Here is a 71,658-nt window from a genome sequence, read left to right as displayed (position 1 = left end):
CCATGTCATTATTCCTCAGTGGCATAAGCTATTAGGCACAGTAGGATATGTAGGTTTACACTAACCGCTTTCTTCTCTCACCTCCTGCTACTCATCAGCCAAGTCTCACCAGAGTCATTTCTGCAGGAAATGCAGCAGGAAAAGGCCAAAGTGCAAAAACCTTCATTCACCTGATTGTAGGAGAAAAGTCTAAACATGCTAAATCCTATTACTGAGAAGGCTGAAGTTAAGCTTGGCAGTGTGCATTGGATGACAGCTAATGATGATAGTGACAACGATAAAGACAAAGCTGAGAGCAAAGAGAAAGGGCTTAGCTCAATCACAGCATTAAAGTGCAGGACACTGAGATAACGTGACCTCAGGACCAAGTAGATCATAGAATTGATTTGGTTGTTAAAGCCCTTGAAGCTGCTGGAGTCCCAGCCCTTCCCTCACTCTGCCAAGCCCAGCACTAACCCATGGCCCTCAGCTCCAGGGCTTTGGGATCCCTCCAGGGCTGGGCACTCCATGCTGCCCAGCTCTTTGGCTTTCCTTTATCCTCAGGTAACTCTCACTGAGACACATCTGTAGTTTCTGTTCTTTTCTTTTGCTCCTCATATGGCTCCTGAATGTCTGATATTTCACCACCCAATTTGCCACATCAATTAAGAAATACCAGCATTTGTCCTTCCATTCGTAGCTATGTTTGTGGTGAACTCACTCCAAACCAGTGTATTTATTCTTATGCTCCCATTTCTACACTTCTACAATTAACTACCATTAACTACACCATTTCCACAATTAACTACCTCAACCTTGAACACTCTTATTAGCTTAGCTTTTCTGATCACATTGGGAGAAGCAAGTGATAACAGACTATGCTTGTATTTTAAGACAAGCCAAGAAATCACAAGCACAAGCACTACATCAGTCCAGAAACTGACTGCCCTCCAAACAGCAGAGTGGAAATCCCTACAACCACTCTGTGCTTTAGAAATGTCTGGTTCCATTCTCAGATAAACTGTGCTTGGTTGCAGGAATCAGCATCACTGATTCAATGTGTCTCCTCTGCTCTAGCTGCAGTTTTCTCCCCGTTGTTTCTTTGGAGTGGCCCAAATTGATGAGGCAAGATTTGTTGGCAGCCTGAGATCAGTCTGGATACACACTACAGACTTGTGTGACCAAGTCTCTATTACATCTTTGGGTTTTATTACAGTCCCAGAGCATATATACAGTCAAGTCCTGACTTTTCCACTGTCTCTTCTACTACCCCATAGCAAAAATGAGCTCCAGGGACTTAAACTGAACTGTAGGCATTCCTAAGAAAAGCTGTTTTAAGATAAAACAAAAGACTCCCTCCTTTTACAACAGAAGCACAGGGCCTCAAGCAAAACCATGCACACAATTAATTTCATTTGTGCATGGAAATGTGGTGAGCAAATGAAAATTCAGCATATTTCTGTGCAGCCTTGGGCTTCTGGCTTTATGAAAAACCCATTCCAAGATATTCAAATCTATTTTTCCTTTGAAAAACAAAAACCCACCATCAACTAAATTGCACAGGAGGAATAAATGACTGTCCCATACTAGCTGAAAAACGGATTACCCATTTTAAACAAAACTAGTACTGTGGTGCTCATACCCCTTTTATTAATAAAGCTGTCATTTCACCAGAAAAGAATGAAAAAGGCAAAGGCAGAATCTCTTCTGTTGAGGTACAAATTAATCACCGAGTCACCAGGCAAAAGTTAATAATCCAGACAGGGTTCTACTCAGATAAAAATGAATATGAATAGGGATCCATGTTCAGCAAGAAAATATCACTCCTGGGCCAAACTAAATCCAGAAGACCTATTAGTAGGTTAGTCCTTTAAGTGAGCAAAGTAAACTTTCTGATGGAAGAAGATTTCTACTAATGAGAAACTAGAAAAGCCTTTTCCTTAGGGATCAGTCACTGAAACCCCCCAGGCTGTGCCTCAGGGCCTGATTTTGGGAGAACACTGGTCTATAAAAAAGTCATTCCTCTTTTTTAAGAGAGTGATAAAGTTTTCTGAACTGAAGGAGTTGGACTAAGACAAGACCCTGCAACTAGTAGGACTGCTGAAGCATTTGGGTCACGACTCATTCTGCCCCCTCTTCTGCTTCAAAAGGGGTTTCACTACTGACTTCAGCAGATGGCAGGTTATGCCAACACTGAACACTTTCAGAAGTGAACACCCCTAGAAGGTTCACTCACAAAACTCACCCCATTGCTCATCTTATTTACAAGATATTTATGAAAACAAATGCTTCTGTAAAACTCTTTCATCGAGATGGTTGTTGCTGATTTTGTACCCCATCCACTAGTTTTCTTTCCAGTTTTCATATATAGCAAGGTTTAAGACAATAATCCTTTTACAAGATCCAGAGAGCAGCATGACAGAATGCAGCCTGCACCACACACTCGCTGAGAAGTCTCCATCACTGGTGTGTATTGCTGTGTAAGTACAGTGCAGGGATCGAACCTATATTCTTGTTATGATGGTCTTCACTGAGATCAAACCACAATGAACATATGAATCTGAACATCACCAGAATTAGATCCTTACAAACAATAACATCAATCAGCTTCAAACCAAACACTAAAGACGAGTACATTGGAGCAGGATGAAGTAGCAATGTTGAATTAGCAGCAAGCTTCTTGGGGTTAATAGAGCACAACTGACCTGTTTCACTGTGGATGATAGTGTTTCACTGAAATGGAATTCTGTCAGCTGGACACAGTAAAACATTAAGGATGCTTTGTTAGAGGGGTATACAACCTGTCTTGGGTGACAGTTCAGGGCAGGGAAGCATCTACTTGCACATTACAGTTGTGAATGCATTCATCAAGTGAAATGTTACTGCAAACACCCATCTGAGGTTCAGCAGGACAGCTGTAAGGTGGCACTGCCTCAGCAGTGGTTTGCTGGGCCCTGCAGCTCAGAACATGACATTCTGCTGTTGGCCCCCCTCCACATTGAGCACTTTCCCAAGTCCCTCATGGGTCGTGACAGATCACTGTTGGGTGGTCCACAGATGGACATCAGCTACATCCCCACGTGTTCACAGGGATAAAAACAAACCCAGGGATGTGAGAGAGGCCAGCATGACTCACACCCTATGGGGCTTTCTTAAGCAGCTTTGCCCACCCCAGAGCCAAGGTTGGACAGCAGTGCTCTGGACAACAACCCAGCCACTGCACTGCTGAAGCAGCTCGATATTGACACATGAATAGAGAACAGGCTCTGCCTTCTTCATTGTTTTAAGAGAAGAAACAGAAGATCCCACAAAGACTTAGGTTTAAAGTATTAAAAGCCCAAAAATACCATAGTGACCCTATAATTCAAGGCAAAAAAAGTACTGGCAGTGGGAAAGGCTGCCAGAAGCCTTCCAGAATTGTAACACTCTGGGTGTAGGAAGCACTATTTCAGCTACTGATAAGGGCAAACAAACATATAGTATGTGTGCTGTATAAACTCACCACCTCTTGTTTATGAAGCATTGAGCTCTTACTGCTCCGAGTTGTGCATGAAGCATTCACTCACAGAGCAGAGCTGCCCATTCATGGCTACACAGTTTGAAGCACCCACAAAAAGGATAAAGCATTTGCTTCCTTTTTCTGAATGATCACCCTGGTCAGCAACACTTCAACACCAGCTGCAGCTGCTCTATCTGCCACAGATGGAAGGAATAAGGTTTCGTTTATTGCTCAACAAAAGATGTTCTGTTGTGACTGTATGTTTGGGGTCTGTGATGTTCCTGTTGCCAAACACCTGCATTTACTCAGACACGTGTGCAGAAGAATTGTATTTTGTGATTCATAGTTATGTTGCCAGATACCAAGCACAACTAGGTGACCAGCAAAAGCTGAGAACTCTGCTTCAGCCCTGCATTTCAGCACTCCTCACACATTGTATAGCAGGTCTGAAGAACTGAGTAATAAAAAGCAACCCATTTAGCTCAATATTAGGGCAAGTTTGCATGAGCAGATATACTGCAGGACACATTGGGGAGGAATCCAAACATGCTAAGTGTGAAACACACTAGTAAAGGAACAGAAAAGCATCACTCTCCCTATTACAAAGGCACAATACCAATCAAATAACACTTTTTCTCCCTGAGATGTTTCAGACACCCTCATTTTGGCTTTGCTCACAATCACCCTTACATTGCATCTTAAGCACTAATTCAAACTATTCTAAACAAAGCAGAGACAAATGTTAAAGTCAGCAGATACTTGTGTTCTGGATTTCAAAGTGTTCAATCCTAACAGCTTCCACTGATCATCTACAGGAGAGCTGGAACAGAGAAAAAGACAGGCTTGATGGGACAGATAAGAAACCAGTAGGGAGTATGTCTTCCACTCCCTTTGCCAGAAACTCCCAACTCCTCACTATCTGAGCAAGGAAGAGTGATAAGACAGCCTGCCTTACTGCAGTCCAGCTCTGCTACAGCCTCTGATGTGCATCCAAAAGTCCCATCAGTCACAGATAAGCAGATACAAAGTCTTGAATGAGTTTTACAACTGCATATAAAGATTTTACACCTGTCCAGACTGTCAGTAGCTACTGATTTAAAATCAACAGTCCTTCAAAGCAATCAACAGTCCAATCTCTGCCAAGGAGCTGGTAACCTCTACCAACAAGGCACTTAGTTCCTTCCTATAATGCTAACTACAGTTCTCTCAATTGTCCAGAAAGAAGAGCTTTCATTTGCTCTGCATACTGCCCATCTTCCCTAGTCACACAGTCTGTCTAAAAACAGTGTACTACTTGTAGAATAGTTATTAGGACATGAAGTTGTCTCAAGAACTGAGTAAGGCAGTTAAGACTGCTGACTGGGGCACCTACTTTTAATGACACAAATACACTGATCCAAATATCAGAGAGGCAGAGAATTAGTAATTGCAGCTAACTCTGTCCTCTGTGGTAAGGAGAACACAGGGTATGCAGCAGCCAAAAACTATAGTCTGGGTATTTTTCCCAGGAACCACAAAACACCACAGGAATATCCATCTCCAAAATGAAGCTGCCCTGTCTTTGTCTGGCTTGCATAGTGCTAATACCAAGTTTGACCATCTGACATTGAGCAAAGGGGATTCACATCTATTTGAACTGTGCAATATGCAGCACAACTATAAACAAGCTGCTCTGGCATCTTCAGGATAAATGCTAAACAAACAAAATAAACACCACAAAACTGTAGAGGCTGGGACAGTGCCCAGAAGAGCACGAGGCACTGAAGGGGCAGCGGGGTCATACTCCTCACACTGGAATGTGCACTGCGGGAGGGGAAGTCAGAAAAGCAGCTATAACATCTCAGAAAGCCTGAACAAATTAGAAATGCTCCTGTGTGCCTGAATGAACCGTGAGACAAAAGCCATCCCAGCAAGAGATCCGCCACAGGAACTCTAGCACCAGCTCCTCTCTCAGCCTTGTGACATTAGGAGATTATGCAGCCACAAGAATCATTCCAGAGCTTCAGTGCTGCCTCAGCACAATCTTTCAGGTTCTCTACAAGTTTTTCCTTGCATTAAGAACAGTTTCTGATTGCTTGGCACCTCCCCCTGGTTTGACAGAACTCAAGTACCTGCAAAACAACTTCCTGCAATCCTGGACCAAACATCACCAGCGTTATGTTGTGTGATTTGTCGGATGGAAACAGAAGACTGCAGAAAGCCATCATACAGCTATGTATCAAAATGAATCGGGCTCCTGATGGAGTTCTCTGAAGAACTGGCCTGTCTGGAGCCATAACAATCCATCTCAAGAGTAAACTGTCTGCCAAGCTCCTCTTAGAGATCACCTAAAAAATGATGGAAGGGCATCAGAAGGGGTTTTGGTATCTTTGTAATAGCAGCATCAAGTCCCTCTCCTTTGGTTTAAGGCTTCAAATTGGCTTTGGAGCCCGACACTGATTTTTCTGAAATCTTTGCATTCCACAGTTATAGTTAAAACTGTGGGGTTTACTCTGACTTCCTCAGGTTCCTGAGCTCTCATGCTTAGTTTATTAAGATTTTCCTGCACTTGCCATATTAGGCCACTGTGACATTGCCATACTAAGCCACCCCTCTGATCTTTCCTTAAGATTAATGTAAAAGTTTCAAATCCACCTCAAATTGGAGCTGGTAAAAATCAGTTCAGGTTAATAACAGCAAGAAAACCTCATTCTTTAGGGCTTACTTATTATTTACTTCCCTGCCAACATGGTTTATATTTAATCCTTGGAGACAATTTGCAACTCCTACATTTTTAAACACATCCCACCTCTGCCATGAATTTGTGATCCTACAGATATCAGAGCCAACACATATGCTGGGGCACAGATGACTGAGAACGTACTACAGGAAGACAGAAGCACTTTGTTTCCTTCAGGAGGTGTTTGCCCCAGTGCTGGGGATGCTTGAACAGCTTTTTATTTTCTGTGTGCCTTGAAGCCTGTTATCAGACAAAACACAGTCCAGCTCATTTATAGAGGAGGCTTGGAAGCCTCTGAGAGGTGCCAACACTGGCTATCATGCTCTGGATTTGTTGCACTGTAATGCACTAGTATTTTGCTTTAGTTCTGTATAATTCTGTATTTTTTCCTTCCCTGCATTGTATCCTAAAATAACCCTTTTTATTCCCAGTGCCTGTCATTCTGGGGGAAAAGGTGTATGGAAAATTATGTTGAGAAGATGTGCTATTGCCAAAATTGCACTTTTGAAGATTGCAGTGGCTAAAGTACTAAAACATTTGGCCAAAAGAACTTGTCACTCTAACATTTCATATATACAGTGTCTTCCACAAACAAATAATGCTGTTCCTGGTTACAGGGTGAGAGGGATCTCTTCTGAACACTGGCACAAAACTTACAATTAACTGACATGAAGCAAAATTTAGCTTGAGCTCTCAATTTAACAGCTATTGGCAGCTTCTCCTTAACTATGAGGAATAACAATTAACTTCAGATGGAATATGAAAACTAAATTACAGTTGCTAAAACGAGGAACAGCAAAGAGAAGATCCTATTATAACAAGATATAGTCAAGTTACATACACAGCTCCTTTAATTTGGGAGAGTAGGCTCACAAGGAGCAGTAGAGATGTAGACAGATTGTGAGGTTTAATATTTCCATACATTCCTCAAACCTGATCAGGAGCAACTCAAGATTGTACTTTGCTTCCTCTCAAAGTTCTTACACAGAACAGTTTCTCAACTGTATAGGCATCTCTCCTATAGACACAACTTACCTCATCTTCCACTGAGACTCTTTTCCATTCTCAATCTTCCAAAAGTTATTCCCTCATCCTCCAGAAAGGAGACCAAGACTGTGCTTGAAACTTCAACAGAGTAACACTTGATAATTTAAGGAGCTTGGCAAGAGGGCCTCAAGCTATAAGAAAATATGACTGGCTTTTTATTTGCAATCTGGAGAGTACAATTCTCTTACAGATCAGTGAGAGACAGATGCCAATCCATCAACACATTGACATAATATACTTGAGACAAAGCAGTCAGTCTCAAGGGAAACTACTTGCTGCAAAACATCTTTTCCTTAGGAAACTCTTATTGATTCTTATCTTGAGTGAAATTACTGCCTGACATATTGTTTCCCTAAAGTTCAGTTTACTTTCCCATCCACCTGCCCTCCCATGGTAGGGCTAGCACTGAAACTGCCAAAGAAAGAAGAAAAACAAACCCCACACTAAAACACAGCCTGGTGAGATTTTCCTGCTCTAAAGCTTTTCCTCAACTGATAGATGCTAAAGAGAAAGTTTCCTAGGCATAATTCCCCCCCCATGCAGTCTCTGCAAACTCCCCCAAAACCCAGATCAAAGCAAATCTTCCCACATACCCTGATGCAACTCATCAAACAATCCAACACTCCCCTTGTGAGCACACACACCATCTTTCATTCCTTTATAAAGACTGAAGCTTAACCACATTCAGATGTACCTGTTTCATCTCAGGAGGCACAGCTGACATTCTCAGCTCTCCCAAGCCTCCTGCTGCTGTGCTGCACAGCAGGATTGCTTCTGCAGTCATCACTAGGACAGCACAGCTGAGAAAACTTCCCTTATTATAATGAACTGGCCTAGACCCCCATCACACTTCTTTGTAGGAGACATGAAGCAGCGAATCACTTTGAAAAGTTATGAACCTAGCTACATGAGGACATCATCATTCACTACAATTTTGCCCCGTTAATTCATCCATGGGCTTCGTATCAATAAGAGCCAATTCCTCAGTTTGTAGTGGCTGACTTAAGGTTCAGCTTGTAAGTCTTGGACTTCTCTCAGGTGGGAAGCTCTATGACACACCTCCTGTCCCAAACCACTCTTCCTGGTTAAAAATTCATTAGGACTTTATTCTGAGAAGGAGTTCCCACATTTTGAATCCAACTATGCCAGACATGTCTTGAAACTATGCCTTTAATGGGCTTTATCCCAGCCATGCTTTGAAGATACACCAGTGCTAGGTTTGGGGCTGCTTCCCATTCTTCATTCTTCTAATGTTAAGTGACTTGGAATTTAGCACACCAGGATGTCCTTTAACAGACAGTCATATTACCGTGGCAGTGCTCCATGTTTCAGGGCATCCATTTCATCACAAGTGTTGCTCTTAACAGTTCCAATATCTTCCATTTACTTTCAGACAGTGACATTTCACATTTCCTTCATATATGGTCAGCTCACACTTATATCATTTCAGCAGATCACTGGGGTAATGGAGTAAACTAATTACAAATCCCTACTAAGAATGACAGCTGATTGCTAAAGAATTGGTAGAATATTTTCTGGTACACTGAGGAGAGGAAAGAATTTATAAGACAGACTGGATCTGTTTCCAAAAGCATGCAAATCATTTGTGAACTGGAACCACACAAAATTCTTCTTCAGAGAACAGAAAACCCAGAAACGTTGATTTTTTTTTGGCTGAGGATAACTCTGGCATGTAGAAGGGCATCATTTCACAGCACCCAGGAACAAATGGCAGAAGCATTTGCTATCCTAGAAACTCCTTTAAGACTTCAAACATTCTTGCACTGTTTCTTATGGTATAAAAGCAAACAGCCCAAGTGAGAGTAACCTGGAAATGCACACTGATGTTGCAGAGGTGCTCACACGCAGAGACAAAGACAGGCTTTCGGTCCTGACATGCTGAATACGAAGGAAATACACTGAAACCTACTGTGACCAATGCTTTCACACTTAAAAACTTTGTTTTCAGTTCTCCTGGGCACTCAGTTTGTAGTGACCTCAGGGATACCTCAGCCCACCTCCCACTTATTTAGATGTTTGGCAACTTAGCTTGTCTTTCTCTGTCCTGTGTTTATTACACTGTACCCTTGCAGAATTTCACAAGAGCCATAATGAAGAGAGGCTTCTTCTGGAAAGAGTGAAATATCAACACTTCAAAACAAGTGATGACAATTACTGTATTTCCAAAAATGCTTCCATTTGCTTCCAGTTTGCATCTTGCTTTGGCTCTCATTCGGGAAGGCTATTAGTATTTAAAGGGGAAATGTGCCAGGAGCTACTTTCACACAGTATTCTTAAGTTACTCCTGAGAGATCATCTGATTAGCCCCAGGGAAGTCATGACTCCACAGCAGGGTATTAATGCAGTTTGCCATTAAAGCAGACACAAACAAAGCAGGTCACAGCTTAACAAAATGGGTAGTACAATTACACTTGTCACTAAAGCATATGATGACATTTTCTATGTCCTTCTTTTTCAGCTGCAACAAATGTAATAAACATACCCACTGATGATCTTTGTGCAAAACCTCTTCATGGAAAGCCAGCCCTGTCATCTCCTCAGATGTTCCTTTATGTAATCAAGCTGTTCTAACACTGGACACTGACTTCTTTACCTTTAGCAAATGGTCCTACAAGGTAAACTTTTAAAACTCCACTTTTGGGTCTGGGCTGCAGTGATGTGTGGGACAAACACAGCCCAAAGAAGAGGAATAACCACACTGAACTACAGCTGTTCCTGAGCCTTACCAATACTGGGGAAATGTTCCACACCCACAGATCTGTATTCCCCTATTTTTGTTGCTTCTTAAGCTTTCTGTGTATCTCAGCTCAAACAAATGAACTTCTGGTGAATTCTTATTTTACTAGAGATACAGAAGATTAATCACTGTTATCACTTCTATTTTCCTCATTTGGTGGGAGATGTCCCTGCCCATGGCTGATCTTCTGCAGGGGGGTTGGACTAGGTGATCTCTAAAGGTCCCTTCCAACCCCTACCATTCTATGATTCTGTGATTGCAACCCAAACCATTCCATGATTCCATGACTATGCTGGGAGACCTTAGTGTGTTCCTCCACCACAGGATGAGAAGAAAATTAAAAACAAAGTATCACTTGCCAATAGCTTTAAAACAAGTAAAGCCAGAAATTCAGAATTAATCTTTAAGAAGCTGGGAAAATCTTAACTGGACAGCAGATGATTCAAACCTCTGCTCTCCTAAACTGCTGCAAGCAGAAATGGCTAATTTTTAAATCCCCAGCAAATTTGGATTATTCTCCCTAATTGCCATGAAACCATATGAAAGATGATTTATGAAAGAAACTATTTTATCGTAATCATTATAAGAAGAAACATCTGAGAAATCTTATCCTTTAATCAGCACATAACTGAAATATTAAGATGACTGTAAGAGCAATGACTGCAACACCTGTCAGAAACCATGAGTCTTCCCAGCTTTGAACACTCTGGCAATAGGGAAGCCACAGCCACTGTCACCATTGTAGAATGTTTCAGTGTTTATCTAAATGCTAGAAAGGTTTCTCCAGTGAGCTCATCGGAAAAAAACCCAGCTAACCACCAACCCCAAAACAGATCACATCAGCACTCATTTCAGCATCGTCTTAGACACACTTCCAATTTCAATCTCATTCTAACTAGCTGATCTTGTAATTATCATCCCAGCAGAATCAACTATCCGTAACAGTTGGCTTCTTAAGACACCAATATCCACCTCAGACAAAGTCCAAGGAAACCAAACCCTACACATAGAAGAAAAGATAAAATTCCTTTTCTTTATCACTACCATCCCCTATGAACTGAGATGACCACCCAAGACACCTAACACTAAGCTATCCAAGACATAGCAGAGTGCTTCAGTGGTGATTCAGAGCATTTGGCAGATACAGCCTGGGAAAAAGTGGGATTACATATTTGCAAACATTCTTGTGACTGTTATGTTTGCTCAGGTATCTTTACCAGAGTATTATTTACATAGCAAAGCAAATTCCTATCTATAATCAAACATTGATAGCCAAGGCAATAATGTATGCTGAGGACACACTATTTTTGTCTTGGGTGGAAGCAATGTATGTTATAAACATAATGGAATTTGCATAAATGTAATTTCTAAACATAAGTCAGTGAAAAAACATGAATAATGTCACAGGGCATATTGCAGAGCTTGAACTGATCTTCCCAAACATAAAGTAACAGCTGTAAATGATGCATAAATACAATATTTACCTAGAACTGTCAGGAAAAGCTTGAATAAAATATAGAAAGCTCTCTATGAGGAAACTGTAAACAGTAAATGGAAACAGCTGACATCTCACAGTGCAAAAGTAAAGTTTTTATGCTACTTTTGCCATTTAAAAATGCATAGGGCAAGGCTAATTCAGAGTAAATACACACTGTATTAGGTTCTGGACATGGTCAAGATCAGATGAATATAGAGAGGCAGTAAGTTCATTTCTGTTGCCTCACTAAGCTGAACACACCTTGAGTACAATTCATAGCCTGACAAGCTGAGAATGAAGCAGGAGAGTCACAGCTCAGAGGTACTGTTCTGTAAAACAAAACATCTAAACTACATCATTCAAGTGAAAAACACATTTTACAATACTGGGTACCAAAAAAACCCAACAGACACCACAAGTGTACTGCCCATGCTGAAAGACCAACACAGCTCCTACCCACTGGGGTCTTCCCCCTGGTCTCATGACCATCAGCAGTGCTTTAAGTTCTGCTGGGAACAGACTCACAGGTTGCATGGGACCCTCCCACAAGGACAATGGGAGTTTCTACCAGGAGACCTTGCTAATGTTTGTGCTTGGTTGTGATTCTCCACATAAGGAACAGACTGCTGGAGAGACATGCCATCACTCTATGGCATAGAAGGAGGGAAGGCTTGCTACTTGTTTTCCAAAAAACTCTTTTTGACATGGTAGGATTCAGAATGCTGTAAAACCACATCCCCAGAGCAAGGAGAAGCAAAGCGAAACAAACCAGCTATGCACTCAGTGAGCACCCGTGGAGTTCCATAACCAGTGCTCTACACCATTTGCTCACATAAATCAAGACCAGCTTTGACAGAAATACTTCTTCTGACTATGAAAATCAGGAACACAATTCTATTAGTTCTGAGCACTTCTGAATATTTTTCAGAAGAAGCCTTGCTGGAGTGAAGGTCAAATCATAACTGTAACAACATTCTGAAACAAGAGAGACACAAAGGCTCATGGAAACGTGTGGAAATTACACCAAGACATTATTGTATTTCATAAGGACTTTCAGGAAAGAAAAACTACCATTTCCAGCCCTCAGAAGTGAAGAATGGATTTCTCAACCTTTACACAAAGGAATTTAAACAGGTGTCTGTTCTAGATCTTCACACACAGTGAAAAGGAAGCAAGAATCACCATGCACACAAACCAAGTGCTATTGCCTCCTATGAAAATAACTGTCAGAATCCACTCTTATTAACGTTTAGTTTTCTCTCTCTGCAGGACATCTGCTTCACAAAGGCAGATACAGTGTCTGCCATCACCACCAGCATCAGTGGAAAAACAGAGACCTAAACCTCTCGAGCTGTTTCTCTTGTTTGCATCCTAAGCCTATGGCAGCTCCTGAAATACTGCAAAAGCATCTTTGTACAACTTTCTCTGTGTCTGTGTGTCCTGGCTTGGAGTGATTCCAGCTACCAACCTTGCACTGCAAAGCACGGGTTGTGGCAGACCGGACTCAAGACTTCCCCTGCACTCCTTCTACACAGTGCTGAGTGTCTCTGCAGTCTCCAGGCCCTTGGCACGGTGCAGCTCTGGCAGCCACGTTTCCATTATCAACTCACTAGTTTCGCCTGTGCTGTACCAGGCATCCTCCACCATCAGATACAGCACTTCATATTTGCTGCTCGCTGTTCCTTTTTGGATGGAAAGGGAATATATTTAACTGGACAACAAACCAGAAGTCCTTTTTATTTTTAACATGGCTTTCCCTGGGGTTATCTCACTGAGCAAGAGAGAATAACAACACACTTCTGGAGCGGGCCTGGCGCTTCAGCCAGATTCTCTCTTCTCGCTTCCGCCTGAGTCACTCTCTGATCCCCCAGGCCTCTCCACAGCTGGGTGTCAGATTATTTTGGCTGGGAGTTGTACTTGCACAGTTGGTACCACCTGCTGTAAATTCTTCAGTCCTTGTTATCTCTGCAGCAGCTCTTGGCCTTTCAAAAGCTAATTCAGTGAAGAAAGAGGAAGGGACAGTTTGTGCTTGGTGTTTAAACTGCAAATTTGTTTTCCAGAACCTCTTCAGACTGATAGTTTTTACTATATGTGAAGAACTCACAGTGTGACACGATGAACTATCAGCTCCTGCTGCTGCCATCATTTTAAGAAGGCCAGACTCTGTGCTGTTCAGTTGGGTGCTCGGTGGTGTAAATCCAAGGTAACGCCAAAGACCACAGTGGAATTACTTTGCCTGCAGGTGACAGAGCTACCCTGAGGTTATGTCAATAAGAGAATAAAAGTTCACTGTAGCTCTTTATGCAGACAAAACCCAAGCTATTAGGCACAAGGCAGACTCTGGTATTTTTGTGTTTATCCCACTACTCGCAACAGTCAGCATTTTTAGAAACACGTGGTTTTAGCAATGAGGATGCCATCAGTCAAGTAACAGGGGAGGTAACAGAGGCAGCAGTTATAGGAACAGCTGGATGTATATTCTTACATTTAAACAAGACTTACTTAAACTCACTGTGGATGCAAGACCTGAACACTCCAGAGGAATGAACCGATCTAACATCAGCAAGTGCAATTGGATCGCAGTAGTCAGGGGATAGGAGTATGACCCAAACTAGCCTGAGAGATGCTGATACACATTACAGTTAAAAGAAATTCTGCATTTGAGCCAAGAGCCACATTTCACAAGTTCAAATCCACTGCTAATCCAAATATAGATCTGAACAGGTCACATTTAAAGGAAGTTCTGCAGTCACTTTGCTGTGGAGGTAAGCTGACTCATGTTTATCGCTGTGTGGTCTTCTTACAGGATAACCATTGAACAAAGAGAAGGCAGCTAATTACGGTTTGGCTATCTAACCTAGAAGAAAAAATAGCAGGTTTCTGCTACTATGAGAAAACTTACCATGTGTTTTCTGCCTTTTCTTTCCCTTACCCTCCACCCTGTCCAACATAAAAGCTTAATCCAAAGCACCGAGATGTGGAGTGGGGGAAAGAAAGTATTTTTAGATGATACGTACTTTGCTGTTCCTCACTGGGAAGGAAACAACAACAGAAGCTCCTACATGTTCTCAGTTATGAGTAAGAAGAAACTAGGACTTCGTAACAAAATAACCTGTCATTTAACAGAAACTATCTGACCTCCCCAAAAGACACAGAAAGAAGTAAAGCTGTAGAAGCTTATAAACAGCAAACAGGTAGGATGGAGGAAAGCAAATACCTCCTGACTTCTAACAATACAATTCAAAGACCAGGTAGCAGTCATATATACCTACAGCATGATGCATACACAGTGCCTGGTCAGGCCTTAATCAAACATGCAAATAGGAGCTCTCGGAGGAAACACACATCACACAGCTTACACCAGCGTTTGTTACCAAGATAATTCTGAAATATCTATTTCTGCCTTCATATAGGCTTTGAAACTTCTCCTTGCTCTCTGCAAAACAAGCATTTTTCTACTTCTTACCTCTCAGTTTTATGTGTAGAGATGCCCTTTAAAACTTCTTAAGAAATTTAATAGGTCTAGAAACCCTTAGTAGGCTACCAAATCCCCCTATAAATCCTGGCAAATTCCCAGCTTGCCCATTCTCACAGGGATAGATGGCCTAATTACAAAGCCATTAAACACTGTGAGTTCAAGGGTCTGCTTTAACCCTGAGATTATTTGATCTGCCACACGCTAACAGCTTCGGTGAAAGAAGAGTAAAAAAGGACAAAAACAATAGGAAAATGAAGTGAAAACAGGGTCAGAGTAGGCAAATGAAGAAAAGAAAGTAGCAATAAAGAGACTCAGCAATTAGGGAAAGAACACTCTTTGACAAAGGGGGAGGCTTTCGGCTAAAGCGGAATAAGGAACACTGCTGACATTGTATGAGCTATCTCTTAGCCAGTGTAAGTAAACTAAGAAAAGCTGTTACAATGTTGATGTTGAGCCACCTCCCTAGGCAAGACGGGCTGAGACCAGCTCTGTCTGTGCTGGGCCACTGACAGCCACTGCACATGAGCAGGTATCACAGCAGAACTCCACCTGGCAGAGGTGTGATGAAGCTTGTGAAGTTGAATGAAAAGCGGGTATTTGCTTTTATTACACGTGTTTCATTTTATGCATGCTCAGACATCTCAGCTGGGCTTTATGCAAGTAGACACCACATACAAGCACAAAGTAAATGGCCTGATTTCTCAGGGCAGAGAGACACCCTAGGTCCTGATCTCATTGCTAAGGTTACTAGAAGCTTTGCAACAGGCTCAGGTGACAGTAGGACAGGTCCTCACTGAGAAAATCAATACAGACCCTTGCATATGTTAAGGTAAACTAATATAAACCATTAGGAAAAACTACCCTTTTTCTCTCCCAGATGTACTCTTTGATAAGAACCAAGAAGGATGGTTTGGACCAGGTCAACTCTCACAGTGCTCTGACACTCCAGAGTCAGGGCTTTTTCCCTCGCCTTTTCTATAGTACTCACATTATCCAAGTCTAAGACTTTGGCACTCAAGATAAAAGAAAAGACCAAAAAGAGACATTTAAGTCATGGATTTTGTTCAAATTATCTCATTGTCCAGGGACGTGGAGCCAGCTAATCTGTGACATTGAAACAGAACTTATCTTTCTTGCAGACTATTTGCTTAGGCCACTTGGACAGTGAAAAGAAACTCCAACCTAGGCTGCAAGCAGCAAAAACGAACAGAAAAATGTGACTCCTGAGGTGCCACTATGCCAGGCAAGCTGGCATTACTTACTGTTTAAGTTGTGGCTGATGGTTTTACACAAACCTGGACATTACTTATGAGCATTTTTAATTTATCATCCCAGATTTCCTCTTATTTTGAATACCTTCCAGCCTTAATAATCGTCTTGGTTGGAAGTGTACTCCATGCTCACAGCAAACATGGCCTTCAGCGTTTAGCATGTTTGTAAGGCTTGCAGTACATCAATGCCTCGTTGTCTTAACAGAACATGACAAGGAAAAGAATCACACCCTTTGGCATGGTATAAGCTTATTAGTGGCTCTACCAGCTTGACATTTTTCCAACCTACTGAGAAAACACATACTTTAGGATCTGTTCTTCAAAGAGTTTGTCTCTCCTGCAACCATCACCAAGCAGACGTGCAGCCCTTTGGCAGAATGCTGCCTTACACACAACTCCCACACAGCACTGCTACACCCTGATATTTATATTTAGCTAATAAATAATTTGGTTGATATTCTGAACAATTCAAAGTGGTTTTTGGACAGGATGCTTAGATTTGTGCATGTGAGGTGAAGACACAGAAGGCAAGCATATAAATGCAAAAGTCTGCCCACTTTAATCCACTGAAACAGCTGATATTTGTTTTCTTGTGCCTTTTAATTTTCCCACTGAGATACCTAGGAGGAGACAGTCACCCTATCTTTGGTTAAGTGTTGATGACACTCATTATGAGCCTCTAGAGAAAGCAAGGAAGCCCATGGTTTTCCAAAGGTTCTGTGGCTCCAGGAACTCAGCAAGAGCTGTGGAGCCTACTGAAATATTTGGTCTCCAAACACATCAGATAACTATCTCACATTAGAAGAAAACTGGACCTTCAAGAGGCAACTCATATGAGAGCTCTTCCGAGTGTGAGCTGGCACACTCAGTTCTGAAAGAGCATTTACACTGCGCAGCACAGCAGTCGTCAGCTTCTCAGCTAAAACATCTCCATCAGAAGAGCTCCCATAATACTTCACACAGGATCACTCAGAAGTTTTGACACCAAGTGCAAGGCTAATTATTGTCCACTGAGTTCAGACTTCCAGCCACAGTCTGTTTGGTTACTATGAAAAAAAATCAATCCATCTTTCTGAAGTACCTTGGGTAAGTTTCCTCCACTCATCAGTGGAGAAATAACATCTAGCTACAGCTTTATACCCTGGCTCTGGAACAGAACAGTGCCCACCAGTGCCAAGCCAGTACTTGGGTCAGTTATTCTGTGACCACAGTTATCACAGGGGGATATTTCAGGAGGCATATACCTTTGTGATGGGTCTCAGGGCTTGGTGAGAGGACTTTGGGTAAACAGCAATACTTCCAGAAGTATTCTAGGCCGTAATGCAAGTTATGCCACCTCTCTGGCACCATGGCTGAATTCTGCCTCAGTGCCAAGGGCCAGTGAGACGTGTTTTTCTGTGTGCAAGTTGCCTGTGGCAGCTTGAGACTGCTCCAGATCTGGGGCTAGATGGCAAGGCAAGTCACAAGCCAGGCGCTAGCTTGTAACTGCTTGACTTTTGTCATCTCCCTCTGCACTCCATTCCTAAGTGGGTGTTCTTTAATGGAACAAATCATCTCTGGGACCCTCTTTTTTTCCAAGGAAGTTCAGAAAAGCATGGCTTTTCAATTCCACTGGATGAAGGCTGCCATGACCTCCAGAAAATATGAAGCTTCTGTTGTCAATTTCTTAACTATTAGTACTAAGAACTGGAATTTACAGGGACTGGTTATTGCATTGCCACATGATAACTTGCTCATATGATGGAGAAGTCAGAAACAAAGTCAAAGAGAGGCAAGACGAGCACTCTGATGCACACAGAGTCAGTTTTACTCCTTGCATTAGCATTTATACCAACACCAGAGCCTCAGAGGACTATGCAACACACTCAGTTTGACCCTTGGATGAATCCAAAATAACCCTCTGGTTTGTATTTCAGGAAAAGTAATTATTTCAACAAATCTGCTCCAATTCATGTACCCTCAGTCAACAACAGAACAGGCTCTTTCATAAGCTCACTCCACAGCTTTCAGTCTGAAGTCCTCTGCAGAACTGAGTAAGTCTGGTCAAATAACAACTCCTGGTCAGCCAAGTCATCTGTAAACTATAGCATGGATCCAAAAACCTGTGCTCCTTTATTTCTTGGCAACTTCAATTATACAGACACACCAGCCATTACGATTCAGCTTCAAATAGTGCTGCAGTCCAACGTACTCATAGCCTTAACCTCATTATTTAGTCAGATCTCGCTGCTATCATTTACATTGGAGAAACACAGCAAGCACACACTTTACAAGTTCCTACTTCAAAATACTCTCCACATTTTTGGTCCCCACATATCTCCCTGCCCATGGTTCACTCTTTGGTCAGTACTGCTACTCCCTCTCTGGCATTTCCTGTAAAAAAGCAACTTCACACCACACGGCACATTATCACCTGACAGTCACTGCACAGGCCCCTTTCCTGGCTATCACTCCACTTCCCACTCACAAGGCTCTTTGGCAACGTGAAGCTCCCCAGCAAAGGCAAATAGGAAATTACTAGCCCCAAGGCCTAAGAATAATAACGATGATGACAAAGCCAGCAAAAGACAAGCAAAGCTCAGGCTTGTGGGATGACATAAGCAGTCAACTTTTCCAAAAGAGAAATACATGTGTTTCAATGGGAATTGTGTTACCAGGAAATAGCACAAATGGGGAAGTTTGGCTGATGGTCTTGCTAAAGGCAGCAGTGCCATGATGGCAACAACTAATAGTGGGACCACCTGCAGCAGCCCCACAGGAGCTCACACCAAGGGCTCCCTGAGGCAGTTCATGGCTTACGCCCCAAGACTGCTCAACTGGGGAAAGAAACCAGAAAAATGATCCATCAGAATGACAGAGCTCCCCACCTGGAGCCTGAGCCACCAGCTCCAGGGCAAGACCTGCTCCTGCAGTGCCATGTCAGCATGCGGGGAGCACAGCCCCTGCCTGGGGCTGGAGCCTCACCTGCAGGGCAGCCAAGTGCAAACAGTTACTTGGAAGCACGGTGTGGTGTTGAGTCCTTACATGTTGTGTGTCCACAGTGGTTTCTGCTCCAGTTGTTGCTATTGTGCTCGTTTTTTTGGACACTGTGGTTTTAAGGTTAACTAGAGAAGTGTGACTGAGCTTTGCATGGTCGTATTTGCACTGTGAGAGAAAACTTGTAGTTAATTCATCCACATTCTATCTCTTACCTCTTTTTTTCTCTGTTTACAGTATTATCAACTTTTATGTTGCATATGTCACATGAAGTTTTAGCTCACTTCAATTTTTATCTGTTTCTTCTACAGAAGCCACCAACTCAGTAACACAACTATGATTGCCAGTATGGCTGCACAGAAATTCGGGACACCAAAAAGCCCTTAACTGCAGCGTTGTGTGTGGCTTTCAGGCAAGCTCAAAAACAGACAGGAAAAAAAAACCCAAACCAAAAAAGGCAGCTTTTCAGCCAAGCATTTTGTCAGGCTTACAAACACCTGCAAATCAGTTACACTATGAAGCCTGACAACTAACAAAGACAAAGCTCTGTAACACAATACAATTAGACCTGAATAATTTAGGCACTAAAGCAAATATTTTGAGACTTAGGCTGTTTACTCTCCTGAATGAGAAATCACCCAGACTTGGATTAATTATAAACCTACAGAGAAGGAAAAAAATAAGAGTAAACAGTCACTGTGTTAGACTTTACTATCTGAATTCTCTCACAGTCCAACTGCACAGGGCTAAGGAGGGATGGCAGGAGATTTTCCACTCTCTTCTTCTGCCTGTGACATGGGACTTGACAGAGAGAAGAGGTCAGTAGGATTAAGATGGGTGGTCAAAGTCACACAAGCAGCATTAATGCTGGCAGCTGTTTGTTTCTTGAACATTGACTTTGTTACTTTGGGAAAGTGAGCTTTCCCAAAAGGAAATCAAACAAGTATCATCAACGCTGTTTCACAGCAATGTAAATGAGTCCTAATTTCCTCAGTGTCATCCAGAGGTCATATTGAGAATAAGGTTTTACTGTTGTTGGTTTGGACCAACTGGAGAAACAGTATTGAATGGGTTATTGGCTTTTCTTCGCTCGATGAGGAATCCAAGTTGAGCTGTTGTGACGCAGTTTGTTTTTCTGAAGGCTGAGCATTTTTGTGTGCTGTTCTGAACTACCTGCGGGCACAGGTTTGTGAGCAGCGTCCTTCCCTAGCCACTGATTTTTGAGAGGTAGTACTCCTGTCTCCTCTCAAATCAGTACTGAACAGAAACCTTCATTTTTCAAGGACACTGACTTAATGACAGTGTGCTCTTTCCTTAACTCTTTGTGTCATTATCTGACTTTCCAAATCACACACTGAGTTTAATTTGGCTGTACAAATTTACTGTGCATTTGTTTCAGCCTGGTAGTTGTCCCTCAGAAGTCCAAAGAACCGTCAGCAGTTGTGCCAGATCCCATTAAACTTACCCCTAAAGGACGAACCTGCAGACTCTGAATCCTGCTTTCTCCTCTAAGCTGTGAGACTACTTGAGTGTAAGACAATTCAGGGAGGTTATAAGAACAAACTATTTATTCTCATCTCTACATGTGAGGGTTGCATTATTTTTTTTCCAGTTCTGGGGTGAACATTCTGTTGTTGATTTGCTCTTTTGTTTCTTAGCTTTGTGAAATTACAGCACTGGAAAGATAGTTCATGTTGGCTCAGGTGTACACCCTACCCATGATGATGTCTGGGGCATTTCCATTATAGCTATAGGTCTCTTATTATCCCTAAAAATACAGGAGATAAAAAATCCCAAATACACTATTGATTTCAGCTAATAACAAGTAGATGTTGTTCATATGTGGAGCTTGAAGGTCAGGGAAAGAAGGAACCTCATGTATATGCCCTCTGTTCAGGTTGGGCGTGCTGAGTTGGAAGGGTGGGTGGCAGGAGTACAGCAGTGCCCCTGTCACATGCTTCCCATGTTGAAGAGGCAGCCAGTGCTGGCAGTGGGCAGCAGAACTGCCCTGGGGCACTGGCAGAGAAGGGCAGTGGGCAGCAGGAGAGCTGTGCTGTGGGGCTGGCAGAGAGCTGTGGGCAGTGGGCAGCAGGAGAGCTGTGCTGTGGGGCTGGCAGAGTGCTGTGGGCAGTGGGCAGCAGGAGAGCTGTGCTGTGGGGCTGGCAGAGAGCTGTGGGCAGTGGGCAGCAGGAGAGCTGTGCTGTGGGGCTGGCAGAGTGCTGTGGGCAGTGGGCAGCAGGAGAGCTGTGCTGTGGGGCTGGCAGAGAGCTGTGGGCAGTGGGCAGCAGGAGAGCTGTGCTGTGGGGCTGGCAGAGTGCTGTGGGCAGTGGGCAGCAGGAGAGCTGTGCTGTGGGGCTGGCAGAGTGCTGTGGGCAGTGGGCAGCAGGAGAGCTGTGCTGTGGGGCTGGCAGAGTGCTGTGGGCAGTGGGCAGCAGGAGAGCTGTGCTGTGGGGCTGGCAGAGTGCTGTGGGCAGTGGGCAGCAGGAGAGCTGTGCTGTGGGGCTGGCAGAGAGCTGTGGGCAGTGGGCAGCAGGAGAGCTGTGCTGTGGGGCTGGCAGAGTGCTGTGGGCAGTGGGCAGCAGGAGAGCTGTGCTGTGGGGCTGGCAGAGTGCTGTGGGCAGTGGGCAGCAGGAGAGCTGTGCTGTGGGGCTGGCAGAGTGCTGTGGGCAGTGGGCAGCAGGAGAGCTGTGCTGTGGGGCTGGCAGAGTGCTGTGGGCAGTGGGCAGCAGGAGAGCTGTGCTGTGGGGCTGGCAGAGTGCTGTGGGCAGTGGGCAGCAGGAGAGCTGTGCTGTGGGGCTGGCAGAGAGCTGTGGGCAGTGGGCAGCAGGAGAGCTGTACTGTGGGGCTGGCAGAGTGCTGTGGGCAGTGGGCAGCAGGAGAGCTGTGCTGTGGGGCTGGCAGAGTGCTGTGGGCAGTGGGCAGCAGGAGAGCTGTGCTGTGGGGCTGGCAGAGAGCTGTGGGCAGTGGGCAGCAGGAGAGCTGTGCTGTGGGGCTGGCAGAGAGCTGTGGGCAGTGGGCAGCAGGAGAGCTGTGCTGTGGGGCTGGCAGAGAGCTGTGGGCAGTGGGCAGCAGGAGAGCTGTGCTGTGGGGCTGGCAGAGAGCTGTGGGCAGTGGGCAGCAGGAGAGCTGTACTGTGGGGCTGGCAGAGTGCTGTGGGCAGTGGGCAGCAGGAGAGCTGTGCTGTGGGGCTGGCAGAGTGCTGTGGGCAGTGGGCAGCAGGAGAGCTGTGCTGTGGGGCTGGCAGAGAGCTGTGGGCAGTGGGCAGCAGGAGAGCTGTGCTGTGGGGCTGGCAGAGAGCTGTGGGCAGTGGGCAGCAGGAGAGCTGTGCTGTGGGGCTGGCAGAGAGCTGTGGGCAGTGGGCAGCAGGAGAGCTGTGCTGTGGGGCTGGCAGAGTGCTGTGGGCAGTGGGCAGCAGGAGAGCTGTACTGTGGGGCTGGCAGAGAGCTGTGGGCAGTGGGCAGCAGGAGAGCTGTGCTGTGGGGCTGGCAGAGAGCTGTGGGCAGTGGGCAGCAGGAGAGCTGTGCTGTGGGGCTGGCAGAGAGCTGTGGGCAGTGGGCAGCAGGAGAGCTGTGCTGTGGGGCTGGCAGAGTGCTGTGGGCAGTGGGCAGCAGGAGAGCTGTGCTGTGGGGCTGGCAGAGAGCTGTGGGCAGTGGGCAGCAGGAGAGCTGTGCTGTGGGGCTGGCAGAGTGCTGTGGGCAGTGGGCAGCAGGAGAGCTGTGCTGTGGGGCTGGCAGAGTGCTGTGGGCAGTGGGCAGCAGGAGAGCTGTGCTGTGGGGCTGGCAGAGTGCTGTGGGCAGTGGGCAGCAGGAGAGCTGTGCTGTGGGGCTGGCAGAGTGCTGTGGGCAGTGGGCAGCAGGAGAGCTGTGCTGTGGGGCTGGCAGAGTGCTGTGGGCAGTGGGCAGCAGGAGAGCTGTGCTGTGGGGCTGGCAGAGTGCTGTGGGCAGTGGGCAGCAGGAGAGCTGTGCTGTGGGGCTGGCAGAGAGCTGTGGGCAGTGGGCAGCAGGAGAGCTGTGCTGTGGGGCTGGCAGAGTGCTGTGGGCAGTGGGCAGCAGGAGAGCTGTGCTGTGGGGCTGGCAGAGTGCTGATGGATGAGGATTTCCGAAATAAGAAAGGCCTAAGATCATGTACTGTCTCCTACAGCAAGCCTCACTTCTCCATCTGCCTGCAGGAGCATCAGTAATAGATCTTTGCTTATTTCCTCAGCAGGATATTGCACTGTTGACTTGACGGTAGTTTCCCTGCAGTAAGGCCCAAGCAGGAATGTCAGTGTTTGACTTGCAGATCTCTTTCAGCCTGCCTGTATACTAATGTCTAATTCCCCTTTCCAAGCACAGGGCTCTACAAGAATGGAAGCTCTCACCCTGCCCATGTGAGTCCTCTTTGGGCTCTTTACAGATTTTCTGTCAAGTCTCTCCGTTTTCTCTCTGGTTGTGGTGAATTAGGCAGTTACACTTTTGTGTTTCACCTGGAATTTTTGAAACAAGTCCTTTTCTGCCACACACATCACCCTCTACTTTCCAGGCTTTGTTGCAGATGAGGCTATTCAATAGGTATCTAGTTACAAAATCACATGTATTTTTGATGACTCCTCTATTCCTACATGGCCCAGAGAGATTCTCTGTTGTTCATGTTGGCATGTATCTAAGGCACCAGGTCACATCAGGACTGACCTGCAGGAGTGGATGGCTTCTTCTAGTAACTGGGATGCAATTCTGCAAGAATTCATGCAGGAAAGGTTGAAAGTGAGATATTTAGATTAACTGGGACACTGATTCTGGAAAGGATGGAATCACCATTTCCTCCACTCCTGCCTGTAAGAAAATGCAGTGTTTTGGTTCTCTAGACTTTTTGAAATGTTCTCCTTGCCTATTTTTGGCACTTCTATTGCCTTTCTTTTTCTTTAATGAATAAAACCTTATTTGCTTTTGTTCCTTCTTCAGATGTTCATTTAGCAAAAGCACTTCATTTGTACAGCTAATGCTCAGTTAAAATCTTATCAGCCTTCTCTCTCTGTTGCATCCGCTGTACAGCTCATTTGCTGTGCAGCCCTGAAGAAGTCAGTACACAGCTTCCACCTTTCTTAGAGAGGAGGAAGGTTGTGCTCCCTCAAGCAGCAGACATTTTAGTGTGTGGGGCTGGGAACAAACCATCTCAGAAATTTCAGCTGCCGTTTCTGCCTCGGAGGTAATAAAGGTGCTTTTAGAAGGCAGCTGAAGTGAGTGTGATGTCTGCTTTGTGCGAGGAAAATGACAGCAACTCATACTGTTGCTGCTGTTTGTCGATTTCTTAGTAAAAATGAAACTTAATAAAAATGAAACTTAGTAAGAACGAAACGAGTATCTTTTTCATATTTGGTTAGATGGGAAAGCTTATGACAAAGCTCGGAGCTGCCTCTCCGTGCACGAGGTGAGAGCTGTCTCTTTCCTGAGAAGAAATCACTGGGTGAACGAGGATCTAAGACCTTGAGGAGCGTATGTGACTGCATTAATTTGAGAACGGCAATGAGCCTGCACGGAGGCAGGTACCAAGCATCGCAGACACGCAGCCTATAACCTTGCCTGTGCATCATCTCTTTCCATCTCTTGAACTGACTGGAAAGAAATGAAAAGCCGGAGAGAGGAGGCAGGTGCCGGCTGCTCTCGCACCCCCGCCCAGCCGCCGCTCCGCGCACGGCCCCACTGCCTTCCGCCCCCCTCCGCGGCAGCGCGGCGGGCAGGGGCGGCCTCCCGGGCCGGGGATGGGGCCGCTCCATCGGACATAGCACTCAGCCGCACCGCCTGCCTCGGGCGGCAGCTCCCCCGCTCTCCTCCACCTAAGTGCTGGGGGAAGCTCTGCGAGGTGAAGAGCGTGGTTTGTCGGGGCGGGGGGGGATGGGTGTTTGTTTGTTTGTTTCCTGCCCCATCACATTTTTATGATCGCAAAAGAGGAAGAAGCTTTCAGGTCGCCCGGAGCGCTGCTCGGCCGGCAGCCCGCGGACAAGGGGCTCCTTTGACTGCCAGCAGCTTTGCTTGGCGGCGGCGGCGGCCAGCAGAGCCGGGAGCGCCCCGGGCTTTGATGTCCCGGCGATGCCGGCGCGCCGCGCCGCTGCCCACGGGCGGGCCGGGCGCTGAGCCCCGCCGGCGGCCGCCCGGCGCCCCGTCAGCCCAGCCGGCCCCGCCAGCCCAGCCTGCCTAGCCTGCGCATCGCCTTCCCCCGGGACCCGCGGGCGCGGACCCGCCGGCTCCGGGCGCCCCGCGCCGCCTCCGCCCGGCGCCGGCCGGGGATGCGCGTGGCGGCGCCGGGACCGGACCCCTCCGAGCGGCAGCCGGTGAGTACGGGGACGGGGGGCGGCGTGAGCGGGGCGGGCATGGCGGCGGGACGGACGGACTGACGGACGGACTGACAGACGGTTCTCCGCGCCCGCCGTCCCCCGGGGATTTCTGACCAGCCCCGAGTTAGGAGCCTGCGCGGCGTGCGCGCTGCGGCCACCGCGGAGCTGGCTCCGGCGGCGACGTGCCGTCGGGTCGGGCTGCGGGCTCGGCCGCGAGTCGCGCGTCCTCCCGCAGCGCCCCGAGCCCGAGGGACGCCCGGGCAGCCGGCGCGGCGGGGCTGAGCCGCTCGCCGCCCTCCCGCAGCACCGGCGCCCCCGGCCCGGCGGCCCCTCCCCGCCCGGGGCGGCCCCGGCCCCCGGCGCCACCCGGCGGCGCGCCCGCCCGAGCCCGGGCCGCTGCTCCGCGGCTGCGGCGGGGGCTGAGCGGCGGCAGAGGGGCCGGCCCGCGGGCGCGATGGGCTGGCCCGGCGCGCTGCCCTCGGGGCACTTCGCGGCCGGCACTGCCGCTCGAGGCTCGCTCTCGCCGTGCCCGGGGGTAGCTGGACTGCGCAGCGCTGCCACACAAGGTATTAAGAAAAGACAAAGAAGAAAGTACTCTTGTATCGTGCTGCGTTTTCTGTAGAGACTGCCCTGAGAAGCGTGTCAGCCACAAGTCGGGTTTTAGAGTACACATCCCGAAATGAAACACAACGCGGTAAATCCCAGTGCCACCGAGCCCAGGATCACTCCAAATACTGTCAGCCCGTATCTCCGGCAGTAGACGGAGCAGAGGGGATGACAGCAGCACCGAGAGAAATGTAAGGAAACCAGAACACCCAGGCTTGGATCTGCTTAAACTATTCATGTAATTTTACTGTGCTTGCAGTTAGCACACCCAGAAGCTTTTACCTGGTGCTTGTAGATGCAGATAGGATAAGTTCTCTAAATAACTAGAAGTAAAAATTAGTCAGTGGGATGCCTTGAAACACGAGGAACACTCCTGCAGGAAAGAAAGATTAGCTCACTTGGAAAAACTTAGCTGCCTGTCAGGAACATATTTGCAGATGAAAGGTAGAGCGTTTCTTGCTGCTCTAATGAAGGGTGTTTTCAGTGCTCTGAAGACACCTCCAGCTGCAGCAGATGAGCATCATTTCTTACATTAGGCTGCAAATATTCAGAGGATTCTGGGGACTGGTCAGTATTTAGTCAAGATAAATAACATCTTTTGCTGCTTAAGATGACTGGAATGAGGAGAGTATAATGTACTGTTATCTGTGAATTATAGTCAATGGAGGACAAATTACTCTAAATAGCTCCCTCTTTTATATGGTTTGTGGGATTCCAGTCCCGTGTCTCAGAAACCACTTACTGACTTGACCAAAAACTACTCTTTGGAGAAAAAGAGCAGCCTGTGAGGAACATGAAAGCGGCTGTAATGGTCCCCATGGCTTTTGAGAGGTGGAGCCACCTCAGTGATGCGTTTCTGCAGTGGAGGAGGTAGTGTTCCAAGTGAGGTGGGCAGCGAAGAGAGGAAGGGGTTGTTGGGAACTAAGGAACAGGAACAGGGCACAAACAGTTAAGTCCAGAGAAAAAGCAAAGAATGGATATCTTAAATATTGTAACAGCCTGAGGAGACAAAGATGAATACAAGCCAGCAACACAGTGAAATCAGTTTCAAATAATTAAGTTCAAGTCTTAGACTTGAATGGCTGCAGCAAGCAAGAAAGTTCCCCTGCTTCTCTTACATGGACTCACAGAGAGTGAGAAAAAGAATGTGATGAATACAAGAGGCCTTGGATGCTCTGACCTGTGCACTGGCTGGCTGCCTTGTGAGGGGTCTGCTGAATGGAGGAGTTCCCTGTAGTTACCCAGGGGGACTCATATTCTTCCCCAGGGAATGGAAGGCTGTGTTCTCTGTCTGTGGGTGTAAAGATCCTCGGGAAATGCTGTGAATGGAAACAGTTGAGTTTTCATGGTGAGATATGGAGGAATGCATTGCTGTATGTATAGGAGTTGGAAGCTCTGCCAGCAGAGAGAAGGCTGGTTGTCAAGAAGTGGGAGCAAACAAAGAGAGAGCGAAGCACTGTAGCAGAGCAGTAGTGCAAAAGGTGTGCAGATTGCCCCTAAAGTCTGACAGGGATACAATCCTAAAGTCTGTTGTATGCCCATTCCCTGAGGCAGCGTGGGTCCGTTCCCACTCACACCCGCTTTGTGTGGATGTGTTGTAGTTACTCCCAATTCACCGTGTTCTGACCTCAGAAGAGAGGAGTTGGTTGCACTTCTTCAAAAATCACCGTGCAGGCTTGTTACCTTCAGCATGAATTTGACAGGCTCCCAGCAGAGCCTGAATTCTAGATATATATTTTTCTATTTTCAGACACAGTTTCAAAGCTGCAGGCGAGAATTGCTTAGGTCAATGTTTTCAGAAATGACAGCCAAGCACAATGGCATATTTTGACCTTTGGCATTAGATAAGTAATTGTAGTTTAAGTTAATTTTTATTCAAGCAAGGAGACTCGCTTTTTGCTTGCTTATGAGCTCCTGTGCCATCCTACATTAAACCACATTTAAAAACAGAGGGGTTTATTGGCCTGTCTTTTCTGTCTGGTGGCCTCTTCATGTGAAGGAGGATTACTCTTCTGTTCTCGATAACGAGGAGTAGTGCATGGTAGGTACGTGTCTGTCTCTGTATCCGTGTGTGTGTCTGTGACTGTGTCTGGGAGAAGGAGAGGATTTTGAATTTCATGGCTGACATTCTAGTCCTGTTACAAATAACTTGAAAATTCACTCAGAAAACATCTTTGTTGCTGTGTGGTTGAGGAGCTGCTTTCTCAGGGTGAGCGAATCTCCCCTTTTCCTTTTCAGAGGCTGGGTTATGGGCAAGTCAGAAAGCCAGATGGATATAACTGAAATGAATACTCCAAAGCCAAAGAAGAAACAGCGCTGGAGTGGGCTGGAAATTGGGCTGATTGTTTTGGTCATTCTGCTCGCCATCGTTGCCATCACCATGATTGTCCTGTACGCAACATACGACGGTGAGTGCTCCTGAATGTACAAATATGTAGGCATTGAAAATGATTTTAAGACGTTCTCCCCCAAAAAACCTTTAATAAATAGGATCCACTTGTCAGTGTGTCGTAAAGAAAGCTTGCAGTTGCACTCTATGAGAGTGTTGCGTTAGGAAAGGCTGTGTTACTCTGCACATGCAGCTGCACCACGTACAGCACTAAGCAAAGACAATAATGAGGTCAGCTCACCATTGTTTGCATGGTAATAGAAAATTGTACCTTACCCTAAATTGTACCTTACCCTAAATTGCACCTTACCCTGAATTGTACCTTTATTGTGTAAAATGCTGCTTCATCATCACTGTATTTCATATGTATGTCACCAAACAGTGTGACACAATCATCTGAAATGTAAAGCTACATCCACACTTACTGTTGCTGGACACTGACACAAAACTGTTTTTTTTTCCAGCAGGGACTCTATAAATTCATTTGTTCACACAAAGCTGTAGTAAACACAAAACATCTGCTTGTTCTGATTTAACAGTACTTCTGTTTGCAATTAATGCTTCAGTAAGCAAGAAATCCTCTACAAAGTACAATACTGCCGAGGAAAACCAAACTACAGTGCTTCCTCCATTTGCCTGTACGGAGAGGAAAAACCTGGTTTTCCCATTACAGACTGTGGCAGCAAAGGCTGGTAGTGAGTGTAGTCACACTGAGAGGTCTTGTGATTCAGCAGCCATACCAAAATACCCAAAAACAATCCTGTTCAGGATAAACACCCTCATCATTTTTGGAAAAGGTAATACAGAGAAGCTGAAGTTTCCATTTGGGGTCAAACTAGAACGTTTTCTTACATTGGAAATGCAACGCTTTGTTTCATTTTAAATGACTGAGTAGTTTTGTTTAAACTTTTCCTTAGGGTCAGTTTCCATCCTGGAGTGGAAAAATGCCATTCTGAAATGAAAAATAAAAAATGTCTCCAAAGGCAATATTTCCATGTTCCTAAAGCTTGTCTTTTGTTTGGGAGACTTCAGATTGAATGTCTCAGAATTTTCAATCAATTCCTCCAAACTCTTCTTGTCATTGAAAGGTGTTGCTGAATTCAGCCTGACTTTGCAGCCACCTTCAGTCCACGTGGTGTTTACTGCTAAATTTCTTTGTTATAAAAATAGTATTTTGCCCACATCTGACTGATAGAACATTTTCCTCTGATGACTGTAGAAATTCCACCTGATGAGTGACTAGCTCTAAATGACCCTAAAGGGATGAACATGATGTTATTTATTACAGCACGATCCTATAAATGTTCCCTTGCCAAGTGCCTACTGTACACGGTGATTAAATGCAATTCTCAAGGGACTGTCAATGACAATAATATTTACAGTAGGCTTTATTATGTTGACATTCAGTAAGCAATTATGATTATGTTTGTATCCTCTTTTAGATGGGATTTGCAAGACACCAGACTGTATAAAATCAGGTAAGAATGATAATATATGCATTTTAAATGAATTTATATGTTCTTAAACAAAATCACCACTGTGTAAAGTTTTGCAAGGAATTTCAAGTCACTAAAAAAGTAGCAGTGAAGACACTGGCAGAATTAATAGTACATTTACTAGAGAAGCTTCAAATAAATGACCAGAAGAAAAAAAATAGAGTAACAATTAAATTGTTTATACACAGGGTGAAATATCAGTAGCTGCATGCTAATGTCAGCAAGGTTTGTGAAGTTCATTGTTGTGTGGCATGTGAAGATAGCACATAAACTCTGTATTCGAGCATCTTCTGAATAAGCTGAAATGCTCTCTGTAATTTTCCTGATGTCAGCAAAGACTGATGAGAAGGGAGAATTTTGATCTCTCTCATATCACTTTCACCTAGGTAAGCACATTGTGTTTCTCCTATGTGCTCTCCAGGTCCCTAGTTGTTATGTCAGCATATATTACTTTATTTGTAAGCTATTTAACAGCTGGCAATCAGGAGTAATACAGTAAAATTAATCATTGAAAGTAATTGAGATAAAGCTCTATGTTCTGCAGTGAGAGTCAGGAAAGTGGGAATAGGAACAAACACCGACACTGGCTCATCAAAGCGATAGTGAGGACTAATGAAAAGTACTGCAGGTAATCTCTGTGTTCAGAAATCAACCCCTGTTCAAATTAAAATCACAACATATTCATCAATGTCACACTTCTTATCTCCAGAGCAAAACTGGCTGTGCACAGCCAGGAACTTGCCATATAGCTTCTCTGGGCACAAGGATCAACTTACCGCTAACTTTGAACACGTTTAGGATTCTGTCCAGCCACATCGGTCCCAGTGACTTTGAAGGGGCAATTCATTGTGCTCCTGGGCTTGGTTGATAACAAAAATCACATTTGATTGATGTTAATACACCCATGGTAGCAGCCAAGTCATGGATGGTTATCTTGGGGTTCAGATGTGTAAATTACACTCCTGAGCAGAGCATTCTTCAGGAGAATACTAGATACATGTATTTTGCACACAGTCCTAAGTGAATAAACACACTTCTCATGAGAGCTCCTTCTGTTACGTTTGCAGTATTTAAACTTCAGGTTTTGAGAAAAAGTTGATCAGGTAATGCTGGCTAGCATGGACTTTACAGCAGGAGAGTTGTGATAGATGATTATTTTTGAGTGACAGTAGCAGACAATGAAGGTTAAACAGATGCTGAGTCCAAATAGAGCAGCTTGATTCCACAGTTAAAGCAGGGTTTGATATTGCATAGAGTGATAATTTCTGAGGTTGATGCAAGATGTGGGTTTCTCCTGAGTTTTAGGTTCTTGTTGCAAAAGCGACAAGACAGTGGTAAGAGCCATCTTCTCTTGGTGCCACAGGATTTCTCTATCCTACCATTACTTTTTGGCAGGGCTGCCACACTACACTTTGTTTTGTTTCTGTATTTTCCCATTGTCCAAGTTTGCAGGCAGAGGGGAAAGTCCTTACTCTAACTGGAGAGTAGGATTAAATGCCTGGCTTTCTCAAGAGTGAGTAACAAGAGAGTGTCAAACGTAGTAAAAACACGACTGAACTTCACAGCCTGTGGCTGTTGGCATGATCCTGGATCCTTTCAAATCAGAGTCAGCCTGCCATTGACTTCAGGAGGTGCTGGGCATTGTACCTCCTTCTGCAGTGGGGTTTGTGCTACTGAAGCAGCATAGAGTAGAAAGGGCATGCCTTCATGGCTGTTCCATCTTCCAAGCACTGGAACGTTGCAAACCCATCAATGCTGGCCTCAAGCACTCCTCAGTCAACTGAAGATCCCAAGAAAAATGATGGCGGGGAGGAGACGAGTCAACATAAATCCTATAGCCTGTCTATCCCCCTCTCATTTCCACCAGCGTGAGAGACATGGAAAATATTGAAAGTACTGGAGAAATAACTATAAATACTTGTCTCAGCCACGTGGGAGGAACAAACACTTGAAATCACAAGCCTCGCCATTTACTAAAAATAATGTCTGAAAAATGGGAAGGATATTCAGTATCCTGGGAAATTCAGAGGTGTCACTCACTCTTGCTTGACTCCTACCATCTCTCCTTTCTGCAAGGGACTTTGTGCTAGCATACTGGTGAGGAAATCAGTCTAGGTGGAACAGGAAGAGAAGAAAGAAAAAGCACAGAAAGTTTATGAACAGCAGCTGGGAAACTGTCATCAAGGAATCAGATTTCACTAGAGAATCCCACAGCATGCTCAGTCAGAGACCGGTTATCCTTTGACAAGCCACTTCAAGACAGTCAGCAGAGACAGCCAGAGGCAGTATTGATTCTAGAATAAAACGTGGAATAGGGCTAAAAAATCAGTGTGGATCCAGGAAAGCGCTACTAGGACAGCTTCCTGATAAGAACTTAAATGGTACAACAAAGTCATTATTTTATTGAAATAGATTGGGTTCAGCTGAGCCTACATCATACTTAATTACTTAAATTACATTGCAGTGGATACTTAACCTCTGGTCTGTCTTGTGAGTTTAAATTCACTTTTCATCCCATTCAGTACAAAGAAGTGTAAGTCAGTAAAGGGAACATCTCATATCTTATTTAACACCAAGCAAGCACTCACAGGCAGTAGGACAATTCACCCATCAGTAACCACAGGCAATAAGTACACAAGTTATGGGCAGTAAAGGAAGAGCCATTCATTGTTCACTGACTAGTACTTTGTTTGGTCTAGAACATTCCAGCAGGCTTGAGCCTATTCTAAACTAAAGGAAAGAATACTTTTTACTTCCCTCTTCAGAGCAAACAAGTGTTTTCATGTACTTTCTGTAAAGATTCTTTATGCCTCGATTGTCTGGTATTGCAGCAGCCCGAATCCTTGAGAACATGGACACCACAGCAGAGCCTTGTGCTGATTTTTACCAATATGCCTGTGGAGGATGGCTCAAGAAGAACGTCATTCCAGAGACCAGCTCCCGTTATAGTAACTTTGACATTTTAAGAGATGAACTAGAAGTTGTTTTAAAAGGTCAGTAGGGTTTGTGGACTATATAAAGTTTCTGCTTTGGCTTACGTGTTTTCCTAACAAGATGTGGCTGTCTAGCAAAGCTTAAAATACTATCAAATGTTTCAGTTTGTGTCCACTTCAGGACAAGTTTGCCACAAACTGTTTGCTTGGCGAATGCTGTGGAAGTTACACGGCTGTGTGTGACACGGGAGCAGAGCTGGCCAGACCTGACCTTTCTGGGGTCTGGACTCAGTGTGCTCATCTGCATATTGTAACGACTGAGACCCATATCATTACCCTCATGCACTGATAGTAGCAGCCAAGATAGGGGAAGAGGTCTCCCTAAATGCTGCAAGTTGCTCTCTGACAGCCCCGTGTCCAGTGTTCCATCAGCTAAATCACAGAATCCCAGACTCGTGAGTGGGAAAGGCCATGCAGAGTTCATCCAGCCCAAGCCTCTGCTAAAGCAGGTTCCCCTCGCTCAGGGGGCACGGGAACGTGTCCAGGTGGGTTTGGGAACCTCCTGAGAAGGAGCCTCCACACCCTCCCTGGGCAGCCTGGGCCAGGGCTCCCTCCCCTCAGCACCAAAGGACTTGCTCCTGTTACTTCAGTACCTTTCCAATAAAGACCAGATATTAAGATAGATTTACTGTCTGTGTGTTTCAGATGTCCTCGACACATCGAGCAGTAACGACATAGCAGCAGTGCAGAAGGCAAAAACTCTGTACAGGTCATGCATAAATGAAAGTAAGTGTCTCCTGATGTTACTGCATCAAGGATGTAGAAATACTATCCAAAGAATCCCATCTTCACAATCTTCCTCTATCCTCGCGTTTCTGTGCCTCATTTTTGAGACAGTCTTTGTGGAAACTAGACTGTGTGTGTTCCACAGAGGCAGAGAAGAACGGCAGTAGTAAAAGCCATGTTGTATCTCCTGTTTTACTAGCTTTGATGTTTTAGGTGAGATTAAATTACTCTTCAGTGGCCAGTTTGCTGCAGGTACTAACACTCAAATCCTTTCAGTTAAATGTGCATTAGGGTTTGGGGTTTTTTTCCAGAAATTATGAGGAATGAGGTGGAAGATGACTGGCACACCAGGCTTCTAGAGAGACAATGCCAAGAGTTTGAGCTAAGAGGTGGCCGCTAGAATGCAGAGCAGTGAAACAGTTAGATGTGCTTCCTAACCCACAGGCTTTTCTAGTTTCTGTGATGTTAGTAATACTTCTCGTCACTCTTATTTCAAGCTACCTGCAGAGTGAAAATACACTCATTCTCCAATGTCATAGCTGCCAGGATTTGCATCTGCTGTTTGCAGTCATGACCAAGAGGATATTTAAGTGAAATGTGAAAGCGCGGGCGTACATCAGAGCACTGCCCCGTTCTGCTGCTGGTGGTGGTGAAAACATCTTTCTCAGCTGCATTATTCTGAGCTCATTATAACAGTACAACATTTGTGTGGTTTAAAATGTTTTTGTTTGTTCGTTTCCAAAAGCTACCATTGACAGCAGAGGTGGAAGCCCTTTAATCAGCTTATTGCCAAATGTATCTGACTGGCCTGTAGCGACAACCAACTGGAATTCTTCCTATGGTAAGATAAGCTGCGTGTACTTCCTCTTCAGTTCATGGAATCATAATTTTTTAGTCATTGTACTTTTGATTGCTTGCAAAAAGTAGAGACTGAGTGTACCTCTTGTTTGCTTAGGTACTGCTTGGACAGCTGAGACAGCCATTGCACAGCTGAACTCCAGATATGGGAAAAAGGTCCTCATTAATTTTTTTGTGGGCACGGATGACAAAAATTCCTCAGCACATATCATTCATGTGAGTCCCCTGGGGAGCATTGCCTTGGTGGTGGTAAAAGTACAGCAAAACAACTAGATGCATAGACATAAATGAGAAAACATTAGTGATTTGAATTTCACCAGAGGAAGTTGCAGATGAATTTGTGAATCTACTTTATCTTCAAACTTATCAGTGTCTCAGTGCACTGTCTGTTCTCAAAGTTACCATCTCTGCTCCATGCACTCATACCCTGATATTCTCAGTGACTTGGGAATAACAGAGACACATACAGACACAGAGCCAATTTATGTGCACAGCAGACAGAAGACAGACATGATCTGCTATCAGTGCATGCCAGCAAATAAGTGAACATGGTTTCCTTACCATGTACCTCAGGCAGAAAGCTCTGTCACTGAAAACTTGGGCTGCAGTCCCAATGGCAGCAAGCCCCCGAAGAAGGTTGTGTTTTCACAAGGTATTCAGATGCCAAAGTACTGGTGGGACCTGCAGTCAGCTGGCACAGATTTGAGACAAGCTGAGGATGTTTGCATGAGGAATGTGTGCCCTGCCTGTAAATGTAATGTGATCTCTGAAAATGGCAAACCCACAGGAAGCCAGTGTCACGTATGGTGAATCTTCACCAGCTACAGTTACAGCAGCAAAGCCTAATCTTTCTTGTCAGTGAGCAGATAGATGCATGACTACTTCTCATGGATGGATTTCCAACCTGCAGTAACTGCCTTGCTTGTTTGTGGGCTGTTTTGTCTTCCGTACCTCTGTTGTTTTCATGCTGGTTACATGTAGCATGTATTGCTCAGCAATGGGAAGAAAAAAAGGACTGAAAAGAAAGTAAAAAAAATATAAGGAGAGAGAAAAGAATTAAAGGGAGAGTAACAGGATGAGAGAGGAACTCCACTCTGGCCAGAGTGAAGCAGCAGCAACCTGTATTTGACCAGAGGACAGGGCACTCCTCTGCCAGCTTGTCCTGCAGCACTTCTAACACTGTTATTTGGATTTATAGATTGATCAACCTGGGCTTGGCCTCCCTTCTCGTGACTACTATGAATGCACTGGTGCATACAAAGAGGTAAGCTGAAAGATCACTGACTACAGTTTACAAGTTTTAGCCTGTGTTTTCAAGGCAGACATATGCTCAAGAGTGGGGATAAGCAAACAACAGCATCTCCCTGAAGAGATTCCAACACTGCCCCAGGAAACATCACTGGGAGAATAGGGGGAAACTAGAGTAGAAAGGTAGTAGTGATGCATTTAAACAGCTGAGAGCAGCATGTGTGGCAGACTGAGGAAGGAAGTTCTAGCATGGCTAAGTGTGCAAGAAGACATGAGAGCCCAAAGGGCAACAAAGAGAATACAGAGAAATGAGATTAAGGGCAACGAGGAATAAGATAACTAAGAATGAGATAACAAGTGTCCTGAAGATGAAGTGTTACCATATTATGCCATAAAGGTTAGTGACTTGGTTTGACCTTCCCACTAGACACCTACTACGTGTCCCACAGGGACACCTCCCACTAGAGCAGGGTGCTCAGAGCCCTATCCAACCTTGGCCAACAGCCAGCCATTCCTCTGGCATTGCTACACCCCAGACATCCCAAGCTGTCTCCCTTCCCGTGTCCCTCTCCCTTCTCTCCCATTCCTCTTGTAATCACCGACTGTTTAGCTGGAGGAGAAGTAGTAGCATTTCCACACAATTCCTGTATGATTATGCAAGTCAGGAACTTGACTTTTAATTCTTGGAAGGAAATAAGCATGTGATCCCACAGCAACTGCTTCAGATAGCTAACATCTCGTATGGTTGCCTTTAATTGATGTTCAGTTATTCTTTGTACCCATTTTCACTAGCCTGTTAGTACTGATATCCCTCTTAAGTCCTGGAGAGCTGAAGAGTATGTATTTGCTGAAGTCATGTACCTGCAACTGCTACCACAGTGACCTTTAATTAACCAGTTTTCTCTGTATCATCAAGCGCAGAAGCAAGGAGAAAGCATACAAAGCATTTTGGGTTTGCAGCATGTAGCCTTTTGCGGACGTGCTGACAGTTAACACTGTAATAGTGATTACCCTTAATTACAGATCATGTTCTAGTAAATACAATCATTACCACATTAACTGTTTGTTTATGGTATTATGATGTGTGCTATGGCCTCTGGGAGCTGGCTCATGTATCACAGTCTGCTCCCTTCCTCGTATTGCATCAACACAGCACTAAAAGACAGTTCCTGTTTTAACCTCTGACCTGCATGAAGGTATCATCCCATGCTCCACTGCTGGAAGCTGGAGAAGGAAGTACTTTTTAAAACCCAGAGATTTATTACAATATTCTTAAGAGCATGAATACTTCAAGGGATAGTTGGAGGAGTTCCTCCTCTCAGCCCCAGCACCCTGATAGTGGCCTGTTCTTGGCTCTGTTTCCTGCTGTGTCATTCTGCTCTTTGAGCTGTTGGTAGCAAAGAAGGTTGCACTTTAACTTCTGGCTTTGCCAGGACTTCCCACCACAAAGCTACAAGCAGAGTCTGTGAACAAGGTAATTTAAAAATCTTTTGCAAGATATATGACTCCTCTGCTCATACAGGACAGGAGTTACTGCCACAGCTAAGGGCCCACTGGGACACCCATCTGCAATTAGCTGACTTAGTTCTTTGCTACCTGACCATACAACGACCTGCACTTGAGGCCAAAAGTAAACTCCATCGGTTGCTACGTGAAGATCTCTGTTGAATCACTGGCTTGGGATAATGTTTGTCATGAATTGTTTAGGAGTTGTGTTTGGGTGTTTTGAAATGGTATTTACAGGTTAGGTATGTGCTGTCTTCTGTGACTTCTTGTAGCTGTCATGTGCTTTTCTCTTTCTGGTAAAATAATCTCTCTTGATTAAAAATAACCCTGAGAGTTCAGTCCTTTGAGATGCTGTGAGCACCTGTCTTTTTGAAGTCTGCTGTCAGTACTTTTGATGAGCTGCTCAGTTTTCCAGCACACCCAGCCTGTTCTAGCACGGCATTGTTGGCAGGTAGGGGAGGCTGACAGGAGATGGATGGCGAGGAAGGTCCTTAGCAGAAAGGCTGCATAAATGTGGCATTCATTAAAGGGGTGCATCCCACTGCCTCAGGAGCTGAACACACCAAAACGTTGCTACTAATGAAGTTGATGACATATGCACCTTATTATTCCCTGGCTCTGTCACTAGGTTTTAGTAGGTTGTTCTATTTGGCATAGAGTTGTTATTATTAGACAGCTAATCTAATAGTATGTATTTTTATTTGCATTTCAAAAGCATATTGAAAACAGTATTTCTGTTGATATAAAACTGAATGTGGCTTCAAGAGGAATTAGAGTAAAATATTAAGTTCCATAAAACATAATGAGATCTGTAGGTACTTGACAGTGTAACGCTGAAGAGAATATACTTCCATATTTCTGTTCTTATCCTTGGTGAATTCTGAGGTGTTCCATCTAATATACATTGTCTACAGTATATCTAAGAGTACTAACTTAGCCACAGCAACGTGATTTCTAAATACTCCATGAAGCAATAGAGGAGGTACAGTGCTTCTGGGAGTCATTTTCTCACCATCAGCACTTGTCTCCATTTCATGTTTCTGGGAACATTGCTCTTTGGAAGCAGTACTTTTTGGAAGTTGTAATTAAAGTGAGCTATAAAAAAACACAGGTGGTGGTTTAAATATGGACATTCAAATGTGTCATTTCATATAATGAAAGCACGGTGCAGTAGTTGAGAGTGTTACCTTTGGACAGTGCTACACATTACACAGCAATTTTCCATGAGGGAGTTTTCAAAGTTAATTGCCAGTTGTGATCTAAGAGAATTTCAGAATAAATTACTATTAAAACTATTTAAGAAAGGGATGAAGAGCTGAGGTTCATAAAATGAAATCTCAAAGAGAATCAAGGCGTGCTGTGCTTCCTTTGTCTTTCAAATGTTTGTGTTTTTCCCCGCAGGCATGTTCTGCCTATGTTGATTTCATGGTTTCTGTGGCCAAACTAATCCTACAAGAAAGAAATATTTCCTTCAATGAGAATGAGGTTTCTGCAGAAATGGAAAGAGTTATGGACCTGGAGAAAGAGATTGCCAATGTAAGAAAAACGTTTTTAAAGTGTCCTTTAAATAACTAACTTTTAACACCTAAGCAAGGTAACTGCAAGCTGAGCTGTTAAGTCACCTGCCAATATTATTTCATGGGACCAAAAGCTGACCAAAAATGTCTGGGGCCTGGAGCAGCTAAGAGGAAAGACATGGCCTTTCACAAGCAAGGGAAAATACCTGAGTCAGCTGTTTTTCAAGTGGCAAATTGGCTTGTCCTCATCTGTTCAAAGGAGCTCTTCAAGAGCAGAAAGAGAGCGATGACAGACGTGGTTTCTGTTGATGTTAGAAAGTGAATTTGGGGAGAAGCTTTCAGGACTCTTCTCCCTTGGTCCTGTTTTGCCTGTGAGCTGTTTGGTTATCAGCACAGTACATTCCCAACCCTTGGCCTGCCATGCACCACAAAGTAATGTTTGTTAGCTGGAACTTGAACTTGCACAAAGGAAAACAAATGGAAACTGAAGCATTCATGAGCCAAAGCATGGCTTTTGCCATGGCTGTAAGATGAATTTTCCAGCTTCAGATATTTTTCAAGTCAGGGCATATGTTTGTCAGTGACCTTTCCTCAACATCTGTACAAACTAAAACCATCTTTGTTTTCTTCATGTTTTCCTGAGAGACACACCTCTGGGCTTAGATCAGAGATGGAAAATTGTTACAAGAAAAGTTGATTGTAGAAGGATTTGAAAGGGACAGTGAAAGGAAACCACAACTGAAATGTCTCTACAGCAGTTGCTGCTGGTAGAGTGTATGGTTGGTGGTGGTGTGTTAAGCCAGGAATATTCATCTTCTTTCTTTTTACTTCCACTTACCAAAGCTCCTGTAGGTGGTAATTTTCTCATTATTAATTTTGATAGGCAACAACAAAATCTGAAGACAGAAACGATCCACTTTTGCTGTACAATAAAATGACTTTGGCACAGCTCCAAAACAACTTCTCCTTGGAAATCGACAACAAGGTGAGTGATCAATAATCCGATGTGTTAACCTCTGGTTTCTGACTGCTGACATCCAACAATGCAACAGGACAGATTTTAATTGTAAAGACATTTCTTTCTTGAGCTGAAACATGCTTGGACAGGATACCCATGGAGCAGGCTCTCTCCCCTAAACATCCGATGACATTAAACCGTATGTGAAGGACTGTGCTTCTGTGGCCACTGTTTCTCCTCCCCTGAAGGCAGATCTTGCCCTCTGCTGCAACAGGGAGAGATGGAAAAGGAGGAATGAAAAAAAACATAAGCCCATCATGAGTTTGACTTACTCTCCTGGCTTCAAAACTTGCACCTACATAACCCTGTCTGCAAATCAGGAGAGTATCCTTTGCAGAGTACAGATAAATTCCCTTCCTGTAGTTACTGCAGCAGCTCCAGAGAGCTCAGGACAAAAGTTAAGACTAGAGCCACCGGTTAATTCAGATCTGTTGTAGTGTGACTACTCAGGCCCTCTCTTTATCCAGAGCTGCAGCTTCAGAACAAAAAGTGCTCTTTTTCCAACATTCCCTCAGTGAGATGGGCTCCCAAAGCAAGCAGAGGGGAGCTCAGGAGGTCAGGACTGTGGATCAGGAGAATTCTCCCAGTTCCTCCCTTGTAGCCTTTTCTCCTCCCTGAGCCGTGCGCTGTTTCTGCAGGTATAACCTTTAGTTCATGGCACCACAAAGTCTGGCTAAAGAACAGGCAGAGATTTGATAACACAGGTGTGCCTCCTCAGTGACAACATGTGCCACTGTGCACCGATATTTTTTATCATCAGTGGCTTCTCCTGCAGCGCCTTGTGCAACAGGCCAGCGGGTTAACCAGCGTGCCACGTGGGAGGCGCTGCCGTCGCACTGGTGGCACAGTGTTGTTGAGCCTTTTGAGGCCAGTGAGCTGCTATAAAATGTTATTATTCCTACCAGAGTTTCATAAACACTGCTATTTTATTGACTCTAAACACTCTCACTTTAAATGACATGACAGCTCACTTCTGCCTAGCTGAATTTGTTTCATAATTTACTGTCTCCCACCGGTCTTGGTTGAACAGTTGCCATTACAGTCGTCATGTCAGAAAGTAACTCCTCTTGTCACTGAACGGTATTGCCCTGGTTATTTTTAGTTCCTGGGAGTGCTGCAGATCAGCAATAATCATCTGCTCTAAATTTATCCAAAAATGCTCAAAAGGCAGATGACGGGAGTTGGTAGTGTTGTTGTAATGGCCTAAGGATAGAACAGCAATTATTCCTAAGATTAGCTTGAAGTTTGCTGCTTCTCCTTCAAACCTGAAGTGTTCCTATTCCTGAAAGCTTATCTGCTTTCCTCATCAGCTACATTAGTTTGAGGAGAGGCATTATCTCTTCCAATAAAAATCTCCTCTCTTAAGACACAGCCTGGGAAGAACCCCAAAGCCTTACAAAGGAAGAGGCAGAACAAAACTTGTAAAAATTGACCCAAAAAACCATTATGGATAAAACGTACAAAGACCCTTGGCTTGTCTCAGGCGTGCCCCCCTTCCTTCTCATACTGAAGTGAGCACCTACCCAATGTGGTGAAAGTACTGAGGGGCTCTAGAGTTTTGATGATGACTTTCAGCTTCTGCTCTGCATCCTTTCCTCAGTCAAACAGTGGCCTACGTTGGTGATGGGTTAGGAAACGTGGGGCCAACGTGGAGAATTGGATGCAGAGTATAGAGAGACAGCAGCGACATCTGTGCCATTTGCTAAAGAAGTGAATGGAGGAATTGGAGTTGCGTCTAACACTCTGCAATCTATGGTATTCCAGGCTGAAGGCTCTCTCTCAGCTGGTATCATACAGAGGAAGCCAAGGAGCACACTCCATACTTGTGAAAAGCCCTTGTGAAAGTCCTGCACTAGGCATGAGGTGCCTGCTTCAGAGGGACTGGCAGGCACACCACGAATCTTCCTGCCCCGTGCTATGCTGGAATCGGCTGCTAGTCATGCTCTGACTGCAAAGTAAAAAGGCAACTGGAAACTTCACTGGAAATACCATTCTGCTTTTCCAGGCTAAAAGGAAAAGGTCATAACATTTTTAGTTGTGTTAGTTAGAAATCAAAACAGTGTCTCGAGCCTTTCTGCTAAACGTGACCCTACTTTAATAGGATTTCAGAGCACAGAGGATGTAAATTAGATCACTGAAATGATGACTCCATTTACAAGTGGTGCAGCTACAAGGAAAATGAAAGACACAGCATTTGTGCTATGCAAACATATTGAAGCTGGGAAAAAAAACAGCTAAATGCAGCTGCTTTATGGTTTAACTCTATAATGATGTGTATTGATTTTCCAGGTATTCAACTGGTCAAAATTCATAAATGACATCATGTCAACGGTTCAAATTAACATTGAGAACACCGAACATGTCGTTGTTTATGATCCAGAATACCTCATCAAGCTGAAGTCTGTCCTTACCAAATACTCTCCCAGGTAGGTGTGCCAGCTGCTTTGTATTTATATTTAATTGCCAGTAAACTTCAGAAGCCTGAAAACATCACCAGCTTGTTATTGTTGTTTCATTCAACAGAGACCTTCAAAATTACATGGCTTGGAGATTCATAATGGACCTTGTCAACAGCCTGAGCAGTGACTACAAGGAGACGAGGAATGCTTTTCGTAAGGTGCAGAAATTAATCTCTCCTGAAATTGTAAATATGACTTGTGTGAACCACAGAGAGGATTGTTTATTGCAGTTGTAGAGGATGCAAATCTAATTGTGCTCACAAAGCTAGATATGTTTGCTGAAGCTTCTTCTGGAGTGTACACGTGGTTTATTACATGTGCTTGATAGCTGGAGTGGATTTGAAGAGCACCACTCTGGTACTTAGTCTCCATGTTTTTCTAACCCTAAATTAATGTCCATTTTGATAACAGTCCCATTTAATTGCAAATGTTTACAATTCTCATTGCCTTGTTACAAACTCCAGCGTCCAAAGCCATACAAAGTCAAACATTATGGGCCCAATCTCACTTTTTGGTTATTTGATCCTGAAGGGGCTGTGGCTGCCCCTTCCTGGAAGTGCTCAAAGGCATGTTGGATGGGGCTTGGAGCACCCTGGTCCAGTAGGTACCCCTGCCTGTGGTGTGGGGTTGGAATGAGATGATCTTTAAGGTCTCTGCTCCCCCATTTTGTGCGTATTTCAGTTGAAGGCATAGCAGTTAAAGAGCTTTTAACACCAGAAGTCATTGATCTGTACCTCTGAAGAGATGAGTAGCTGTTTCATTATGGAATATGAGCTTCATTATAGACTGTGATTCCAGAGAGCTGCCCTCTAATGGGGATGTCTGCTCTATTCCTTGCATTCAGGTGTCATATCATTGTATTACCCACTCAGCTTTACTGCATATTTCTTCCTTTTCATGACAGAATCCTTGCACACCTTGTAGCAACATCACATAAACAAGCATCTAGTTTGCAAGCACCCAAAGGTGGGAGGCTCTGACAGAAGCTGCTGGTTGGGTAGAAAACCCAGTCTGCAGGAATTAATTTGCTGCATGAGCACAGTGGCCCTGTCAGAGCTGGGACTGCAACAGGGAACCCTCTGACACTGAAAGCTTTGTCTAAGTGTATTTCTTTCTAACCTCTCCAATTCTTGGCTTTTAGAGTAGTTTTCTTCTCTCTACCTTTCATGTTTTAAAAGGACAAAGAATACTGTTAATGATTCTTTCACTTGCTCAGCCTGGGACAGACGTTCCCGTTCCAGGTGATTCCCTCCTGACTGCCATAAACACAAGTGTGCATTAAATGCATGTATGTAAGGTCAGCCAGGCTCCTCCCAAACGCACATCTGCTGCTCAGTCACCATCCTCCTTCCCCTTCCATGGCCCAGCTGTCACTGCTTTGCCTGATGTTTCTGTTTCGCAGGCACTTTACGGCACAACGTCCGAGACTGCTGTCTGGCGTCGCTGCGCGAACTACGTCAACGTCAACATGGAGAACGCGGTGGGACGGCTCTATGTGGAGGCAGCATTTGCTGGAGACAGTAAACACGTGGTAAAGCTTTTAGCAGCCTTAGCCCCTGTGCCACCTAAGTGTGGCTTGACTGTCACTCACCACGCAGCCCTTTACATGGCTTTGAGCACACTCGCTAGTAACCTTTTCTATACAGCAGGCCACCTTCTAAATCCCCTCACCTTCAGGTTTGCTTCTCCATCAGTGCACCACTGAGGGGTAACCTGAACACAACTGCTAGGAGAGTCCAAGTACCCATGTACCTCTGCATTGCTTGTCTCGAGCTGGCCTGCTTTCCAAGCAAACGACCGCAGCGTGAAGCAACACGTGAAATATGAAGCTTACATGTGCAGAGCTGAAGGGAGAGAGGCCTCTGCATGCTCCACTTGTGCTGTGAGCCAGCCGTGCACAGGCCCATACCCGTGCCCAAGGAGCAGCACTTGCCGAAATGAGCAGTCACTGCCCGTTCTTTGGGACTGGCACTAGGTCACGTCCTGCCAATGTAGGGCCAAGGGACAAGTGGTTGTTTCTGTTTGTCTGCAGTCACACAGGAAATTGCTGAAAACTAACCTGGAGTTACACCTTAGCTGAATCCTGTCACCCCTGCTGCTTAAGAAACACCACTTTCTGTGGTTGACATACACACAAGAAATTGATCAGATGCACAACATCCAGCAGATGGGCACCTGCCAGATTTTTTGTAACCTGGGTGACTAAATTGTACTGCATCCTAAGCTCATGCCCATTCCCTTTCCTCCCACAGGACAGGCTACATGTACTGCTGAACCTGAGCTCTGGGTTTTGAGTGTGGCCCGTACACAGCCTACACTCAAGCAGCTAGTGCAGGGAAAACAAGTCTGTAATGAACAAATCACGTGGAAAAACAACTGGATCATTTTTTGTGGATTGGTAACATTCTGGTGTTTTTTCCCAAGGTTGAGGAAATGATTACAGACATCCGTGATGTTTTTATAAAAACTCTGGATGAGCTTACCTGGATGGATGCAGAAACCAAACAGAAAGCAGAACAAAAAGTAAGTTAAATCTTAAATATTGATCGTGTTGTGTAGTTTTGTGAAAAGAAACCTTTCACTTCTGTACATTCCCAGCACTATTCTGTAGCTACACACAGCGATCAGTCACAACCACCCAGTAACTTCACTTCAGGGACAGAAGTGTAGGTCAGGTAGCACACTGAAAATCCTGAGACACAGACAGTGTGTGACACTGGGACAGGCTTCCCACCGTCACAATTTGTTGGACAAAATGAGACGCAAACTGTCTGAGAAGTTGAGTCAGAAACCCCACGTGTTGCTTATGATGTTCACTTGTTTGTGGAAATGCATTAGAAGAGGGTTTGGATAAATAATGTGACTTTACTGCTAAATTTATGAAGACATGTTTACATGGAAATAGATCATTTACTCTTTGGGGTTTTTGTAATTACTTCTGATACTGCCATCAAATACAAATCCATGCTTGGCTGTCAAAAGAAACTGAGTAAGGCTTGGGTCAAAAGAGTTTGGTCCAAAACTGGCAACATTCAAGGATTTCAGTGCAGTGCAGATGTGAGAGCTAGTTAAAGCAATATGGGTACAGACCCAAACTGAGTCAACTAGTGCACATTCCTGGAAATGTGTACATGGGATTTCCTATAATGGGCTGAAGTTAAAGAAAAGGACACATTTGTATTTTCTCTGTATTTTGGATGCTATGTCTAACATGTCAAATACTGCAGGGTTTCTGCTCTTTGTTTAAAGCAGCCTTTCAGCTCAGAAGCATAGCTGAAGTGTGTTTGGCTGTCTTGGGAACATTCCTTTAAGTTTACTTACAAAGGAGGGCACAGAACACACTTTCTAGGGTTTTCCATTGTTGTAATTAACCTAAGCTTGGCAGTGCTTCCAAGGAATCAAAGCATGGAAACAAAACCGGCATGTAATGAACACTCTGAGTTTTCTGCAGATGCCTCCATACTGCATCTATTATGCAATTTAGGATTGATATTAAAATATGACTGGATTTGCTATGGATATCAAACTGTTGTGTCCCTAGGCAGTAGCCATTAGAGAGCGGATTGGCTACCCAGATGAGATCGTGACCGACGACAACAAACTGAACAGCGAGTACCAGGAGGTGAGTGTCCACCACAGGCTGCACCAGCAGGAAAAGAGCTGGAGGAAAAATAGTGTGTTGGCCTTCACAGCCAAGCAAAACCATGTGCATCTGCACTGAGTAACTCACCTTGTGCTCAGCTGCACAGGTGTAAGTGAGGATGTGTTAAAAGCCAGTGTAGCACAGCTGATCCCACACAGATGGTATTTGCTGGTGTTTCAAAGGAATGTGTAAATTCTAGAGGAGTTATGCTAGAATGAAGCAGGGAGTCTGGTATTTCTACATCTGCCATGGATTGACATAACACTGGTTGAAGTGGATCCAAGTCCACATCACTCAGTAACTCTGCCTGTTGACCCATGGATTGGAATGAGTCCCTGGGCTATGACACTGGATGGCCTGTGTAATACAAACTGCACCTGAGAGTTTTCACAGCAAAACATGACCTCTTTTACCATGTAGGTCTGTTTGTGAGAGTAACTCCCTAATGTATGTAGTATATGTGTGCCTTCAGGCAGAACAAGCCTTAGAAATCAAAATTTTCCTTCCAGAAAGATGCAGCCATCTAACCCAAGCATGCTTTTCCAAACACCATTTCAGCCTTACTCGTGCTCCTCCTAAGGGGGAACTGCACTTTCACCAAGCTGGTAGCTACTACTTTCAAGCAGGAAACTCCCAGGGATTAGGGTCAAAAACAATGAATGCCAACCTCCACTGAAAAAATGTATATGTAAAGGGGGAATAAAGATCTCTGGGAAAAAATCTACAGCTGCTGACATAAATCCAGCTCCAATATCAATCCAGCTCCAATATCAGCTGTGTGATGTAGCAGAGCACTGCAAGTATCTTTCATGGCAAATCAGTAACACCACCACTAAGTACCTTTCCTTCTTTCTTTTCAGTTGAGCTACAAAGAGGAAGAATACTTTGAAAACATTATTCAAAATCTAGTATTTACCCAAAAGAAACGGTTGAAAAAGCTTCGAGAAGAGGTGGACAAAGATGAGTAAGTATTGAAAAATACCACGTGTAGTCTTTCCTCCAGTGGCCACGGGAGGAGGCGCTTGGCAGGGAATCAGTGACAGTTTAATGACTCTCCTCCTGCACTTCTTCCTCCATGAAGAGGGCAGTGAAGAGGGCATTGCTCTTTTGTCAAAGGCTGGACCTACGTTAGGAAGTAGGGCAAAGAAACTGGGAGATGGCATAGAAGGTTAAATATTCTGGAGCGTGTCTAGTGCAGCCCCTGAGCTCCCGCCGTGGATTAAGTGCACTCCTGGAGAGCAGCTTTTTAATTAAGTTCATCTGAAAGATGAATTTCATCTCTGAGAATTTCATTTCTCTTACTGCACGAGAAAAGCAGCAGCATGATTAAATGAGAATGAGCAGGAATGCACTTCAGAAACGTACTCCTGCTCTCAATTAAAATATTCATGTAGACTGTAGATGTAGCAGCAGACTGACACAGCACATTCGCTCCCTGCACCAGCCACTCCTCCTGCCTCAGCTCTCACCCCTTTGGAAGGCTGCCTGCGGTCACCCTAGGCCATGCTAACTTTATGAGGCTGTTCATTTGAATAAGGGCTGCAGAGCTGGATTTATGTTGAGGAGAAGATATGAGAACTACCTTTGGACAGTCTTAAAAAGAAAAGACTAAGGGAAAGTCTTACTGCTGTCTTCAGCTACCTGATGGGAGGCAATATAGAGAGGCCTGACTCTTGTCAGAGATGCACAGCAATAGGACAAGTGGGAAGAGACATAAGCTGGGACGTGCAAAGTTCTGACTAGGTGTTAGGAAAAACTTTTTACCGTGTGGGTGGTGAAACAAGACCCAGAAAGGCTGTGAGATCTCCATATCTCCATCCTTGGAGATACTCAAACCTTGAGTGGACAAGCCCCCAAGTAACCTGATCTAGTTAGCTTCACATGGGGCCTTAGGACTTCTGAAGGTTCTATTTTACCCAGATTATTCTATGGTTCTGTGTTTCTGTTATTCAGTGTCTAGGTTTGATAGAGTAGTCATTAAGTCTGCCATGAAGAACTGGAATGCTAACCTTTATTCTCCTGCTGTTCCTAGGTGGATAAGTGGAGCTGCTGTTGTCAATGCTTTTTATTCGGCCAGTAGAAACCAGATAGGTAAGGTTACCAACTTACTCACTGGGTACAGAGTTAATGGCCAGTCTTTTTATATGTATGTGTGTATTTTTAAAATCAAGAAGTGAAATCATCTTAATATGATGGGGGCTGCAGAAGGGCCTCAGGGCTGCAAAATCAGATGTTTCATTTGTAGCGTCTTTATCTCGTGCTTTGAATCCCATTTGTGCTGAAGGACAGAGGCTTGGGGTTCAGCCATGAAAACTATAGCAGTGTGCAGTGGCTAGAAGGTTAATGATGAAGTGAACTTGGTGGCTCCAGCCTCTTTTTTTAAGGGATGAACAGGGAGCACAGTACTTTTACCTGAAGGAAACACTGACTAAAAGGATGTCAGAGCTTCTTGCCGTAGAGTACAGGTGGCTTCCGTTCCTCATGGCCTCTCCACAGTCACTTTGCACAAGCTTATTTAGCATGGCCTTGGGAAGGATGCTTAATGAATACACCAGTGCACTGACTGAACTGATCAGAATGCTGCAACATTTCACACAACAGGACACACTCACAGAGCCTCAACATTATTCTCATGAAGCAGTACACTTTGCTTTCCATAAGGGTGAGGCCAGTCTAAAACAAATGCTGGATGATCAAGGCAAAAAATGTCTGCATTTGATGATGAAATCATGCTGAAATATTAGTACAAAAGCCAGCTTATCCTCAGTTTCTACTTCCACAACTCCAGCACTTTGCCGTACACAGCTGCCAGATGCAGTGCTCAGAAAGCAGACTGCAGCCATCAGTCTCACATAAGCTATGATAAGCAAACTTGTCCCGTGCTGCTTGGGATCAGGAACTCATGGGGTCATTGCTTCTGGAGTGTATGGTCAGTATTCCAGAGCTGCCTCTGCCCCCCAGGCAGACAGAAATCCTACGTGGTTCTGTCACCACCCTCTCTATGTGAGGATAATTGTGACAACTGGAACAAACCAGCTGGGGTTTAACGTGGGCAGCGGTTCCCAAAGGACAAAGTTTCCTCAGCAAATCTCTCACCAGCTGGCTTATCTATAGCACTTCAAGGTCTGGTTATGAACCACAGCACATAATAGCTCCATACTAGTATTACTTTAAGTAGTGCCATTTAAGTTGCAAGTCCTAACTGTCAGCTCTCTTAAACAAAGTCCTAACACCCATTCTTTTACATGTGCCATAAAAGATGTTTAAGGCATTTTGAGGCATCCTGAATTGCTCTTCTTAAGATTTAAAGTATTCCAGGTGACTTCACGTTAACTATGTGGTATTTAATTCTGCTTCTTTTGTGTTGGAAGAATGACAATGGAACTCTGGTAGGTTAAAGCATGGAAAGGAGCAAATTTAAAGAGAGGAAAGTTCGTCACAGTGAAATAGTTTTCCTCATGCTTTTGAGTACAAACATTTCTAATGTCAGCCTGGCCAAAACCATGCACAGTTAAAAATACCTTAAAATAGAATAAAAAGCATTAAAGTGCTTTTAAAGAAATGTTTAAAAAGAAATCCATTATAAGCAAAGGTTAGAAGCCCCCAGCAGCACTGAGGCCTCTCCTCTTGTGAGCCACACTGGCTCTCTTCACAGTGGTGTGGTCTTTCACAAGACATTTCACAACATTAATTGTGCCTCACAGTACTTCTGTCATAGCCATTCTGCAGATGTTGTTATTATCCACATTTCATAAATTGCTGTGTCCTTTCTAAGCCATTAGTGAGGTACCATGAGCCATGGATAACTCCCCAAAACAAGCCTCTGGAAAATGACAAATCCTTGTCCCGCAGGGCTGTGCACAGACATGAACCAAGATCATTTCTTGTTTATTATGAAGGCTTCCAAGGAAAATATTTGGTGGAGATATTATTTCCATTGCCAGAGATGAAACTACCATTTCTTTTCAGTCTTCAGTAATGGTTTCTGATATAGTTGCACTTCTTTTATCAAATGAGTCATTAAATCGGGGTGGAAAATGTCAGGTACAGTCTTTCACTGGGCTCTTATAAGACTAGTGTCAGAAATACTGTCAGGGATCTGCAGGACTGCCACTCCCAGCAGGACTTCGGGAGCCCCAGCAGTAACTGGGAGCTTTACTTTGGGACCAGGCATCACACTTTATTACCTGGCAAAAAGCCCTCCCTGCTGTTCAGCCTGCAAGCACAGCTTCACGGAGCCCAGAGGATGCAGCTTACTCTGGGTTTGCACAGGGAATGTTTAATACAGCATACCAGCATTTTCACAGCTGGTATTCTCTGTGCAAACACATGAAGTTCATTCAGCACCCCTGAGCACATGAGGCTTGATTCTGCCACTGCAGGTTTGTAGGAATAGGATCAGGTTTGTCATGGAAAAAAACAACAAACTAAGCCAAGCTTTGCAGAAGGAGTTTTCCTTTTTAATCATGTCTGTCCCCACGGAGCAACTGGAGAAGAGAAAACCCCAAAGTCCTGCAGCCCTGGGTTTTCAGATTTCACTGAGTCAGGTGATCTGTTAAGCAGACTTGCTCAAGCTATGATGCTGGCTTCTCCCAGTCACCTGTGTCTCTGCAACAACTTGTGCATTCAGACCCACAGAGTGCTGCTTTGGGCACAGGGGACCGCAGCATTGTCAGCCCCAGCATCACACAGGCGAGAACCATTCTGGCTTTGCAGTGGGTTGTGAAGGTAAAACGTGAAGTAGGCATTGTGAAATCCAAGAGAGGCTTCACAGAGACAAAACTGTTGACTCAACTGACCAGCACTGCTTGGTTAAGGATGGCAAGGCAGTGCCATCAGTTTGGTAAAGCTGAGCGAGCATTTAGCTCACTGTAGAACATTTAGCACAAAAATCTGCTCAGAAGGCTTTGTTTGAAACAGCTTTGTTCAGTAATTGGAAGAAAAGGAATCATGGTTTGGGAGACTGAAACCAGTGACTGGCAGTTTATGTGAGCCATAAATTCTGACCTCAGCCTTTAGCTATGGCATGCCACGGGATAATTAAAGCAGTCTGATCTTTAGAGTGATGTCTGAATTAGCTTAGTATTCTGCTTTTAAAAAAACATCCCTCTACAGAGGAGTTCTGGGTATGACGTGGAGGAAAGGCAGAGCTCAGTTATTACATTTTAATGTGGTCTGATCTTGACTGTTCCAGCAGCAGCAGCACTAATCATAACAAAGCCACTCGACCTCAAAAAAGTGAGCTGAGCTGCTGCTGGCCAGGTAACCACCATCCCCAGGCAAGCAGGCACAAAGGAACTGGCCCAGGCCTCTGGCTGGGAGGATGCTGTGCAACACAGTCCCTCTGGGTAAGGGCAGTCCCAGTCTCAAATGCGTTCAAGACGAAAAGCAGCGTGTTTGCTTTGGTCCAGAGCCTCACAGATTCCCAGGGAAATACTGAATGCCTTTCCCTGCCTTGGATGTTCACTAAGCTGAGGAGTGTGATCTGTCCTTTAGATCCTAAAGGAGCTGCACCTCTCTGCTCTAAATCTCCACCTGAGATGTATGCCCCTGGAGGAGGAATGCCTATGCACTTCAAATCTCTATTATGTGACACAAGTCAGGGAATACGTCATTTTTAGAAGGATGCAATTAACAATAAATCAAATCTGGTAGTCAAACCAAACTGAAAGTCCTATGGAGCTGCCTGCCCTGGGAGGGATGATGGGCCTATGGCTTCCCACAAGACAGACTAAGCTCCCAGGGAGTTCCAGGGTGACACTCCAGGCCACCAGCACCACCACTGCTGTGTGGAGGGAGCAGCTCGCTGGCAGCAGTCTCCAGAAGAACAGTGTTGTGGTGCTGTGCCCTCCAGACACCACTCTGCTTCATCAGCCGTCAGAACAGCCCATCATGCACTCTTGTCTCCACTATCAATGCTTTCTGATGATAACATCAGAACAGCTGGGTATTTAATTGCAAGGTGAGCTCACAGTGTCAGGGTCTTGCTGTGACAGTAGGCAGCAGTTGGCACAGGACAGCAGATACAGGGTTCTGCCTAACCTGTTAATTACCTTCCCATTTTGCCATGATGGTTTCTCCTCTCCAAAGAAACTGATACAGCTATACTGGATTTATGCTGAAGCACAAGGAGTATCTGTGTTCTTTTCACCCAGTTCCTGTTCTGTGTTCAGGTTTTGTAGAGTTGCATACCTGTCATTCATGGCGAGAGTCAATGCTGCGTACGGCTGCCTCAGGCTGAGGTACAGGGAGATGTCTGCACCAGATACAAAGTACAACTGAATACTTTATAGACTTGTTTTAATTCTTCGTTTAGAAATAGATCTCATTAGCAACATGAATTCTTTTTCACTGATTTGTTTCTTAAAGGCCCATAAAAATGAGCACAGAAGTGGGTGAGAGGAGCCGCTTTGTTCCGGTTCTTTCCTTGCCAGCTCAGCCTGGTTTTATTGATTCTACTGGGAGTTACTGATATTTCCAGTGGGAAAATAAATTCCTCTGAGCCTGATTTGTGGTGGGGGCAACGATCAAGTAGCTTATTCTTCCAGGAGAGCACCCTCCCACTTTTCATGTCGTTGTGAGACTCAGGAATGAGACGGGAGTGTGAGAATGTTAAGTGCTCTACGTTGGAAAAGCAAACTGCTTTTTTTTGCAACAGTGAAACAGTGACAATGTACAAGCTGATGGGGACCTTGCCAGGGCCTGAAGCGGGGAGCAGCCCTGCTGACCAATCCTACTGTCCTGCAGCCATTACCCTGTGTCAGTTCACTTCTTGTGCTGCCAAACCTGATGGAACAACGTGGCGTTGGTTGAAGCCCGTTAAAATGGCCTGTTCACACTGTGCACGTAGGACAATGAGGCAAGGTCTTAATTGTGTTGTGGTTTGGGGGTTTTTTTTGCAGTGTTCCCTGCTGGCATTTTGCAGCCCCCTTTCTTCAGTGCATCACAGCCCAAATCTCTGAATTACGGTGGCATAGGCATGGTCATTGGTCACGAAATCACACATGGCTTCGATGACAACGGTGAGGCACCAACTTCCTAGCTACAAAACTTACAATGCACAGAATGCTTTAGTGCTTAATCCTTCCAGAGAGCTTATAGAATGAAGTTTCCACTTGTAAGACGAAGTCTGGATTTCTGAGGCTTTACAGTATTGTTCTTCATGATGATTCCCAAAAGCATGACTCAAAGGATCCACAGATGCTCCTGTAGCTGCCAGACTGGGAGCAACCCGGGCTGGGGGCCTGTGGCACCTGAGGGCTTTTAATAGAGTTGCTGGTCACTTGCTTTGTGATGAAAAACCATCACAAATGCCACATAACTGTGAGCAGGGCCTGTCCCTGGGCTGGTATCACTGTGAACTCATGGGTTGAGCTCTCAGACCTGCTGCCCAGTCAGCAGACCCACTGTGATCGTTCCAGAGCCATACCAGGCTTCCCAAGAGAGCTTAATCCCACCTCTCATTGGGTCTGAATTCCTTTGTTTTTCTACTCCACTGAAATATAACCCTCTTAGCACAAAAAAAAACAGGAGAAAAGAGGAGCATCATCTGTATGGACTGCTTCATTACTGAGATTCTTTTGCATGAGTGACTATCCTTGTGACCCTTCTTACTGTATCAAAAGCCTCCATTCCTGGATGCATAATGCTGCTAATGTGCTACCACAGGCCGAAACTTCAACGAGAATGGAGACCTCGTAGACTGGTGGACTGAAGAATCAGCACGCAACTTTAAGGAGCTCGCCCAGTGCATGGTGTACCAGTATGGAAACTACTCCTGGGACCTAGCAGGTGGACAGAATGTATGTCCTATTTATTTGTAACCACCAATGTTACTTTTAATGAGGAAGCACAAAATCTTAGGTCCTAAGCTTGCAAACCCTTATTTACATGAATGCTCTCTTGGCTTATGGGCAACATGGTCACTCCTGCACCAAACCAACCCAAACTCAACCCAACCCAACCCAACCAAACCAAAAGAGATTCCTAAAGATAGTGGTAAAAACTCCACACATACACTGACTGTTCTGAAGGAGGCAGGATGTACATTCTGAATGAGTGGCAACCCTAGAAGCCTTTGCCCTAGAAGCCTTTCTGGGCCCTCAAAGACTGTCTTTTAATTGCACAAAGGAACAGAAAAAAAGCCCATTTGGAGGTTTGTACCTCATTTCCCTAAAGTTTGATGCACAAATGACATATATTCCCATCAAAGCAAATCCTGCCTGCTGCTTTCCTTCACTCTAAAGTTCCTCACTCTTTCCCCCAGAGAAACATCTGACTAGAGAGCTAAAAGGTCTGAGAGGAACCAGGGTACAGTAGGAGAGGAGATGATGATATGCAGCTTTAGGACAGACAGGCAAGCTGAATGTGGCTAACCCCACATGGAACTGAACTGGGCCACCACCTCTTTGTAAGGAACAAAACTCCTCATGGATGACAACTCCTACAGTGCAGTGCCAAACGAAAAGGCACTTTCAAGAAGCTGTTTCTCTGACTGCTGCTGTCTGTTTTTTCAGAGGCTGACAGGAGGTTCTGTTAAAGAGAACAGGGAAAAGAGAAAACTCCCAGCCCTGAGGTTTTCCTAATCTCTGTGCTAAGCTTAAGTTGGGACTCCCAGAGAGGCCAGTAGAAATAGAGAAGGTTTCAACACATTTTTCTGCCATTTTTTCCCACACATTAAACTCGATCTAATGACTATTGTGAGTTTTGCAGCTTTGAACACCATAGCTCACTGTCTTGGGATAAAGGTTAAAAAGGCACTATTTTTAAAGACAGAATTAGATTCTCCATTACTAAAGCTTCAGCATCTTTAGTGAGAACGTTACTGGCTTAAGAGTACTGTACCAGCTAAACAGAGGTCTTCTGTGGGTCTTGCTACCAAAGAGCCACCTAACACACCCAATACACAGGAAGGTTTCTGCTTAACTTTCTAGCAGAATGGCTCATGTCTCCTAAATGATAATTTCAGCTATTTGAAGATTGGATTTTAACATGTTTTGTAGATAATATGGACAGATTCTGCCCACTTCCTCTAATTGGAACTGTAGGAAGAAGCTGAGGGTTGAAGACTTGAAGAAAGTAGGGAGAACAAATGAACAATGACTGAGTATCAGAAAATCCAGGCAGAAGAGAGATGAGAGCCTGGAAAGCTGTCTGCATGGGAAGGGAGAGGATTAGAGAAAACAGCAGTATCCCTGTGGGTCTTGAGACAACTGAGGCAAAGTACTTTCAGAGATGTTAACATAACCTTCTGCTACAACTTGAGATTTTAAGGGAATTCTCTCCTTTTAATGCACAGAGTTTGACATAACAGGTTCTGGATAAGTTCTTTTCAGAAAACTATACTTTTCCTTTCTATTTTGCAGCTGAGTGGAATCAACACACTAGGAGAAAACATTGCTGATAACGGGGGTGTCAGACAAGCGTACAGGGTAAGTGTGCATTTGTTTGTGTTAGCTGAAAGCATCATAGATTGGGGAACTTCAGTTCAGAGCCTCTGAAGAAGCAACATGATTTCTGTGTCGGGGACAGGACCATGCCTACTGTGTCATCGAGGCATGGATTGAAACTCTTGACCAGCCGTTGTGTTTCTTTCATCCTGTGACTCATTTCCTGACACATTTCTCTGTTCCTGGTGAACTCTTTTCACCTGACTTCTATCATTTTCCATTTTTTCCTGGTGTGAGCAGGGAAAGTGTAGAATGAGAACATTTAACGAATCACACTTTGAGCATCACCTAGCTGAACTGATGATGCTGAGCAGCTATCTGCCTCTGTCTTCACCAGCTTTTTCATGCCAGGAAGGAGAGACAGAATAGCTTTCTTTTCGTATCTAGCCTTGATCAGTCTCTGCCTACATGGAACTCTATTCACTGTTCAAAAAAACTTCAAAACTTCATCTTGTACAAGTGACTCGGGTTCCCTGCACAGGTGTCCAACGATGTCAGTGCCATCTGGGCTCCTTGCACTAAGCCTTCCATGGTAGCCTGTGTGCTTTTTGATTTTCCTTTCCTTCTCTTCCTGAAATAGACACTTAGTTTGGCCTTAGACTGGCCAACTTTGGAGCTGAAAGTAAAAGCAGCAGAGGTCTTCTCTTTGTGAATGTGGGCTGGGAGGTGAGGAGGGAGTCAGCTTCTCCAAGAACTTTTCTTGTTACTTGCGAACCTGATGGCTGCAGGCCTTAATAACACAGTCCTCCCTCTCCTTCCCTGAGCCCCCTGTTCTATGGCAAACACTCAACACTTGGCCATGAGAGCACTGTCACTCCTGAGCGAAGCTCCTGCTGGATGCACGGGCCAACTCACTTCTCAAACTTCCCACCACAGCTCCTGCAAAGCAAGTCGGCAGCAACACCCACTGCACTAGAAATACCTCAGGGCAAGTACAGTTATTAATGAGTTTAAGGAATGCTTTAGAAGCCTAAAAGAAGCATCAGCGTGGCACATTAGCTTAGTGTGATCATCAGTTACTGGGACACTGGTGCATTTGTACAGTACAAGCCCAGGAAGGGGGAGACTCTTTCTGAAAGGAACGAGAGCAGCCAGAAAATAATTGGGTCAGAAGCATTACAAAATATGAGTTAGGTATTTATCACCATTATGACATCAAATGAACAGTGAAAAAAAGGTCAAAAAGGGATTCTGAGAGGTCATCCAGTCCACATCCCAGCTCCTGGCAGGCAGAGGCAACCCTGCCTGTGTCACTCAAACACACTGTAGGAGTTGTGCCCCCTCCTTGCTGCAGCTCGAGTGCCATCACGCCTTTGCTCTCAGTGGTGCCAACAGCAACCTGCTCCTTTCTTTCCTGCCACCTCTGATGTGTTTGAAGACTGTTACATATTTGAGGGCCCAGACTATTCTTCTTTAGACTAAACAAACTCAGCTCTTTCAGTCTTTCCTCACAGGTCATGTTTGCTAGACCTCTTCTCATTCTTGCTGCTTTCTTCTGGACTCTCTCCAGTTGCTCCACATCTGTCTTGAAGTGCAGTGCCCAAAACTGGACAGAGGGCACCAGCTGAGACCTGGCCAGTGCCAAGTGAAGCTGAAGGATTACTTCATGGATCTTATAAAAGACACTCCTGTTTATACATCCCAGTGTGACACTTGCCTTTTCTTTTTGCAGTGCTGTGGCACAGCTGGGTCTTGTTCAGCCTGTTACCCACTAAAACTCCCAGAGCCTTTTCAGCAGACCTGTTATCCCTTCACTCCTCAGCCTGCACTTGGGCAGCTGGCTGCCTTTGCTCCTGTGGTAGCTTGGCACAGAACATTAGTCAGAACATTTCTCTGATTTGCCAGCATCTATCAGTAACGATACACTAACAATACATCGTTTGACACGTGGCCTTCATAAGAAACAGGAAAGCAGCTCTTCTTACAAAGGAAAGGTTTGAAAGTCTTCAGCAATTTGCTTTAAGAAACAATAACAAAACCACGAGGAGAAAAGATCTGCTTTTTGTAATGTAGGGTGACATAAGGATAAAATCAATGTCTTCCCTGCAGAATCAGTTTTGTGCTGGTAAAGCTGGACACTGGCACTCTGCATTGTTCTGCCTTGTTGTTGTAGGGAAAGCATATCTTATGCCACAAGTGTGGTGTTTGAGACTCTAACCCAGCAGCTGGCAAAAAAAATCTGAAATACCTTGATGTGATAAACATTTGAGAGGAAAACAAACTGTAAACAGGACAGCAAATATGTGTGTTCTGTACAGTCACAGAAGAATGATTTTTTGCCTCAGCTGAAGCTTTTCCCCCACTTGTCTCAGCTCTAATGGAAAGAAGGAGAAGAGGGAGAAGTGAACAAATGGGGAAGGAATGAATCCTCTGATTGCATCTTGTGTTGGAGATCAGTTGTGCGTCTTTGGGCAGAAGCAGGATGGGTTCTCATCCTCATCACGTAGCCAGGGATCCATGCACAGGGAATCCTCAGATGACGATCCCCAGATCCCCCTGAGACACCTCAGGAGTGCTCACTGTGTGACTGTGCCTTAGGAGGCAGCACAGCAGTGCGCTTCTCCAGGTGGCTCTTCACTATCCAAGGTCCATCCTGAGGGCAGCTGGCAGTAATGCCTGATCCACAGGAGACAGAGCTGCTGCAGGTAAAGCTTTAGAGATGGCTCTAAACCCTGATGGTTTAGAGGATGGTTTAGCACAGAGCTTACCAATGCTTCCCCAGACCCATCCTCAGGTGATGCCAGAGAACCTCACAGTCATTCCATCTACTTTTTTAACACAGAAGCACCTTGCTTTATCCAGTCATTGATTAACCCTGAGAAAGCATTTGCTAGGTAAATATGAAACAGTGCAGTGGAATTTAATACATTAATTATTAGAGTGGTACTAACTCCATAGCTACTGCATGTCAGGACATGACTGTCCTCCTTTGCATTCTTGATTCCTTCCCCTCCAAAAAGATGCAAAGTTCTGCAAAAATCTCATTATGTGGCTGCTCCCATCTTCATGACATGATCCCTTTAGTGTTTTGCTACAGTAAGTTGCCTTCTTTAAGCCTGTTTCTCTTACCATTTATTCCAATATCATTTGGGCAGCTTCACTACACTGGTATCACAGTACTCAGAAATGGCCCTGTCGTCTTCTGCTTCAGGGTGGCAGATGGTCAGGTGCATGGCCAAGGCAGTCTGTGATTGGTCATGTTAAAGAATCCAGGTTCTTCCTTGGCACTGTTTCATTTTGACTCCCTGGGATGGAAGGTCTAACATTTCTCCTCAATTACTCTACAGGCCTATGAAAACTTTGTGAAAAAGCATGGAAAAGAAAAGCTTCTGCCTGGTGTGGACATGAACCATAAGCAGCTGTTTTTTCTGAACTTTGCACAGGTATCCTGTACTTCTTGACTGAAGGCTTTGAAAGCCAGCTGAAATTACAGATGAACAGTGTCAGAGTAGGCTGAGCTTCACAGTCTTGCCAAAAGCTGGCAGAGCTGCTAAGCAGAGCAGTGTTCACTACAAAGTAGTGAAAGTAGTGTCTCCTTATGCAGTTTTTGTCTTCCCTAAATAAATTAATTCAGCCACTAGTAAGACTGGTAGACAGTTTCTTGTGCCCAGGTGCCTTTGCCTGAGGACAACAATATACTTTTGATCTTTATAAACAAAATATACTTTTGTTCTCTATGTTGTAATGTGAAACTGATTCCCAGGCCATTGAGTATTTCATGGTGAAATGACAGCAGGTCTCTTCTTGGACAACCTTACGGCTAACAAATGCTTTTGTTTTTCCCGTGTGTAGATCTGGTGTGGAACATACAGACCAGAATATGCTGTGAACTCCATCAAAACTGATGTGCACAGCCCAGGCAGATTCAGGTCAGCACATATAATGATCTTCAGGGTGGTTCCTAAGTGCAGCACAGCTTTTAGCTGCAGGATTTGAAGAACGCGAGACAAAAGGCTGGGCTGCACTTAGCAGGGCTGATTTAGGTGTAGCACACTGAGGGTGCTTAACAGAGATAAAGAGAGATTGTCCCTCTGTGCCTCCCAGCCCTCGGACAGCTCTGTGCTGACAGACACGGTCACTCCCAGGAACCTCCAGCAGGCAGGTGAGGTTGTGAGGCAGTTGTCCTCACCCTTCAGACACACAGCTGCTTCTGCCCACACCGCTGAGCAGCTTTGGCATCGCAGGGCACCAACGCCATCACCTGGCTGGTACCGAATGCGCAGGATTGTTACAGCAGAGTCCCAGGGACTGTGTCTGCACTCCGGGGCTCTTCTGGAAGCCCCCTCGCTCCTGGAATAGGTCCTGATAGGGTTCTCGCCAAGACCAAAGGCTGTGGATGGACTTCTGTCCTCCACTAAAGTCACAGGTAACATCTCCCGTTGATCAGTGGAGTGCAAGGATTTTACTCTTCCAAGCATGGAGAAGAGTTTTTCTTCTTTCAAACAGGAACACTGACAGAAGTCAGTTTTAGGTGGGAGATCCCTGCCCCTCACCCAGTGACTAACCTGGGTGCTGTGGTGCAACGAGCAAATTTGTACTTTCTGCCTTGTGTGCTCAGCCAGCCTTGCCAAGAAGAGGTGGGCTTAAATTCAGAAGAGTCCTGCAGGAAACATGGCTGTGCAAGGGGGAATCTTTGGGCCGGACTAGGATCGAGTTTATGTAAACTGAAGGCAGAGCAATTTCTTCATCAGCAGTGGAACGGTGGTTTTGCTCTAATAGATCTGGTCCAATGCCCTGAGATCAAGTAGCAGTGTAGCCATCAGGCCCTGCCTGTGAGCTTTGAAAGGCTGTGTCATCTCCAGGGCTCACATACACAATGGCTGATTTCTCTCCTGATACAATTCAGGACATTAATTCCAGCGTCTTTCTTCCAGTGGCTTTTCACCAAGGAATTGTTTTGTTTATCCCACGTACTCAAATGTTTAGTGAAAGCAGCGACTGTTCCTTCAATTGCTCCTTGACTAGCATTTCACTGTGCGTGGGTTTTGTCCCGTCTGCAGATCTCTGCAGAGGCAGTTGATGCACCGCATCTTGCAGTCCCTGGATGTGGTCACAGTGCTAATGAGGCTCTGCAGCAGTTCGGATCTGAGCCTCTGCTCTGCATATCTAATTTGTGAGAGTCACGAGGCTTTTGAAGTTCACTGCTTCAGCACCTTTGTGTAATTGTCTTTGTGTGTCTCTCAGATACGTTCCATCATGTGTTGTGCTGGTTTTACATGGCCATGAAAAGCTATAAACTTTCCCTGGGATCACACCAGTGTTGATGAGAAACCACGCTCACATTTTTAGAATGTGAACTAATTTTCAGGATGAGGCCCCCCTAAGAGCTCTAAAATAGAAACCATTCTGGAACACGAGACATAGCCACCAAATTACTGCCTGCTGATGTTCTCTGAACATGTCACAGTAGTTCCCAGTGTGCCTTTTTTATTATTATTTGGAGATGTGGGGTGGGCTTTTTGTTACTTGTTTGAGCACCTCCTGTGCTGACTGCAGGCTCTCTCTCCTTACAGGTAGGACAGACAGCTCTTCATAAAAATTGTTAACTGGCTTGTACAATCTCAGTTAATGGGCTAACAGCTCTGAGCACTGGACAGGTAGAACCTTTTGCCCACTAGGAAAATAAGAAGTTGACAGAAACATGCCTTAGATCAGGTACTTGTCAAAGGCAGGCAATAGAGAAGCCGTATCTGAGAGGCAACGTGCCAGGTTAAAACACAGAATCATAGAATTATTTGGTTGGAAAAGCCTTTGAAGCTTCTGGAGTCCCAGCCCTCCCCTCACCCTGCCAAGCTCACCACTAACCCATGGCCCTCAGCACCTCAGCTCCTTGGCTTTTAAACAAGTACAGCAACAGACCCAGGCCAAGCCCTGCGACATACCACATCCCTGCAGTTCAGGGGATTTAGTAAATGAAGCAGGATTCTTACCCACTGCTCTTTTATCTATTAATAACAAATGCAAGTAGAGTTTTATGGTACCCAAAATACTTCTTAGTCTGTTTCTGGCAAGATCCTGTTATGGCAGTCCCAGTCCTTAAGAGCCACAAAGCGCTGCTGATCACCGAAACACAAGGCTTTTCTAGCGGTCTGTGCCATGTCCTGTGTGCTGCTGGCCCCTGGAATCTGTTAGCCAGTAGTCTCTCATCGTGGAGACACAGTCAAATTGTTGCACTGCCAGCTGCTGAGCTTTACCTCAACCCCTCTGGCATCAGGATCTATATGTGACTTTGGAAGCCAAAGCTGTTTCCCTGCACAGGTACACGGGTGCCACATCCCTGTTCCTGAAGGAAGGAGCAGCTCAGAGCAGATCTATGCAAATGTATTCACAAGTACACATAGGAAAAGCGCTTCAGCTGGAGTGTCCTCGCATTCACTTGAAAGCTGCTCTTTGTAGGAGTCTTTATTCCAGGAAACTCAGTCACTGGAACGTTGGTGGAGAGCAGCAGCATGATCTCAGTTGGAACTGGACTGGTGTACAAATGTAAATGAACATTCACTGAAAGGTTACACCCCAGTCCTCCACCTCAGGGCCTCCTTTTCCCCTTACCCACAAACGTGTCAGCAAAACTGAAAAAACCTCTCTGTGAAAGCTAACAACAAGCAATCAGTCTGTCCCTAGTGACATCAATGGCAGTTCTGTGAGGGCAAACGAGGACGAAGGGACAGGTCCTGTATTTCGGGGGGGTTGCGAGAGCCACCGTACAAACTGGAAAGAGAAAATAACAGCCTCTGCTTGAGGTGGATTGGAAGGAACAGTCAGAGCTCAGAAATATGGGTGTTCCCCACAGTGTTTTGAGGTGACACACCAAAAAACAAAGGTACAAAATGTGACTCATCTTGTTTGTTTTCGACAAAGGCAAGGAGCACTGACAAGATGTTGTTGTTTCCTTTGCAGGGTCATAGGGTCACTGCAAAACTCTCCGGAGTTTTCTGAAGCCTTTTCGTGCACCGAGGCAAACTACATGGATCCTGCCAAGAAGTGCCGAGTGTGGTGACGGAACTGCAGACCTTGTCTCATAGCAGCTTCCCACAAAAGGGGGGATTTTGGACTAATTTTGAGAAGGAGAGGAGGGAAGAAAGCTGCGGGGAACATGCCAGAATAGTCACTGTAAATCTCAGTAAACGGGCAAAACCAAAAAATCAATCGATCACCCCTGAGGGTACCAAGGGAAGGACTAATGCCAGGGCTGCAGGGAGCTGCTGGAGCTCATCGGCTGCTTTGCCTGCCACTGAACCCTGTAGAAGCCAAATCACTTGACAGTGTGCGGTAACATTTCACTTGTAGTTAAACCCGTTCCCCACTGGCCAGTGGCTTTCTGGGTTGATTTCAAATGCCCAAGTACAACACGTGAACTCCCAGTCGTCGGGAAACGCGCGGTCCTGAGCGAGCAGGGGAAGGAAATCTTAAGTAACACACAGTTTTAGGCATCATAACGTGATAGTGAGACAACAGCTTATGTCCCAAGTGTCAGACTTTGTACCCTCTGCCGTTAAATCTCTTCTACCAAATGCTTTCGTTTTTACTTGAAGCCGTTTATACAAGAGGAGTCCAAAGACCTGCTGTTCTTACGTAACTTCTCGCTCATATTCCAGTGTGTATTATCTCAAGTCACTATGTACCAGAGTTTATTTACTGCTTTCCAGCCAAACCCAAACGGTAGGTAATTTATTAATCTTCGAACGTGTAATCTGTAAGGTGGTGATCACAGACCCTGTCACGGTTTTCTAAGCTTTTTCTTGCTTTCTCTAAAGTTGGTCTTTTTTAAAAGTTTCTAGCAACGTATAAATCATAGTTTTTATATTTAAATCTGAGCTACACTTTTGACTTGAAGTATTGTAACATATTGTATCAGTGGCTGCACAGAGCTGGGGAATTAGAATAAAGCACAGTCGCGGGCAATAAGACAAAGTCCACGAAACTGAGTTCTCCGGTGGAGCGCATCGATGCTTTCGGGATGATTTCCTCAGTGTTTAGGGCCTGATCCTGCACATAATTTAGACACGTTCTGATCGACGTCAGCCCTCACATCAAAAAAGCTGCACAGCTCGATTGCAACAATCAGAAGGAGCTTTAAGAAAGATGGTAAAAGGCTTTAAATCTGCAATGACGTGTGCTCAGCATCCTCCTGCAGGTTGCGAAGGAACTTCCTGCTTTGTGTACCAAAGCAAACAGATTTCCAAACAGAAGTACCAGATACCTCAGATGACTGCTACAATAGGTGTGTTTAAAAACCTGTGTTCCTTTTGGCATTCTGTCATCTGATAAAAACATTTTGATAATAAACTGAAATTATGAGCCAAATGCAACGTTGTCTTCTTTACAGGGAATCTAAAAGTACCGAAAGAAAAGTATTCTCTGCAAAGAAATGTCTGTGCTCGGCACTGAGCACCACACCTCAGCACCTGGCACACCTGCAAAAGGAGCATTCAAACCAGGCAGCCCAGCTCCCCAGGCGGGTGCCTGGACGTGCTGCTGCTTGTGGGGTACCCACAGGTTGGGTGGCCCAAGGCACATGATGGCCAGGGCACAGAGGGCACCTGCCAGGGCCTTGCACACGCTAGTCACTGCTGCTTGGAAGTCACTCCCAACCACAAAGAGTAAGAGTGAAAGCCAGTAGAAATTAGAGGAAAGCACTAGAAAAACACCAAGTTGTGTTAACAGGGTTTTTTTCGTTTCTGCTGAGCCCCTTTCCTCACTCCTCTCTGTGTACCTGTCAGAGACCTGTTTATACCCTTCATCAGTAACCCGGTGCATCCAAATTAAGCTCAATCCTTCACAAATTCACGCCCATGACTATGAAGCAGGAAGTCCCCATGGCCCCATTTTACAGCTAGGCATGGTGAGACTCATCAAGGACACAAAAGTTCAGAAGGCAACTAAATAAACCAGTGGATCACTAAATACAGAATCAATAAACTAAATACAACAATCACTAAATACAGAATCACTAACAATTAGTGAACAGAACAGAAAAAGAATCCTGAAAGCCATGAGTGAGTCAATACAGGTAGAACAATTGTTATGTCTGTTCAGCAGTGTTACCAGCAAGCTTTCCTGAGACACCTCCTGTCATTTGCATGCTGGACACACAAAAAGGCTGGGAGAACATATTTATTATTGGATTCTTACCTGTGATTTTCAACAGCAGACATACGACACACTGAAGGTTTTTTCACTTCTGAGCGAACTAGATACACATTAAAATAGTTGCATCTTGATTGATGGCAGGGGGGAGGTAAATTCATGTGTACTGCACCAGGGACACAGTCATTTCTTTCACCATCACAGTAAGGAACAGAGCTACCCTTGTGGGAAGTGTCCAGAGTACTCTGGCTAGAGCACCAACAAATACTCTTCAAGGCAACAAACAGCCACATTTGACCGCTGCCTTCAGACACCCCATCCAACACAGCTTTTACATTCATCAGCTCAAAGACTCCATTCCCCACACCCCCATTTCATCACTGCTTTCCCCTCTCATGTATTTTATTACAGACAATCCAGCTGTAACAAAGAGCTAGAAAAGAATTGTGTGACACAGAAACCAAACATCATGTATGTGACCACAAAAAGCCAGAAATATCCTCCTTTGTCACAAGATCATGACACCAAGTGAATGGGCATCTAGAAACCAACCTACAAACCCCACGACTTGATGAGAGTGAAAAGGTTTGAAGAAAAAGGATCTGGTCAATGTAGGAACCTAAATAGTCAAACTGTTTGTAACAGTCCTGTTCACATATGCCCAGGCATCTCTGCTGATTCCAAAAGCAGCCCTCTGAGAGACCTCCTCCTTTCTTCCTCCCTTCACACAGCTCTACAGGCTGCAGGAACCACAGGCACCAGTCTGCAGGTGCAAGTCAGTCTGCCCAGATCCTTATTCCTCCTTTGGGAAAATAAATGAAGGGTTGGCTTTACTCCTGGCTGAAGCAGCTGAAGCAGCCGCCAGGATTTTCCCTCTCGGTGTCAATACGGCAGGGAAGCATTTCTAGCCATGCCCAAAGGCCTCAAAACAGCCAGAGCCCACCGAGGGACACACCACTCAGTGCTGCATTCGTGTTTTACTGCTGCTGCAGTCCCACATTAAACACTCACAACAGATTCCACAGTAGTTCAAGTTGTGTGCAAAGGCACTGGTCTACTCTAGCATTCCCAGAAGCTTGGCATGAGGCACCTGCTCGTTAGGAAATACCAGATTTACTGCCAGATCACTAACACAAGACACCGTGTGGCTGAAGTGCTTGCATTTTCTGCACATTTTACCTGCCTTGGTTACATTGCCTAAGAAAGTGTGCTTCTGTTTTGCTGAAAAGATGCCTAGCACCAATTTGGCATGAAGACCAGAGACACGGAGCATTTGTGACAACATGTAGGGGAAAAATGAACTGGTGTCCCACAAAGTGTGTGTCAGTGCATTGCTGTTAATGTTCAAAACCAGAAAAAGCCAAACAAAGCAGAAAGAGAGATAAAAATCACTCTTACCTCAATGGAAGGCAAGGAATTCTGGAAGAGGTGAGTACTCCATACCTAAAAGAAAGGAAAAAAGTGTTAACCTCTGATAGGGAATTGAATGATTGTGATCTGTGGATGGATATGGGCTGTCTCCTCATTGTTAGATTCCTCTCATTCCTTTGCCCTTGATAATTTTAGTCTTGGGGTTTGTTTTCCTGCTATTTCAGTCACCTTCTTTCTGTATTCTGACGTGGTAGTGCTGGGCTAACAGTTGGACTCAATGATCTTAAAGGTCTTTTCCAACCAAAACAGTTCTATGATTCTCTAGGAGAAACCAATTCCTTGCAAATAACCACAGGGCTACCGAGTCCATCTGCATGGTTTTCCTCACTTTCTGCACATTTAAGCTCCAACTTCTGCATCCACTGTATTTTCCTTTAAATACATTCATACAAATGTTGTCACCCTTTGGTACAAAAAGCAGCTTTGGAGCCTGCTGCTGTGTAGGTCTGCTCTGACACCCTACATCTTATGAGTTATAATGCAGCAGCTCCTGTCTCTGGTACTGGCAGGTCAACCTGCCGTTGCAAACACCTGAGCAATCCCAGCAAAAAGCTACAGTGGGCTGACAGCACAACTGCTTGTGTACACAGCCAGTGCTGCCCAAAGAGTGGCTACAGCTATCACCATCTCCTAACCATCAGAGAGAAATGGGATGGAATAGGAGATCTAAATGAACTCCAGAAAGTAACTGCTGTTCACTTGCAAGGTGGCTTTGCAGAGCCATTCCCAGTGGCTGCCTGCACTGAGGTTGCTGCCAAGACTTGCACTCCTCAGCCTCAGGGACAGACGAGGTCACCCAAGGAGTGTAATGGTCCCTTGCACCAAAAGCTTGGCCAGGCTGCTGTTGTCTAACCCTGCCTACCCTTCTAGCAGCTCTGAAGCTCCCTGGAGGGCAACAAAAGATGAAGGGCAAAGCTGCAGGGAGCACGATCTCTTTCTCACGGGTCATTCAGCATTTTTTTCATGTTGGCTGAAATGTCAGTTCAGCTTTGTGCTTTATCACAGTGCCCTGGGGAAACACCAGTGGAAAGTTCAGGGAAAAAAAACGGTTACAGGTATGAAAAAAAAATCTGGTTACTTAACAGCTTCCTCTGATCTACTTCAGTGCAAGAAAGGACAGTAAGTTACACTCAACAGTAAATGTACTAAAAACGGTGAGACTGAGACCCAGTAGGATCTGACAAACAGCTGCATTTGTTTGTACTTCTGGGGAAAAACATCACTCAATTTTAACTAAAAACAAACAAAAAATTGACAACAACTGCTAGTATCACTGTCAGCTTGCATAACATCTGAGGGTCAGTTCTGTGGCTTGACTGTTTCAGTTGACTTTCCATAGCAGCAGGCTGGCAAATGTGGGGACTATATCAAACACACATAAATACTGACATTGGCCAATTAATTGACAATGCATCAATGCAACAGCCACCAATCCCACATCCCACACAGCCAGCACTCAATGAGCCATGTCAGCACTGCTAAGGAGCTGGGATTCACAGCTAACAGCCTCCCTCCTGCTGCCAGGGACCTGTGGCCATGCACTCGGGGCACCAAGAGCTGCCAGCAGCCCCATGAGCCACCCACTGACTGCACTCAGAGCTCATGGAAATCATTATCAGCCCTGCTGATACTGACCCTCAGGGGCTTTTTCTCCTGGACAAGTGACTCCTTAACCACTACTTCTTAAACAATTGTTACTTATTTTCCTATGTATGCTACATTTACCTTTTTTCCCTTTTTGAAGCTATCAGTTTTAGATATCGAATCATGAGCCTTTACATTCACTCCCTCAGAGAGGTCTTTCTTCCTGCTCTCCAGTTAAGCACTGGCTTGCCCACTGCCCCCAGCTCCTGCATGAACATCAAGAGCAAGAGACCATTGCTAAGTCTGACAGCTACAGGCAATATGGGGCACCCAGTTTGCACTGTACTCATGCAGTTGCACACAGAGGTCAGATGCTTTGACCCAGATCAGCTCCTACAGCTGGTGAAGCACAATAATATCCTGCAAATCAATTGACCTGAGCAGGCTGACAATTCCCCAAGGTCAGGTTTTTTAATGTCAGTAAACAAAATACTGCAACAAACCAAATGCAATCTTACCGCAGAACTGGGAGCACTTCGAACAGAAACAAGCCTCTCACAGAAAGGGAGAAACTCAGAAGCCCTCTGTTTGCATGCAGGAACCAATGTTCTCTGCAGCTTTGCACAAGAGAACTACTTTTAAAAGCAAGTGTAAGTAGTCATGTGTTCCTAACCCTAACCTTAGTAAAGGCACACGGGTGCAGAGCCTGTGCTGCACGCAGATGGGAGCCTGAAACAGGCCTGCAAGTGGGCTCTGAGTCCAGCCTGGATTTCTACACACAGCAAGAAACATCATGGCTGTTGACTTGGCAGCATTTCAGCTTCATGCCCTGTGGGCCTGACCCTTCAGTCACAAGACAAGGTGAAGGGGTCAGTCAGCTACATCGGCATTAACACAGCATCGCTCAGCCATCACACAAACCCAGCTCTGCTCCTACCTCTGGTGGGTAAAGGCAACTTCAAGGGGTGAGAAGCCATGCACCACAGTCTTGGAGCGCTGAAACACATCACCGATGGCTCTGCAGCACAGCCCGGTGGGCTCCCACGATGCCCTGAGCTGGCCCACAGACCCTGGCAGGCCCAGTCTTCAGTGCCCCACAGCCACACTCCCTTCCAGAAGCTTCCGCGCCCACAGCCCGGCACGTCTCGTGCCCCTCAGCTCCCCACAGCCTTCTGGAAGCTTCTGCGCCCACAGCCCGGCATGTCTCGTGCCCCTCAGCTCCCCATAGCCTTCTGGAAGCTTCCGTGCCCACAGCCCAGCATGTCTCGTGCCCCTCAGTGCCCCACAGCCTTCCAGAAGCTTCTCCGCCCACAGCCCGGCATGTCCCGTGCCCCTCAGTGGCCCACAGCCTTCCAGAAGCTTCTGTGCCCACAGCCCGGCATGTCTCGTGCCCCTCACCTCCCCACAGCCTTCCGGAAGCTTCCGTGGCCACAGCCCGGCATGTCTCGTGCCCCTCAGTGCCCCACAGCCTTCCAGAAGCTTCTGCGCCCACAGCCCGGCATGTCTCGTGCCCCTCAGTGCCCCACAGCCTTCCAGAAGCTTCTGTGCCCACAGCCCGGCATGTCTCGTGCCCCTCACCTCCCCACAGCCTTCCGGAAGCTTCCGTGCCCACAGCCCGGCATGTCTCGTGCCCCTCACCTCCCCAAAGCCTTCCAGAAGCTTCCGTGCCCACAGCCCGGCATGTCTCGTGCCCCTCAGTGCCCCACAGCCTTCCAGAAGCTTCTGCGCCCACAGCCCGGCATGTCTCGTGCCCCTCAGTGCCCCACAGCCTTCCGGAAGCTTCTGTGCCCACAGCCCGGCATGTCTCGTGCCCCTCACCTCCCCACAGCCTTCCAGAAGCTTCCACACCCACAGCCCGGCATGTCTCGTGCCCCTCAGTGCCCCACAGCCTTCCAGAAGCTTCTTCGCCCACAGCCCGGCATGTCTCATGCCCCTCACCTCCCCACAGCCTTCTGGAAGCTTCCGCACCCACAGCCCGGCATGTCTCATGCCCCTCAGTGCCCCACAGCATTCCGGAAGCTTCTGCGCCCACAGCCCGGCATGTCTCGTGCCCCTCAGCTCCCCACAGCCTTCTGGAAGCTTCCGTGCCCACAGCCCGGCATGTCTTGTGCCCCTCACCTCCCCACAGCCTTCCAGAAGCTTCTGTGCCCACAGCCCGGCATGTCTCGTGCCCCTCACCTCCCCACAGCCTTCTGGAAGCTTCCGTGCCCACAGCCCGGCATGTCTCGTGCCCCTCACCTCCCCACAGCCTTCCAGAAGCTTCCGTGCCCACAGCCCGGCATGTCTCGTGCCCCTCACCTCCCCACAGCCTTCCAGAAGCTTCCGTGCCCACAGCCCGGCTCATCTCCTGAGCTTGGGCTCCTCCAGCTGTGTCCCAGTGGGGCAGCGGATGTCCCTGGCCCAGTCCCACAGTCCCAGTGCCGCTCTGGGATGAGCAGCCCCACAGCCCCAGTGCCGCTCTGGGATGAGCAGCCCCACAGCCCCAGTGCCGCTCTGGGATGAGCAGCCCCACAGCCCCAGTGCCGCTCTGGGATGAGCAGCCCCACAGCCCCAGTGCCACTCTGGGATGAGCAGCCCCACAGTCCCAGTGCCACTCTGGGATGAGCAGCCCCACAGTCCCAGTGCCGCTCTGGGATGAGCAGCCCCACAGCCCCAGTGCCGCTCTGGGATGAGCAGCCCCACAGTCCCAGTGCCACTCTGGGATGAGCAGCCTCACAGTCCCAGTGCCGCTCTGGGATGAGCAGCCCCACAGCCCCAGTGCCGCTCTGGGATGAGCAGCCCCACAGCCCCAGTGCCACTCTGGGATGAGCAGCCTCACAGCCCCAGTGCCACTCCAGGATGAGCAGCCCCACAGTCCCAGTGCCGCTCTGGGATGAGCAGCCCCAGTGCCACTCTGGGATGAGCAGCCTCACAGCCCCAGTGCCACTCCAGGATGAGCAGCCCCGGGGAAGCCTCTGGGGAGGGGCAGGACTGACTGTGTGGTTTTCACTTTCCACTTCAACAAAGAGAAGACAAGCAGCAAGGAAATGGCTGTCATTAATGGTGCTGGGGAGAGGGGTCTGTCCACAGCCTGAGCTGGTCCTGGAGAGCACAGGGGTGGGGGATGTGAGAGGGGGGCAAAGTGCCCTGGAGCCACTGTCTTTGGTTTAAGGGCTGGAGGAGGAAGATCTCCTGAAGATAACCTCTGGTCTCCAGGCAGGCTCCACACTGCACACAGTGCAGAAGGACACGGTTGTGCTCTTGTGTTTCCTCACATCCTCACACTGGATTTAACAAGAAGTAAATAATATAAACAAGACACTTGAACAGTTGCCAGGAAGGCACACGCAGCATGCCGGGGTGGATGGACAGAGACTCGTCCCTCATCAGCTTACTCAAGTGGCTGTTCAGTGGGTAATGGGGAAAGTCAAGCAGAAGTCATGGTCAAAAAAGAGAACAACACTGTCACACTTCAATAGTGAGACACCTGAATTTCAAAAGGAATCTGAATGTGACTGTTTTCTTCTTCTCCTAAATTGATAACATCTCTGCATTTGAGAGAAAAAGCACCCAAACATTCATTTTATTTTTCCAGCAGAGCCCCCTCCAAACCTTTTGTTGTCCAGTACACCCCTGTGAGTGTGGGAAACTTCCTCAGTGCACTGTGCAGCTTCATTCTGGAAAGACACCCAAAGGGATTATCCTGAAGATGACTGCAAAAGGCCACTTTGCAGAGTGCTCAGGGGACTTTAAACATATTTTCCTGCAATAATCCTCATTCTATTAGTTTACAAAACTGGCAGGAACTTGACAATACTGAAGCCAACCTAGAGAGTTATTTTGTTTTGCTTTGCCAAATCGGGTCTCTGCTGTGAAAAACTGGGCAAAGCTCAAACATATTGTAACGTTTATATTTCATCAGTTTTAATTTGAAACATTTGATTTTAAATGTTAGAGACCTGAAAAAGTCACTTGGGTCAACTGGATCTTTCAGAACCATTTTCATCAGTGCCTGGTAAATAAACTGGACTGTAAAAACGTGGCTGTGGTCACTCTGGAGGCAGCACGGGTGGGTCAGAGCCCAGAGCTGAGAGCTGCTGCTGCCTCTGTACCCCCCTGCCAGCCTCATGCAAACCAGATACAGCTGGCAAGCTC

At 45.6% G+C, this 71,658-nt stretch overlaps 1 protein-coding gene across 3 annotated transcripts; it reads left to right on the top strand.

Annotated features, from left to right (window-relative positions):
* The first annotated feature begins 25,429 nt into the window (after positions 1-25,429).
* On the top strand, positions 25,430-63,716 carry MME (membrane metalloendopeptidase). Of its 3 annotated transcripts, XM_062005602.1 has the most exons (24): positions 25,465-25,511; positions 26,137-26,311; positions 28,359-28,528; positions 29,952-29,987; positions 32,837-32,998; positions 33,644-33,724; positions 34,470-34,565; positions 34,680-34,798; positions 35,781-35,846; positions 38,738-38,872; positions 39,737-39,838; positions 42,161-42,297; positions 42,395-42,488; positions 43,733-43,861; positions 44,755-44,853; positions 45,872-45,952; positions 46,834-46,937; positions 48,006-48,064; positions 52,876-52,995; positions 53,642-53,775; positions 55,339-55,404; positions 58,710-58,805; positions 59,215-59,291; positions 62,320-63,716. In XM_062005602.1, exons 2-24 carry the CDS (start codon positions 26,289-26,291, stop codon positions 62,417-62,419), a joined length of 2,286 nt encoding a protein of 761 aa, XP_061861586.1. In that variant the 5' UTR covers positions 25,465-25,511; positions 26,137-26,288; the 3' UTR covers positions 62,420-63,716. The 3 variants fall into 3 exon arrangements, with proteins under 3 accessions (XP_061861587.1, XP_061861586.1, XP_061861588.1); XM_062005603.1 differs by lacking the exon at positions 26,137-26,311 and having other exon boundaries at positions 25,430-25,511; XM_062005604.1 differs by lacking the exon at positions 59,215-59,291.
* The last annotated feature ends 7,942 nt before the right edge of the window (positions 63,717-71,658 follow it).

This window comes from Colius striatus, chromosome 12 (genome assembly GCF_028858725.1).
Source record: "Colius striatus isolate bColStr4 chromosome 12, bColStr4.1.hap1, whole genome shotgun sequence".
NCBI classification, from domain to species: Eukaryota; Metazoa; Chordata; class Aves; order Coliiformes; family Coliidae; genus Colius; species Colius striatus.
Note: the sequence above shows the minus strand (reverse complement) of the source record. Positions and strands in the feature narration are given on the sequence as shown.

Coding starts and splice junctions, on each gene's coding strand:
- MME (XM_062005602.1), top strand. CDS start 26,289: ATGACAGCAGCACCGAGAGAAAT. Junction 42,489..43,732: donor CGAGGAATGCTTTTCGTAAG/GTGCAGAAATTA, acceptor TCTGTTTCGCAG/GCACTTTACGGCACAACGTC. Junction 43,862..44,754: donor CTGGAGACAGTAAACACGTG/GTAAAGCTTTTA, acceptor TTTTTTCCCAAG/GTTGAGGAAATGATTACAGA.